Source organism: Prionailurus bengalensis, chromosome A3 (assembly GCF_016509475.1).
Source record: "Prionailurus bengalensis isolate Pbe53 chromosome A3, Fcat_Pben_1.1_paternal_pri, whole genome shotgun sequence".
NCBI classification, from domain to species: Eukaryota; Metazoa; Chordata; class Mammalia; order Carnivora; family Felidae; genus Prionailurus; species Prionailurus bengalensis.
The window spans coordinates 5,552,640-5,621,859 of NC_057354.1; the positions used below are offsets into that span (position 1 = coordinate 5,552,640).

At 57.1% G+C, this 69,220-nt stretch overlaps 2 protein-coding genes and 1 long non-coding RNA gene across 4 annotated transcripts; 2 read left to right on the forward strand and 1 right to left on the reverse strand.

Annotated features, from left to right (window-relative positions):
* The first annotated feature begins 541 nt into the window (after positions 1-541).
* Positions 542-10,714, forward strand: ZBP1 (Z-DNA binding protein 1). 2 transcript variants are annotated; one of them, XM_043553608.1, is made up of 6 exons: positions 542-1,132; positions 1,510-1,683; positions 2,904-3,068; positions 4,678-4,884; positions 5,871-6,104; positions 10,277-10,714. In XM_043553608.1, exons 1-6 carry the CDS (start codon positions 889-891, stop codon positions 10,516-10,518), a joined length of 1,266 nt encoding a protein of 421 aa, XP_043409543.1. In that variant the 5' UTR covers positions 542-888; the 3' UTR covers positions 10,519-10,714. The 2 variants fall into 2 exon arrangements, with proteins under 2 accessions (XP_043409543.1, XP_043409544.1); XM_043553609.1 differs by having other exon boundaries at positions 5,916-6,104.
* A 21,144-nt stretch (positions 10,715-31,858) lies between these two features.
* Positions 31,859-36,895, forward strand: LOC122467230. The gene is made up of 2 exons (XR_006292865.1): positions 31,859-31,978; positions 36,553-36,895. It is a non-coding gene; the product is annotated as an uncharacterized LOC122467230 (long non-coding RNA).
* Positions 36,896-43,756: 6,861 nt separating this feature from the next.
* PCK1 (phosphoenolpyruvate carboxykinase 1) lies at positions 43,757-48,706 on the reverse strand. The gene is made up of 10 exons (XM_043553610.1): positions 48,572-48,706; positions 48,136-48,394; positions 47,470-47,651; positions 47,123-47,326; positions 46,797-46,984; positions 46,293-46,455; positions 45,626-45,850; positions 45,400-45,531; positions 44,939-45,034; positions 43,757-44,794 (listed from the first exon to the last, which is right to left on the reverse strand). The coding sequence occupies exons 2-10, from the start codon at positions 48,357-48,359 to the stop codon at positions 44,340-44,342; spliced, it is 1,869 nt and encodes a 622-aa protein (XP_043409545.1). The 5' UTR covers positions 48,360-48,394; positions 48,572-48,706; the 3' UTR covers positions 43,757-44,339.
* Positions 48,707-69,220: the final 20,514 nt, after the last annotated feature.

Genomic DNA, 69,220 nt, shown 5'->3' on the forward strand with positions numbered 1-69,220 from the left:
CTCCAGGTCCTGGGCCATCAGCACAGAGCCCGACGCGGGGCTCGAACTCACAGACTGTGAGATCGTGACCTGAGCCGAAGTCGGACGCTTCCCTGACTGAGCCACTCAAGTGCCCCTGGCCAAGGTCATTTCTGAGCAGCCCATCTGCCTGTCACCGAACAGAGGCGTTGTTAGTGAATGTCTGCTCAGGTCTCCGCCCCTGCCTCTGCCCTGGACCCCTCGCACGGGGACCCCCCCCGCCCCGAGCTTCCGGCCCCGGCTTGATCCCAGGGAGGCTCTATTCCCTCTCTGCCCCCCTCTCCTTCTCCCAGACCTCGAGCAGAGGATCCTGCGGGTGCTGAGGGACGCTGGCTCCCCTGTGAAGTCCGTCCAGCTGGCAAAGGAATGCCAAGTGCCCAAGAAGAAGCTCAACCAAGTCCTCTACCGGATGGAGAAGGAGTCGAAAGTCTCCCTGGCGGGCCTGGCGATGTGGCGCCTGGGCGAGGGAGGGACCGGAGAAGTGGTCCCCACAGAGCCGGCCCAGCTCAGCCAGGGTAACCTGCCCCCCGGGGGTCGGGGTGGGCCCAGCGCGAGCAGTCCCGGCAGCGGACGAGCGAGGTCCGGGCCTGGGTTCAAATACGGGCCCTGCCCCTCGAAGGTGCGTGGCATCCCCTGGCCGTGCCTTGATTTCCTTTTCGGACCACCGGACGTGACAGCAGGTCTGGGGTTGCCAGGGGGCGAGGCGGAAAGGGCCCAGCCTCGTGACCGCGCGTGGCAGGCACTCAGCAGAGCCTGAATAGTGACAATATGGGCGCGACGACGATAAGAATAGAACAGACTTAGCTCCTCCGTCGTTCCGCAGGGCAGAGACCAACAGGGCCGGCTTTCGTCAGGCGCCCACAGCGGCTGATGGTGGAGGCGGGCGGAGGGCACGCCTGCTCTCCGCCCAGAGAGCTGGGTCGGCAGAGGAGAGGCAGGGCGGGTCTGGAGGCAGACTTGTTCGGCCCTGGACGCGGAGGCCGCCTTGGTCCCGTGGAGTCCCCGTCCCCTCTCCTGCCCCTCCACCCCCCACCCACCTTTCTTTCTCCAGCGGCGAGGCCCCAGCAGGACGCAGTGGTTCCAGAGGAACCTGACCCTCAGCTCAGCGAACAGCGTAAGCACCCCCGTTTCCTTTCAGCTGCCGGGCCCCGGGGCCCCCGACCCCAAACCCTCCTGGGCCCCTCGAGATGTTACTCGTGCCCCACCCACCGAGGGGTCCCCACACGGTATCCGGGGGGGAGGTTCAGCCCGCACAGCGGAGGACGCGCGTGGCCAAGGCGCCATCTCTCCGATCAGTGGCCGACATCCACTGCCCGTCGGCCCCCGAGCCACAGAACGACCTCCGTGCTGTGATATTACCACGTCCTGCAGACGGGGAAACTGGGCACAGGGGGTCCGGGGCTCCCCCACGTCTGCACAGCCAGCAGACAGTGGAGCAGACAGGTTCAAGCTCCGGGGTCCCCCTTAACCACCCACCGCCCTGCCTCGCAGAGAAAGCCATCTATAGGTTTCTGGAAGGCGCCGGGCCCTGTAAGGCCCTGATCATCGCCCGGGCCCTGGGAATGAAGACAGCAAAAGAAGTCAACCCACACTTGTATGATATGAGAAAGAGGCACATTCTGAGTCTTGATGAGAAATCAAGTCTATGGTCGATTTATCGACCAGGTAGGTCCTTACCTGCTGCCCCCAGGTAGGTGGGGCAGGGTGGTGGAGAGAGAGCGTAACATCCGACGCGTGGTCCTTGCCTGGGCGCCCTGCCAGCCCCACCTTCCTCGCCAGACCTTCACAGAGGCTTGCAGGGGTCTTGCGGATGGATCACTAGAAGGGGGCAGGTGTGCTGGTGGGAGTGACCAAGGAGGGCTTCCTGGAGGAGTGGCCTGAGGTTGCAGCTGCAGAAAGCAAGGGGCCAGGAAAGGAGGTGGCCCGCTCCTAACTGTCTCAGTCCTGGGATGTGGGGCTCACCCTGAGTTTGCTAACAGTTTCTCTCAACACTTTGCCCAACGTGCAGTTTCGAAGCTGCTGGAAGGGAAGGCTGGGCTCAGACACCCACAGGGTGGGGTCCCGGGTGACCCCTCCACCAGGTGCAGTGGGCGCAGAGCCCCGCGTTTGGGGTCCACGAGGATGTTCTAATTTCTCTTACCATCAGAAGAAAAGATGAATGTTGTAATAATAATAAATGGTTAATCACGACCCCGGCTTAGATTATATTTGTCTCTCATCCCAACACAGTCGTGAAATGTAATTTTGAATATTTTTTATGGAGAAAGGGACCCACAAAGACACAAGAGCTCAGGGGCCACAAAGGTGGGACGTGACCCTGTGTGCGGAGGCGGCAGAGGCCCCGGCAGGTGCCCACCTGGCCCCCATGGGACTGACACCCAGCTCACGGCCCCCAAAGGGGGTCTCAGCGTCCCTGGCACGGTCGCATGTGACAGGGCCAGATCTTAAACACTGGTGAAAACTCTGAATTCTTAAAAATGTCCGGTGAGCCAAACAAAGCTCATCCAGTGGCCAGAAATAGCCCGTGGATGGCCACCTCGCGGCCTTCTCTAAAGGGAGAGGGGTCCTGGGGCTCAGGGGATGCCCGCAGAGGAGGAGGTGAGCAGTGAGGCTCCCAGGAGCCTCCTGAGGTCAGCAGAAGATGCACAGATAGGGTGACCCACTGTGGTGATGTCCAAGCAAGGCTCATCTGAGACCCCTGCGGGGCTTGTTAAACACGACGGCTCCTGGGTCCCACCTTGGACCTACTGACTCGGGACCCCCGGGGAGGGGGGACGTGGGGGAACCTGTGTTTTAACAAGCTCCACAATGGATTTTGTCGCGGCCATCGGTATTTGGAACCTCCAGAGAGGTGCAGAGGGCTTGGGTGGAATATTATTTTGCAGATTGTGGAGGAAGAAGCGAGTCCCCCGCGATTATTTACCAGCAAAATCCAATCAACATGATCTGTCAGAATGGACCAAATAACTATATTTCCATTGAGAACTCGGAAGACATCCAGATTGGACATGGGAACGTCATAGTGAAGCCAACCGCCTCTGGGGAGAATGGTGAGTCCTCTCAGAGGCACCCTCAGAGGGACCCGTAGGGGCACCTGCTCCCTCTGGGTGGGGGCCGAGAGGGGGACATTCAGCCTTTTTTATTTTTTAATTTTTTTTAATGTTTATTTATTATTGAGAGACAGAGAGAGAGCATGAGCGGGGGAGGGGCAGAGAGAGAGGGAGACACAGAATCCGAAGCAGGCTCCAGGCTCCGAGCTGTCAGCACAGAGCCCGACGTGGGGCTCGAACCCCTAAACCACGAGATCATGACCTGAGCTGAAGTCGGACGCTTCACCGACTGAGCCACCCAGGCGTCCCAGGGGACATTCAACCTTTGAGGAGAAAGGGCAGCTTTCACATCTCCAAGGTCATCCCTTACGGCCTTCCTGAGCATGAGGAAGTCTTCCTGCACACCTGGATCAAACCTCTCCTGCTTTCCATTCATTCCGATAACCTTTGGCCTCCGTTTCAATGGGATCTGATATTTTTCCACGAGACATAGCTTGGTTCACTCTCCTTCAGTAGAATGTCACAAGGGGTCATTGTAGTATTTTGTTTGTTCTAAGACACACTTTCCCCCCACATTTTAACGACTTAGAAACTGGGATGCACCTGGCCAGTGGCGTCCTAGTTTTGATAAAATACAATCCCACAGAAGAGTGTTTATTCCATGCCAGGCCCTGGGGTGAGAGGGGACGGAGCCACCTCTCGGACCAGCCGTGGAACACGAGGGACAGCATCAGCCTGAAAGCTGGAATACTCCCTGTGACCTCAAGACAGCCCTTCCCCACTCTGGGCCTTGGCTTCCCCAACTGTGAAATGAGGAACTTTGTTTTAGAATCTGGATCAATGGTTCCCCAACCTTAGTCCTCCCAGTTTGGGTCATGCCCGTGTCGGATTATTTTCTTCATGTTGTTAAATGGTTTCCCTTTTTATCTACTCAAATTTATTTTATGATTTTATCTTAAATCTTTTTAAAAATGTTTAGTTTTGAGAGAGAGAGACAGACAGACAGACAGACAGACAAAGGATCCAAAGTGGGCTCTGTGCTGACAGCAGAGAGCCCGAAGCGGGGCTCGAACTCAAGAGCCGCGAGATCGGGACCTGAGCCGAAGTCGGATGCTCAACCGACTGAGCCACCCAGGCACCCCACTTGAATTTATTCTAAAGTGAACTTTTATAGCACTACCTGAAGTTAAAAACCAGGCGATTTACCATGAAAATAAATACTGAGAAAATAAAGTAATGTCAGGGCTCTAAATGCTCAGTGTTGAGGGGGCGTTAAAGATATGCCAGCACCTGAGGACACCTGCCCCGGTGGGGTCAGAGGGTGGAGGGCACTAGGGGGCAGAGGCTGTGCTCACTGACTGGGTTTTCGAGTGCCCGGGTGACGCGAGGCGCCAGTCGTAAAAAACCCGGGGACCCCCACACTGACTGTTCTGCTGGGCCCCCCTGCTCTCCATCAATCGCCTGAAATGCTCATTCTCAGTCTGGCAGCGGCCACAAAGAATTCAGAGGCCTGTCTTCTCCGTCCAGCCAGGACTTTGCATGTATGTGTGTTAGGGAGGTGTGGGCAGAGGGTGGGCATCAGAGGTCATGTTGCTGTGTCCCCTGCTAGGTTCCGTGGCTCCCCTCCACCTCCCTCCAATGGCACCAGCAGATCCCCCGACGCAGAGTTCCCCCGCTGCAGCCTGGGCGCCCCAGGACATCCGCTTGGAGAAGTCTGTGCTCAGACGGGTGCTGCTGGGACATGGCAACGAGATGAGCCTTACCAGTGCCCCGGCCGAAGGCCCGGCTGCCTGCAGCCCCTCTGGCAGCCCCCCAGGTAACCCATCCCGCCCCCGCCCCACCCCATTCAGCCCCTCGCTGCACGGAACATGAGCCAGTCTTTGCGGGGAGAGAGGCATGATGGGAAACTCCTTTCCTTCCACCAGGAGGCTGTCCCACAGAGTAGAGCAGGTGGGGTTTTTAGAGCTCGCACTCAGGATCCCATTCCCCACCACCACCCCCGCTCAGGAAACCTCAGTTTCTTCGTCTGTACAACAGACACGGGGCAGCAGAGGCCAGACCAGCTGAGGCAGAGTCAGAGGAGATGGCCAGACTGGAATGGCATCTAAGGAGGGTAGACAGGAGTCATCTGAGTACCAGATGCCCTACTAAGCACTGTCGATGGTGACCAGAGAGCCCAGGCTAAGTCGTCCCCAGCCCTGGTAGTCCAGAGACAGGCCAGGGATGAAAGACAGCAAAGAGGCCAGGGAACACCAGGAGGAGAGTTTCCAGAAGTGGGCAGGCCGATGAGGTCGGGGAGCTCCGTGGGGACCGGCAGCAGCGGTCGGTGGTGACCTGAGGACACAGAGGAGGTGGGAGTAGGAGGAGGGGAGACTGTGAGCAAGTCTTGTCCAAAGTTTGGATAGGAAAGGGGCCAGGTGGGGGCTGGGGGAGGCTGGGGACAGGCTATGGTTGCATGAAGGTTTTAACCAAAGGTGGAGGCGGCATTCCGGAGCTGTGGGGAAGCCAGCAGCAGAGATGGGAGCAGGCGGCAGGAGGGGGCGGTGGCCGAGTCCCAGGGGAAGGGTGCAGGTGGCACCTGGGGGGCAGTGACCGCCAGCAGTCCAGGCTGTGTGCAGAGGCACCGAGGGAGGCAGGGTCTCTGCTGTGGACCAAGCCTGGTCTGGCCCACCGGGGGGACCTTCAGGGAGGCGAGCGGGCCAGGGAGGACTTGAAAGCCAGGCTGGGGGGTCAGGGTTCGGGGGCCACCATCCAGCTGCTTGTGCAGCCCTCCTGACATCTCTGTCTCTGACTGACCCACAGTCTCTGCCACCACTGTTGGCTCAGGAGCTTCGTTCAAAATTCCAGGGTCCAAACCAGGACCTGACTGCAAGGCGGATGGGATCCAGAGAGTCCACATCAGTTCATGCTTCCTTGAGGACACTGCCATTGGCAACGGCAACAGAATGACTGTCATCTCAGGGACAGCTGATCCAGGAGGAGTTGCAGAGTCTGAGGACAGCAGAAGGGGCCCTGAGGAGCTGGACAAGGATGCAGGTGAGCCTGGGACAAGGTGGGCCCTGTGTTCTCTCTCTCTCTTTCTCTCATCCACCCATCCACCCATCCACCCACCCACCCACGTACCCTCCCATCCTCTACCCATCTCTCCATCCTCCCATCCACTCACCCATCCATTTACCCATCCATCCATGCATCCGTCCACCCACCCATCTGTCCATCCATCCATCCATCTTCCACCTATCCATCCATCCATCCACCCACCCACCTATCCATCCATCCATCCATCCATCCATCTATCTATCCACCCACACATCCACCCACCCATCCATCTACCCACCCACCCATCCACCCATCCATCATCCATCCACCCATCCACCCACCCACCCACGTACCCACCCATCCTCTACCCATCTCTCCATCCCCCTGACCACTCACCCATCCATTTACCCATCCATCCATCCATCCATCCACCCACCCATCTGTCCATCCATCCATCCATCATCCACCTATCCATCCATCCACCCACCCACCCACCCATCCACCCACCCACCTATCCATCCATCCATCCATCCACCACCCATCTATCCATCCACCCACATATCCACCCACCCATCCATTTACCCACCCACCCATCCATCCATCATCCATCCATCCATCCACCCACCCACCCACCCACCTATCCATCCACCCACCCACCCACCCACCCACCTATCCATCCACCCATCCACCCACCTATCCATCCATCCACCCACCCACCCACCCATCTGTCCATCCATCCACCTGTCCATCCACCCATCCACCCACCCACCTACCCATCCATCTATCCACCCACCCACCCACCCGCCTATCCATCCACCCACCCATCTGTCCAGCCAGCCAGCCAGCCAGCCACCCACCCACCCACCTATCCATCCATCCATCCATCCACCCATCCATCCATCCATCCATCTATCTATCCATCCACCCACACATCCACCCACCCATCCATCTACCCACCCACCCATCCACTCATCCACCCATCCACCATCCATCCATCTATCCATACATCCATCATCCATCCATCCACCCACTCATCTGTCCATCCATCCATCATCTACCTATCCATCCATCCATCCACCCACCCACCCACCTATCCACCCACCCATCCATCTGTCCATCCATCCATCCATCCAGCCAGCCATCTGTTCATCCATCCATCCATCATCCATCCATCCAGCCAGCCAGCCAGCCACCCACCCACCTGTCCATCATCCACCCATCTGTCCATCCATCCATCCATCCATCTATCCATCCATGCACCCATCCATCCATCCATCCAGTCACCCATGCATCCACCCATCATCCATCCATCCATCATCCATCCACCCACCCACCCACCCACCCACCTACCCATCCATCTATCCACCCACCCACCCACCTATCCATCCATCCACCCATCTGTCCATCCAGCCACCCACCCACCCACCCACCCACCTGTCCATCCATCCATCCATCCATCCACTCATCTGTCCATCCATCCATCCATCATCCGCCTATCTATCCATCCATCCATCCACCCACCCACCCATCCACCCACCCAACCATCCATCCATCCACCCATCCATCTACCCATCCATCCCTCATTCATCCACCCACACACCCATCCATCTCATGCATCCATCCATCCATCCATCCATCCACTCATCTGTCCATCCATCCATCTATCCATCCATCATCCACCTATCCACCCACACACCCATCCATCTCATCCGTCCATCCATCCACGGTCATTCTCAAGTCTCCCATTTCCTGATGTCTGGAAGGCAGTAGAGGTCATAGCAGAGAGCAGCTCTGGAATCAGTGTATGGAGTGAAATCTTTTTAGCCAAGCGGCCTAGCCCAGCACTTAGCTCTGAGCCTGTTTCCCATCTGTGACACGAGAATGGTAATTGCCTGTGGCTTCTGGTCATGGCGAGCACTGGGTGGGCTCTGTAGGCAAAGCCTCAGCCCTGTGCCTGGCCCTGCACGTGCCTTCAGGCAGCGTCCAATATCATTACCATTGGTGTTATTTTAGGCCTCATGGGAAGCACTGGGGCACCACAGTGAGTGAAATTCTGTCTCAGAGAGAGGTTAACCTCTCCCTGCAGGGTGGCGCCGCCACCTGCTGGAGGCTCAGCACGTGTGCAAGGTTGCGGGGGGGGGGGGGGGGGGCGTCCCGGCTGGCGGGAGGCACAGACAGACCCTGGTTTCTTCCACCTCGGTGCTGTCCTTGTCTGTGGGCAGAGGGGCTATAGAGGGCCAGCCATTCCCCTTCATCCAAGCACACCCACGCTCCTGGTCTCAGTCCGACGGCCTGCCCTTGGCCTCACGAGGGGCTGGGAGATGTCACCTGCACCCCGCTGAGACTCAGAGGAGGGGGCTCCACAGCCAACAGGACGACAGGGCTGCAGTTAGCCGCCTAGCCACAGCTCCGGCCCCGGTGTTGTGGGGCCAGGTGACTTCAACTCTGCTGCACAGGCAGGAGCAAGGTGGTGGCGGCAGGGGGAGGGTGTCCCGGTCTGGGGACAAGCGTGGGCAACAGGTGAGAACAGGATGGCGGGTGAACCGAAGCATCAGTGTGACCCGTGCACGCTTCGTGGGGGGCAGAGGCCAGAGCACAGCTCCAGGCCCCATGGAGACGTTGGCATTTCTTCAGGGCCACGGGGAGCCACGAAGGAGCTCTGAGCAGGAGAGGGTGTGGCAGGATTTCTGCCTTCAGTGTGAAGGAAGGATCGGGGGAGATTGCAGCTCCCGACTCTCTGGGATTGGGACGAAGGCGTCCTACTGTCCCTGTCGCGGTCGGAAACCCTAGACTGGCTGGCGACTGGTGCCCTAGCTGGCATCCACCTGCCCAGGGGCATCTGTGCTGGATGCGAGAGGGTCCTGCCATCCTGATGGCCGGGACCTTGAGCTCCCAACAGGGAGGGGAGTCAGTAGGGAGAGGGCACCCTCTTCCTCACTTCCCGGAAACCTCCACAGAGGCACACAGGAGCCCCAGGGGTCGTGGACCACCCCCACGTGGTCTTAGGACTGGCCAAGACTCTCTCGATGGAAGGAAATTCAGCCCTCCGTGTTTGAAAAATTTTGTCCCTCCCCAAGGGCTAAGCAGTGGCGCTGACGAGGCCTTATTCACTCTGCACCCCTACCCACCCTCCTCGCTGGCCTGAAGAAGGTCTAACTTGTCACTCAGGTGACGGGCAGGATCCTGTCCTGAGAAGTGTAATGTCTGGCAGGTTTTCCTTTTGGGGGGGACGGGGATGGTTAATCACAGACCGTCAGTGCGGTGGACTATGGCGCCCTCTTTGGGGTGTCTGAGCTGAGGCGCCTGCATGGGCCGTCAGCAGGGGCGTGGGGGGCTCTCGGCTGCCCGCCTGCCCGGCTCGTTGCTGTGACGCCTGGATGGGTGACATGATCTGGGGGTCCCGGTGCGACGTGGAAAAGTGGAGCTCCTTGTTCAACGTCCGAATCTCAAGACACAATGGAGCTTTTTAAGAATTTTTTTTTAATCTTTATTTATTTTGAGAGAGAGAGACAGAGCACGAACGGGGGAGGGGCAGAGAGAGAGGGAGACACAGAATCGGAAGCAGGCTCCAGGCTCCGAGGCATCAGCACAGAGCCCGACGCGGGGCTCGAACCCACGGACCGCGAGATCATGACCTGAGCCGAAGTCGGACGCTCCACCGACGGAGCCACCCGGGCGCCCCAAGACACAATGGAGCTTTAAACTGAGTGAGCACAGGGTCCCTCTGAACGCAGGCCCAGGCCACGTGGCTGTGAAGCTGGCCCTCCTCGGAGCCTTCTGGAAGACGACCCCTCCTCTGTGCGGTACTCCTCAGTCGCTCAGACCACTGGGTCTTTCCAAGAAATGATGCTGCAGCCGCCTGAAAGCTTCTTCCGTCTTTCCAGTGTTAGGAAGAAGCAACTCACTCCCTCATTCAGCAGTTCTTCCCCGTCCCCGCTCTGAAACGCTCGCTCACCTGGACTTCCAGCCATGAGCAAACCAGATAAATAGTCCAGGAAGGACCAGAGACAGCTCACAAAGCAAGAGAGACTGTGGCACTGTGAGCAAACCGACAGTGAAACCCGGGGAGGGGCGGGCAGTGCCCTGGTCCCCAGCGAGCCAGATCGCTCCGGTTATTTGAGGTGAGGGGGTCCGGGTGTCCCTTTGGCAACAGTTTCTGTCTTCCCCAGGACCCCTCTCCGAAGGTGCGGAGCCCAGAAGGGAGTTCCCTCCGGACCCGGCCTCCTCCCTCAACACCAACGTCTCGAAGCTCATCTCCCACCTAGAAGCCGTGACTCTTGAAAGCAGGGATCCCCACAACGCCGAAGACGGCGGCCGGGTGGACAGAACCCCAGACGTGGCGTCCCAGGGGGAGGTCGAGCCCAGAACAGACAGCCAGCCTCTCTCGGAAAGAGCAGGCGAACGCCAGTGAACCTCCGGTACTATGCTTTCTGGGCTCCGTAAGTGTCCTTTTCTGCCTTCTTGCCTCCTGACACGAGAGCGGCAAGGGTCAGCGTTTGGGCTGGGCCTGGCCCGGGGCTGGGTCACCTCTGTCCCTACCACCACCTTAGCCTGCCTTCCATCATGGCTACCCACTCTCCTGTCACTCAAGACCTGACTTCCTCAAGGCCTGTTATGGCTGCCTGACCTCTTTCCAACTCGACCTTTCTAGAACTTCCCTACCTTGACTTTGATCTCTCGGCCCTTCTTAGCTGAACTTCCAGAAAACAGATCCCTCCCGTCCGGGCCCCAGTGGGAGTCACTGGCCAGCCCACGGGCCAGGGGACCTCTGCTGGCCAATCATCAAGGAATGTTTGTCTTACGCCAGCATGGTGCTCGCGGGTGGATGGGGTTCCCTTGGAAGGGTTGTGGGCGCAGTGGCATTTCCAGAACAAAGGCACGGAGTGGGGTTGGTTCAGAGGACACTCGCGGAGGGATGATGGGAGGAAGACAGAGAAGGATAGAAGAAGGTGGTGGTCAGCCGGGCAGGGCCATTGTGGACTCGTGTGCCCCACTCGTTATGCCCACGACATACACAGCTACACGTGCACTGCCCCTCCCAATGCCACGCCCGTACGTCACTCTCTTTTGTGTTAACTCTACTGGACCATGACTGTCCAACGCCCGGGAGCCACGTCCCCTGGGGCTAGCATCCGCCTTCGTGGAGGAAGGGCTGGCTCATCACAGAGACTCAGTCAACGAGGTCACTGACCAGGGGTGCCTGGGTGGCTTGTCGGTTAAGCGTCCAACTCGATTTCGGCTCAGGGCATGATCTCAGGGTTTGTGGATTTGAGCCTTGCGTCGGGCTCTGCGCTGACGTCCTGGAGGCTGCTTCGGATTCTCTCTCTCCCTCTCTCTCTGCCCCTCCCCCACACGCTCTCTCTTCTCTGTCTCCTTCTCTCTCAAAATAAATATATATATATTTTTTTTTTAATGTCACGGAACAAACCTTTATGCCTTTTCAACTTGACTGGGAAGATCTTGAGTTCCTCGACACATTGATCAGTGCCCGGACCAATATATAGCACTTCTGGTATGTCCCCTAAAGGGGACCCGTCCTAAGGCATTGTTTGAGCCCCTGGATCCACCCATTCCTGAAGCAGGCTCTGTCTTTGCTCCTGTCCATTAGATGAGCCCATGTGTCCGTCTCCTTAGTGTGGAAGTCCGCGCCAGGCGGATTTCAGTTTCCCAGTGTGGTATGTCCCTCTCACCTCTGCCGCCGCCTTTCCTTAGCTCTACGCTACTCAGCCAGCAGGTCTCGGCTGAGACGCGACCTCGTCCAGGAAAGCTTCCCAAGCTCTCATTCCGGCCTGTGTCTCTTCGCTGCCCCTGAGGCCTCCTGTGCTTCCCTGTCAAACCCGTGCCATTGCCTTGTTACTCGTCTGTCTCTCAAAACTCACTTTGTTGTAGATGACAGAAAGCTGGGACCCACTTCCCACAAAAGGGGATGTGCTGACTCTTCTCATGCAGACAAGGCCAAGCACGAATCTTGCTTCAGGAACGTCTCCGTCCCGGAAGGCAGACAATGTCTCGCGACGCAGCCTTCCTCTTTCCGTCTCTCTGCTCTGCTCTCCTCTGGGTTGGCAAAGATGGCCCCTGGCAGCTCCTGGCCCCCACCCTGAGCACCGCTTTCCAATAGCCAAGGCCAAGGTGGATGGCTTTGGTCATGGGACCACCTCCCGGCTGAGGTCATTAGCCGGAGCAACGGGATACTGTGATTGGCCGACTGGTGTCCCATGATCTATCCCTGGCACCAGGACGGGGGTCAGTCAGCCACCCCCAAGTCACCTGGCTTGAGGGCGTGTCCAGTGCTCTAAAGTCACAGAAAAGGGACAGGCGCGGAGCTCAGAAGTCCACCGCATCTCCCCCGGCATCGGCCGGTGAATTCCCTGGGCGCGGGGCCCTGGTCTCTCCCCTCTGCACCCCCGGTGAATGCTGGACAGACCCCCTTCCCTGTGCGCCATGCGGCCCGGCCCTGGGGCTGCCGGCGGAGGGCGACCCAGCCCTGACCGCGGTGAGCACTTCGCAGTCGGCGGGAGAGGCGGGCATCGCCATGGGTCCCGAGCAGGACTAAGCACAGGGGGGCGGGGGAGGGCGGAACCCCCCAACACACTGTCTGGAAGGTCCCCGAGGCTCCTGGGGGAGGAGAAACCCGTGAGCCCATTCTCCCACCCCTGGTGGAGCGAGGTCGGGTGGGGTGGGAACGACGTTCTAGGCGGGACGGGACCGGAACAAGGGACCTCTTGCAGAGCTCCACCGTGGGTTGGGTGCTGGAAAGTACGATGCAAAGAAAACGTGCAGGAGGTTGGCTGGAGGGAACCGGGTGCCCGACCACGTGTGCCTGGGACTTTGGGCTCGAGCCTGAGCGCTGTACAAGCCCCGCCCTACCTGTCTCCCAGGGACGACCTGGCGCCCCAGGGGCTGGAATTGCCCGGCCTGCTGGGGGACAGTTCTCTCTGCCACCGTGTTGACCTGGGGCCCCCGGATCATTCCCCCCGCCCCCGGGATATCCGCTTGGCCCACGTGCCACCGGGTCTAAGGGGCTGGAGATTGGCTTTGGCTCGCTGCGTCTGGCATCGTCTTTCGTCTGTGGCGAGCTGAAAACGGCTCGCCTCCAAGTTTGCCCCAGGTCTGTGGTTAACCAGGCCCTGTCAGCGGAGGATCCAGGATCCTCAGTCGGCACCGCCAGCCCCCGGCCGGAGCGCTCCGGTTCCTGCGAGATCTCCCCTCTCTGTATAATTAATTCGCCGTAAACACGCTGACAAAGCACTGCCAGCGGTTAATGGGGGCTGGAGGTGAAGGTCAACGCTGGGCTCTTCAGGAGAGAAATTAACTAGCTACCATTAGCTAGCCGGGAATGATGAAGTCCGTGCAGCCCCCCGCCTTTTGTTCTCACCAGCCCTCCGCCCACGCAGCCTCCCTTCCTCCCTGAGCTGGGCAGACAAGAGTTTGCAGTCCCCGGACTTGAATGGGGGGCAGTCTGCTGCATGAGTCAGAGGTGGTCTTCTCGAACCACCGCAAACTGCTCACAAATGCAATTCTGTTTTCTCGCCCAGCTTCCCTACTTGTCTCGGGATGAGCCCAGGTGGGACCCCTCACCTGGGGGGCGTTAGCCGACAGCCAAGGTGGGGGACTCTGAGCAGCCAGCAGTCTAGGGAGTCGTTCGGGAGCATCTTGGCTGTGACAGAAACGTGGCTCACCTAGACTTACCGAAGAATCTGTTTGCTCGTGCCACTGGGAAATCAAGAGATAGCTAGCTTCAGGAATGGCTAGATCCAGGGACTCAAGCATTACACTCAGGCCTCTCTCTCTCTCCCCATCTCTCCGAGAGACTCTCTTCATGTGTCTGCCCGCTGCTCAAGGCTTAGGGCCTGGAGTTTGGCAACTCCAGCAGAAAAGGGATTCTTCAAGCCAGATACTGCGGGTAGGATGTCCCGGAGAGGGTTCGGATTGGTCAAGCACCGGTAACAGGCCTGGGGCGGCTTGTTAAGTGGAGCCCACGCCCCGGGGCGGAGCCTTCCAGATTCTGAGTCGGAAGGTTAGCCAATTGCCCAAGGTTAGGAAGGTTAGACAGTTGCCCAAGAGGTAGAGATGGGATTTGACCCCAGGCCCCTAGGCTCCTAAGCCAGTGCTCTGACACCTGCTCCTGGAGAAGCAGTTTGGGCCACAGCCACTGCCTGGCTCTCGCCGCCTGGCTTCACTTTTTGTGACATGGGATTCCCTCCCTCTCTTCCCCACCCCCACCTGGGACCCTATGGCTTTTGTTGCCCTCAGTGGGCTCTCCACGAGCTGCTGGAGGGGGGACGGAGGTCTGGCTGCTACCCATTTGGGCCTTGAAGCCCCCAGAAGGCCCGGCATCATCTGGGGGCAGTACAGCCAGGCCTGTCTCCCGGTGGGAGGTGCTGGGTGCACAGACACAATCTGGAACGGAGGCCCTCCCTATCTGTGCGACCTCGCCCTCAGGTGCCCCTGTAACGGCCCGGAGCCTCAGCCTTCTCCTCTGCAGAATGGGCCGGGGAGGCAATCGAGGCACGTTTGCTAGAGGGTCAGACGAGATGGTGCTGAGTCACAGCCAGCCGGGCCACACACGCACGAAACTCAGCACGGATGGTTCCCCCTCAGGGCCCGTGTCACCCACATCTCCCCTCTGCCAGGGACACATGGCAAAAGTCTGCAGACATGTTTGGTTGTCCCAGAGACAGAGGGTGGGGTGGTTTCCTGTTACTGCTGTAACAAATCACCATGAAGGGGTTCAAAAGAACCCAGGCTTCCTCTCCGACAGGGCGGAGGGCCAGAAGTCCCTCACGGGCCCCCGCTGACAGGTCAGGGTGTCGCAGGGCGGCTCCCTCTGGAGGCTCCAGGGAGAATCCGTCTCCCGGCCTTTCCGGCTTCCCGAGGCCACTTGCGTTCCCTGCTCCTGGCCCGTCCTCCACCCCGGACTCAAGCATCATCGCACCTTCCGCCCTCCCTCTCTTTCTCACCCTCCGTCCTCCTCTAAGGACCCTTGGGATGCCACGGGCCCCACCTGACAAGCCGGGACCATCCCCTCCCCCCATCTGCGCGAGGTCTGCTTCACGGGGCCGCAGCTTCTGGGGATTAGGGCAGGGACATCACTGGGGGGCATCATGCAGCCCCTCCCCCCACAACAAAGAGCCACCAAGCCCCAAATGCATGCGGAGCCACACCGAGAAAGCCCGCCATAGGTGACATTGTTGTTTCCATCATTAACGTCATGAAGACCGAACCATGAGTGGGGTGTGGCATTGCGGTGCTAGGAGTAACCTGAGTGTAACCTCAGGTAAACCCCGGCAGCTCTGGGCCTCGGTTTTCTCCTCTGTAGAATGGGCAGAAATAAGGACAGCACCTTATCCACAGAGTTTATGCCGAGGTCTTACACTGTGACTCAGCTCAGGGCGCATCTAACAAATGCTGGTGTCCGGGCTCACCCCAGACCGACCCAGTGTCTGGGGCAGGGGTGGGGGGTGGGCAGGCGTATTGTTACAAGCTTGTCCCGTGGTCCCACGGAGCCCTCCCCTCCCCCCGACGCTGAGCTGTCCAGGACTGACCCCAGGTGGGCACACCCAAGATACCAACGGGTCACGGCCGTAGTTGTGACCCCGGCAGCCCCCTCACCCAGCATCACGCTCTGTCCGGTCTCTGTGACAAGAGGGCATCTGGGAGGACAGGAGCCAGACCCCAGAGGGCCCAGCCGGCCTGCGCAGCAAAGCTGGGGCCCCGCTTTTCACAGCCTTGGGCCGAGCGCCCTCTGGTGGCCGCGAGCTGGCTGCAGCATGCGCTGGGCTCGGGAATTGCCAGGGTCCCAGCTGGGGACCAGGCCAGGGGTGGTTATGCGGCCCCATTCCCTCCCCCAAAAGTGGCCAGACACACAACGTTCTGCCTGCGACTCTGGGGGGGCTCACGGCGCCCTAAGCCCCTCTACAGGTCCCAGGTTAAATTCCTGCTCTGCCTTCTCATCAGGGTCTCCCTTCCCACTTAGGGCCCCAAAGTCAAAACCCCAGTGTCGGGCAAGGGCTGATGGTCTCTCGTGGGGAACGTTCCTGCAAGCTGGCACCCCTGGAAATCCCCAGCCCAGCTTCTGCAGGGGCCCCAGGGATCTCACCTGAGACCACGCCTGTGGCCTTGCAGCCCCGGGTCCCTACAACAGCTGCCTTTTCCAGATTCCCGCTCGTACGGACTCACTCAGGGGATTCTTACCCCTTTCACGTGGTAAAAACACTGAGGCACAGAGAGGTCAAGCTACTCTCCCCAGGTCACACAGCCCGGGAAGAGCCTGCTGGGATTTTAAACCTAGGAGGCAAAGTGAGTGAGGACAGCCCAGATGGGGGCGGAAGGAATCCTTCGTACATGGAGGGCCACATGGCGCTTGGGAGGTGGGGAGGTGGGGCTGGGGGTGACAACCTCTCGGAGCACACAGCCCACAGGTCCTCACGTTCGCCCACCACGCAGGTGGACACCCCCCCCCCCCCGCAACGCCACCTGGTCTATGTACAGGGCGGGGCTCAAGTGAACAAGCTCGGGGCCACCCTGGGGTCAAAGTTCAGCCCCACATGTCAGTGTGTGAAAGGGGATCGTCGTTCCTTTCAAATTCGTTTTCAGGATGACCTCAACATCTGGCTCACAGGAGACCCCGCGCCAGTGTTGCTCACTGCACATTTCTGAGCCACCCACAGCTCGGAGCTCCCTCCCCGCCTTGCCCTCCTAGACGGCTTCTTCCTTCTCTGACTCCTGGCATCGCCCCCAGTTTTGCCTGACAGTCGGCTGGGCCAGGTCGGAATCGGGATCTGCCTGCCCCTGGCGATGCCTGTCCAGGCCTGGAGGACAGCAAGCCTCCCGCTCTGGGCCTGTAAGGCAGTGCTTTAAGAGGTCACATGTTTAACCCTGACGATGACCCCATGAAGTGGACAAACTGGGATTTTGCCCATTTTACAGATGAGCAAAGTGAGGCTCAGAGGAGCAAGCGCACCGCCCAAGATTAAAGGCAGATCTGACTGGTCCCCTCTGTGCGTCCACTCCCTGAGTGTCCCTTACAGGCACTCAGGACCCTCTGACTCCAAAAGGATCCCCGGGGCAGGTCACGGAATGGCTATCGAGCAGACATTGGGAGGCCGGGGTGGGCCCGGTCCCCAGGGCCAGGATGTTTGGCCCCCAAGGTGGGTTCCTCAAGACCCCCCTTTGCGTCACGGCACCAAAGACTCTGCGGTTTCCATCTTCCTCAAGGGAAGCAAAAGCAAAACCAAGAAATTCTGGAAAACTCACTCCAACCGCCCAGCAGGCCCGAGTCAGCCCCGGACCACTTCCAAAAGTATGCGCTGCTGCTCCGATCACGTGGTTCGAGAATGTTCCCTGACGCAGAACGAGATCCACACCCAGCGGCGCATGGGGAACGAGCCCGGGGGGCCACAGAGCTCCCTGTGGGACGTGATTCACTTTTCCGATGAGAGAACGTGTCCCTGCAGGTGTGGGGCTGTGAGGTCCCAGGCGGTCGGTTTCTTTCGGCTTTTTCTGGATCTTCGACTTTATCTGCGGGCACGTGTGCTAACTGGGTAGCTACAAACACCTACAAGAATGGAGACGATCGGTGGGGACGGGCCCCCCTGTGGCCTGGACACTGTGGGCCGTGACCTGGGCCGTGGCCCTGCCCCTGGCCACCAGGTGGCGCTCCAGATCTACTTTTGCAAACGGAGCCCCAGCTGGGAACTAACGGGGCAGTGGGACAAGGGGTCACGGGGTTCCACTTCTCTGCCTCAGTTCAGCCCAGGACCCCTGGGGCGGGGGCTGGCGCTGGAGGTCCTTTCCAGGGCGGGAACTCTGCATTTTAAGACCCCCTGTCCCTACCCTGTCTCTGTGGACCGTGTGGCTGTTCCTCTGCCAAGCGGGGGTGACCACTCCGTTCATCTGTCGCCCCCTGCCCGGAAGCGTGTGTCCTTGGGTGCCTTTTTGTCCAGTCCCTGCGGGGGTCACTGGGGTCTATCTGTCCTGGCCCAGGACCTTTGCACATGCTCTCCCTGCGGCTTCCTTTCCCTGTCTTTTCTGGCTGGCTCGTTTCCAGGGTCTCATTTCACAGGAATGAATGAATGAATGAACAAACGACCTCCCACAGGGCACTGATGTCCAGTGGGGGCTGGAAACCTGGACGATTAGCCTGCCATTCAGACCCTTTCAAGATCTGGCTTCACCACTTGTCCTCACTGCCTTACACCTCGCCCCCCATTCGCTCCCCAGACCCGACCAGTCCCCAAACATCCCTTTCCAGCCTCTGGGCCCCAGCTTGGGCCGTGGCCTCCACGCAGATGCTCCCTCCTTTCAACTCTCACCGTTCAGGCCCCACCCAACCTCCACCTTCACCACGGAGGCTTCCTGGTCACGGCCCCTTCCCTGAGTCCACAGCGACTTCTCTGTCCTGTGAACTCCATGCCACAGTTTGTGGGGCCCTCCGCCTTCAGCCCAAGGCACTGGCTGTCTCCTCAAGTCGGGCCGTGCTGGGGCCCATCCCCCGATGCCAGAGTGGAGCGTTCTGAGACCCCTTCCCCGAGGGCTGATGCCCGCTATAGTTGGTGGACTCTGTGACTCGCGTCGCACGAAGCCCGGGGGCCCAGAAACGAGAAGGAGCAGCTCCTGGCCCAGTGCCGCAGGGTAAACCGAGGCCTCCTGGTCTACTTGTCCTCCAGGCAGAGGCTTTGCCCCAGAGGGGCCTCGGTGGTTCCGAGCCTCCCCCAGGCTGTGCGGCTGTGGGCGAGTGTGCACCTTCTCTGTGCCCGGTTTCCCACCTGCCCCAGCCTCGTGGGTTGCCGTGGGGGGTCGGGGCACCCTCAGCTGACGTTCTTGGACAGGCTGACGGGCGGGCGAGCGTTGTTTGTTTGGCAGAGAAGGCAAAGCAGAGAGCGAGCTCCCGAGAGACGCGTCGCTTCCCCAGCCCGGGTGCGGCGTCCGGAGAGCCGGCGGGTGGGCGAGGGACCCCCTGAGCCCGGGGTTCCTGGTCCGTAACGAGGGGGTCCTCGCCCACCTGGCCTCACGCCTGGGCAGAGGTGGGGCTTGGCTCACGGCTTGCTTGGCTCACGGCTTGCTTGGCTCACGGCTTGCTTGGCTCACGGCTTGCTTGGCTCACGGCTTGCCCCTTCCTCCGAACTGTGACAGCGGCTGTTCCCTCACCCTCCCTGCCCCCCCCAACCCCCAGTCCCTGTGCCCATCCCGATGGTCCTGTCCCCCCTTCCTCGTGTGAGAGGGGACTGTGATCCCCCTGGCGAGGCCCTCACAGCCAGGCTGCTTCTTCGACCCCCCCAAAGACTGCACTCGGGCCCCCAAAAGATGGGGGTGCGCTGTGAACGTCTCATGGTCTGTGACTACTTCCCTTGGCCTCACTGCCAAGCGCCCCTCGCGTGGAGACAAGCACATGAACTTGCGTGTGGACGGGCAGGCGGCTTTGGGCGGGGACTTCACTCTCTGCTGGGGTATTTACAAAGACCCGGGTCTCAGTCCACATGCTGACGTGGTGGCCAATGTCCCTGTGGGAGTCACCAGGTTAAGCATTGATTTTTCTGGCTGATTCCGGCTTCGGGCCAGGCCCGGAGATTTTCCTGGCTGAGCTGGGGGCTGGCCCCTGCCCCTGCCCCGCCCTCTCCCTTGCTGACACTCCAGGCCCAGCCCCAACGTCCTCTCTGCCCTTGGCCCCCAGGCCCCGATCCCAGCCCCGCCCGCCTGCACACCCCAAGCGTGCCCCCCACGCTGAGCCCGCCCGGCCCCCCTCCAGCTGGCCCTTCTGGCCGCCCTGAGGCGGACTCCCCCCTCCTGGGTGAGAGGGGTCCCTCAGAACCAGGTCTGGGGGCTCGGCCCCCTCCCGGTGCCCCGGGAGCAGGGCGGGCCTGGCCTGGTGGTTCTCCGTGTCCCCAACCCCTGCTCATCCCGCCCTCCCCAGGACCCACGTAGATCTCTCTAGAGAAGTCTCCTGGGGAAGGTCCTGGCAACATTGAAGCTGCCCGTTCCCTCACTTCCAAAGCCAGCCCTGGCCCGGCCATGCCCCTCCAGCAGCCTTCCCCCTGACTTTCTTGTTGCTCCTCGATCTGTTCTCCACCCAGCATCCAAGGGACTGGGGGAAATGCGGCTGCTGGCACTCCCTGCCACATCCCTCAGTGGCTCACCATGGACCCCGGGATCAGCCAGACGTGGGCCTCCACCCTTTCCCTCACCTCCCTGCTCCCTGCCCCCAGCTCTGCACGCCAGACCCCGCGGCTGCCTCCATGCGGGGCATGCTTTGGCCTTGCATTTGCCTCAGCAACTCTACATGACCTTCCGCCTCATGGGACGCCCTTCCTGCTTCTTCAGGTGGCGCCAGGACTCGACTCAGGTGTCCCTCCTCCAGGCGGGAGGCTCGTGTCTCTCACCCCCACGGAGGGACCATGTTGGTGTTGCCTGTGGCTTTGGAATTGGCATTCACCTGCTGGTCGGTCCCCAGTGGAGACAGCCTTGTTGGGCCGTCGTCGTCGTGGGTCTGGGGTGACAAGGCGGTGTGGTGGGCGGGTCCAGCTCCCCACCCGGGCCTCGTACCCCATCCTCTGCCCAGTCGCCTCCCAGGGAAGCCCCCTCGCCTCCCCCCCAGCTGCTATTAATGGGTCTGGGTCCTGGCCACCAGTGGTCTCCAGGACCTGCACGTCCCCAGGAGTCCCCAGCTGTCCCATGCACCACATCATGGGAAACTGGTCATCGGACTGGGGTCGTTCTCGATCTCCCTCCCAGGACTGTTCCCATGGTGGCTCGGAAGTGACTCAGGGGCTCAGGGTTCAGGCCCTGGAGCTGGACGCCCGGTTCAAACTTGTTAGTGTGGGAACCCTGGCCGCAGGGCCAACCTTGCTGAGCCACAGAGTGGAGGCAGGGACCACTCCGCCCACTTCTGGGCCACTCGGGCGGGTGGGGGGCACGTGGGACGGGGCCTGAGGGGTGGGAAGTGCTCCATGAACACAGCCTTTCTTTATCTTACCGGCCTTGACCATGGTTTTCTTTCTTCATCATGTCTGCAGCCAGCACATCCCTTCCCACCGGGCGCTCAGGGAGTGTTGGGTTAATAAACAGAGGCACCCCGGTCTCCGCGGGGACCCCTGCCCAGCTTGGATGCACCTGCCCATTTCTTGTCTGGTCTCAACCCACCCCATCGTGGCTCTCGGCCATGTGAGGCAGGGGGTGTGACCCCAGGCACGGGAGGGAGCTCACTCCTTCCCTACTGACCTCAAACCCCCTCCTCCCTTGGGGCCGTCACCAAAACGCCCCCACTGTAACGCTCACAGCTAGGGCCCGGGCTCTCCTGTGGCCTGGAGAATTCACCAGGTCAAGTCTACAGGGAATGATTAATGGAACCAGCTCAGGCTGGATCTCTTGCTAGAAACTTCCAAGCTGTCAGAGACACTGGCTTTGGGTTAGCTGGGGACAGCACCCGCACCCTGTCCAAGCTCTGCCCACACTGCTCGGGACTTGGGTGAAAAAAAAAAAAAAAAAAAAAAAAAAAGCAAGGCCGCACAAAGCCCTGTCTAAGCAGGGAGGGAGGCAGTGAGGGGGAAACTGGGTGGACCTCATCGCCACCTGCCAGGACAGCAGAACTCCCCAAAACTCCCCAAGGCCAAGGGTGGGGCAATGCTCTTCGGCTGCATCGGTGGCTTGGCTTTGCCCCTCGGCTAGTTTGAACCTGGAGGCTTTCCTGGGGGACAGAGCTACTCCCTCGAAGCCTGGGAGCCCAGTGGGCCAGAAACTCGCTTAGGGCAACGGCCCCAGCGTGGACCCCTGCCCTAGACAGGCCTCCTCTGCACGGAAGCTCTCACCCGGGTCCAGGCCCCGGTCGGAACACAGCTGGCGCATCTTCCGGCGGCCGTGGCGGCGGGGAGGAGCCACGACCGACCGGGAGCCTCACCGGCTGGGTTCATTCCCACCCGTGCCACGGTGTTCTCGGCGAAACAGGCACAATAATCCGATTCGGGGAGCTGAGCTCAGGGCAGGGAGGCAACTGGTCGCAGGTGCTCAGCGGAGGGCCTCACTGCAGGCTTTGAGCCCACGTATTTCCCCGTGACCCCCTTTGGCCACCAAAGGTAGCCCTGCCCTTCCTGGTGATGCCGCATGAGCTACAGCACCTCTGGGTATGCCATGGGGTGTCACCGCGAAGGTGCTGCCTTGGTGTAGAGCCTGCCTGTTCTGCCCACGAGGAAGTAGCAGTAAGGACAGTACCGTGTGGTTGTTTGAGAGCCCTGAGTTCAAGTCCTGCCTCCCCGTTTGGCCTCAGGCCAGGTCTAGTCTCCCCGGCCATAGTGTCCCCAGAGAGAACAATGATAGCCGCTCATTAATGGACGGTACTCAGAAAGCGTCTCTCCGGAACGGCCTCCAGAAGCATCTCATTTTTATCATCTGTATCATGCACCTGATTCCCCGAGGGGTCTGGGCTAGCGTCCAGGGTTTTAACATCCAGGATGCGGACCAGGGCTCAGGAGGCCCCATCGTATTCCTGGCTTGATTGCTTAGCCTCCCTGGCCTCGATTTCCCCATCTGTTAAACGGGACTGTTCACGGGCTGCATTTCTCAGGCGTTTGCCAGGCCTCGTTCCAAGCTCTTTGTGTGTGTTTTCTCATTCGGTCCTCCCCATATCCCCACGGGTCAGGTGCACGTGTGGGGCAGCCGGTCCACACCTCCCTGGGCAGCTTCTGAGAGGCTCAGACACACGTGGCCCACGACGAGTGCCATGTGCGGGCCGCTTTGTCACCACTCCCAAGCAGGCAGAACTCCCCCCCTGCCCCCCGCCGCCCCCCAGCCTCTTCGGGACACACTGGCATCCGCAGAGCCAGCTCAAGGGTCCGGGCCCGTTGGAGTGAGTGCCCTTCGAGAGAGGAATGCTTCTCCCTGCTTCTTTTTCGTCCTTGCTTAATATGGAACGAGGTCCGGAATTCTGTAAACCCCAGAGGATGCCTTCCTCCCCGAGGTCTGTTTCAGGCACTGGGTCCGGTGACCAAGAGTGGAGTCACCCACAGCAGGGCAGCGGGATCGAGGGAGGAGTGTCTGGACCCACGAAGGGCTGTCTTTATCACAGCGAGGGTGACTTCGAGTGTTTTCTGAGACAAACTTGGAGCCCTTGAGGACTCAGAGAGGGGCTCATCACTGTTGGCACTGTGGGGTACAGAGGTGTTCTGCTGCCGCGTGAGGAACGGGGAGTGAGCTCCCCATCCCTGGAAGAAATCAAGCAGGAAGGCGCGTCCCCTCCTCTGTGGGTCCTGCGGTGGCTTGCCCTGGGGGGGAGGGTGGACAGTTTGACAAGAGGGTGGGGAGTAAATGAGCACCGGTCAAACATTTAGAACAACGTCTGGCTCACAGAGCCCGACAGGGGCTGGTTATTCTTTAAAGGTCCCTTCCGGTCCCAAACTGTAGAAGTCCCTGGCTTTGTCTGTATGCCCATGTGCACAGCCTGAAGGAAAAACACCGGGCAAGAAATCGCTGAAGGGTTAAGAATTAAGTTAGGGACCAATTAAGGAGTGGGTCTCGCATCCCTGAGCCCCAGCTGCTCAAGTGCTAGAACATCCGTGGAAATGTGACAAATTAGAGAAATTCATATTTATTAGAGCTCCTCGCAGGTCCAGTGTGTCTGTAATCGTAAGAAATCTCAGGACAAACCACCTGCTGGGCGGGGAGGAGACGTCTTGCGCACAGATGTGCTTGCGTGATGGGGGCGCCCCCTTCGGGCCTTCCAAGGAGGTGCAGCCTTGCTCCAAAGGACTCGGGTTCAACTGAGCGTGCTCAGCTGGAGCCGAATTGCTCAGGACAAAGAAGTTAAATCCTGACGGCTGCCTTCTGCTCACGGGACACATGCAGAGGGACACCCAAGCTGCCCGGGGGCCCTCTGTCCTCGGTCTGAGTCAGTCCCAAACTGAGGAACCCCTTTCTGGATGGAGAAAAATGGTAGACGAGCAGGTTCCTCAAGGCAGCAAGAATGTGTCTGTCTTCCTTCCAGAACAACCCACGGGATTGAGGGCAGTTCTCTCCCCAGGTTTCAGCCTGCTCCCCAGAAGGGCCTGCCCAAGGGTGACCTCACACCATGGTCTCTTAGCTGCCCCACTAGAGCGGGTGCCCCTGGGCAGGGGCCACGTCTGTCTGGCTCCCCATCGTGTCTTCATGAAGGTTTTGTACATGGCGGGCCCTCAGTGACAATGTGTTGGATCAGATTAAATAAAACCAAAGCCCCTCTGAGAGAGAAGCATCCGTTTTCACGCCCCACCTGTCATTCCTGAGGGGTCACACTGCTACGTTCGGTGAACCCGTAACTCCTTTCCCAGCCTGATCAGCCTCCACCCTGGCCCACGCCCCGGCATCTTCTAGAAGGGCTCAGAGGGCCACCCTGCCGGCCAGGGCCAAACACGGCCAGTCGTTTTTCTGCCTCCTGTCCTTTGTCTCCGTCGGTCCCCTGCCTGGCGTGCTGTCTCTCCAAACTCTTTCCTTTCTCACAGCCCCCGCTTCGTTCCCAATTTCCGCAAGTCCTAAACATCCCCCTTTCTCCCCACCCCCCCCCCCACAAACACCCTTGAACCATGTTGAGGATTGTTTTCCTGGGCAGCCAAAAACTGCATGCACGCAATGGAATTACTTTAAAATGCTTTTAAAAAACGGTCACCCATTTTTTTTTTAACATTTATTTATTTTTGAGATAGAGACAGAGCGCGGGCAGGGAGGGGCAGAGAGAGAGGGAGACACGGAATCCGAAGCAGGCTCCGGGCTCCGAGCCGTCAGCACCGAGCCCGACGCGGGGCTTGAACCCACGAACCGCGAGATCGTGACCTGAGCCGAAGCCGGACGTTTAACCGACCGACTGAGCCCCCCAGGCGCCCCCACACGGGCATCCCTTTAAAAGTCAGCTTCCGATGTTAGGGTGGCTCTGTGCTCCCGCGTGGGCACCCGCGGTGAGCCGCCCATGTCACAGCCGAGCCCCCTTGGTGTTGCTAGGAGGTGGCCATCCTCAGAAAGCCCACTCCCGGGGGAGCAGCCATTCGTTAAAGCGTTGGGCGCGACTGTGGAACACGGCTCGTGATTTTCCTCCGTGAGCGGGATGTCGGAACCAAGAAGGGGCCGCGGGGTGGTCCAGCCCCACCTGGCCCTGCCTGCTGTTCGAAGCCAAGAATCTAGGGGCTGTCTTTGCTGCTTCTCCGCCTTGCTGACATTCTATCTGCGTTTCCAGGTCTGTCGGCTCAACCCCCAAACGTGGCCGGAATCTGACGCCTCCTCTCCTCTCTCTTACCCAAACCCAGCCCTCGTGACAAAGTCCCCAGGTGCTTGTCACAGCTGAAGGATGGGGTCTACCCTGAGCTTGGCGGGGCCTTCAAGTCAAAATCAGAACCAAGTAGGACCCATGCCACAGGGCGGGTGGTCAACACACAGCCTCTCCGGATCCAAGTCCTGGCTGCCACATCCTGTGTGTCGTTGATCAAATGACTTAGCTTCCCTGGGCTTCAGTTCGATTTTCCTCCTGGCAAAATGGGCCCAATAAAATGGGTTGAGAGCCGTGCCCGGTGGGGGCGTGGGGGGGTGTGGACAGCCTGCCCCACATGTGGGAGGAGCCGCTCGAGTGGTCTGAGAAAGGCCTCCAGCTCCCGGAGTCACGGGCAGGTGCCCAGGGCACCCAAGGGGCTGCGGAGAAAACCAGCCGCAGCATGCAAAGCCCCGGGCGGGAGCTTATGTGGTTCCAGCCCCCCTGGATAATTCCCTGACGGGGGTCCCCTTGACCTGAGCCCCTAACTGAATCGCCTTCAAGGCTGCCCCCCCCCCCAGTCCAGCCTTCTGGCTGCCTATCATCCCGCCCCTGCAACACTCCCCATTCACGAGCCTTTGCACAGGTTGGTCCCTCTGCCGACGCCATAGCGGCTCCCTGAGGCCCTCCTTCCGCACTTGTCACCTCCCACGGCGTGTTTCCTGTCTCTCCGACCCACAGCTGCCCCCGCTCAGACACCCTCAACTGCACCTCCCTTCATTCCCAGCCAAGCAGGCCACTCTAACCCCCGGTCCCCTTCCCCGTTCGCTGCTTCGTGTTCTGTCTCCCCCGACTAGCTGGCTTCGCCCCAGGATTCCAGAAGCTGTAATCCTTATCATCCAGGCTCCAGGCCCCGGCCTCCGGCAGGCTTAGCGTGGCATTCATTGCATGAATGCACGAGTGAATGAATGGAGTACTTGAGTGGAAGTCAGAGAAGCGGTAATGACAAGGAAGAAACATTGGCTCTTGAGTGGGCATCTCAAGGCTGGAAGCCCGGCCCATTTCTCACTCCTGTGTCCTGCCTCTGCTCCTCAGCCCTTTGCCTCTTTCCCGGGACCTCAGATTCGCCTCTGACCTTGGGAGCTCGGGGGGACCTGACTTGACAGTGTAGGTGGGAACTCTTTCTGACTGCCAGGCCCCATGCCACCCATTGATGTGGGAGCAGCCGGGACAGAAAGAAACAACATTTGCTCCCTCCTCCGTCCTGGCCACTCCCCGAAGCCTAGAACATCGGTTAGGATTCAGTGTGTTATGTGGAACGGAGAAATCAAACCAGAAGTCACCAGCGCCCACGTCCCTTCGACTTCGTTGCCCCTCCATCCTCAACACAGAGCTTCTACTTCACAGACCAAGGTGGCTGCTTGTGCTCCAGCCCTCACGTCCTCATTCCAGCCATCAAGAAAGAGAAAGGCGCGAGGAAGGACTTATTCCCTCTCTGTGAGGAAACTTCCTGGAAGGCCACACACAAGACTTCCACTTACATGTCATTGGCCAGCACTCAGTCATACATCCATGTGCCCAGGAGCTAAAAATCGGGGTCCTTGTTCCTGGAGAAGATGGGGAAAGTAGATGATGCGGGGCAGTCAGCGGCTCTGCCTCGGCAACCGTTCAGGGGAGCCATTCTATCATTCTTTGATTCATCGACACCGTGCCACGAGCTGGTAAAACAGAGGGGGCCAGGACGGCGGAAGCCAGGAGGGGCGACTCACAGGGTCCCCATCCCAGCAGGAGACAGTCGGTGAAGTCCCGGCAAGAGAGCAGCGGTGCTGAGAGAGAGCAGGGGAGACGGAGGGGCGGGAAGCTCCCCTGGCTGACGGAGGCAGAGCAGAAGCCCTTGAGCATTCCAAGAAGCAGGACACGGCTCGCACCCCCCAGCTCAGCCGGGCGCTGGCTGGATGCCCCTGGGCGAGTCCTTGCTGGTCCCTGAGCCCTCGTGGGCAGCAGCCACGCTCTCACTGCGCTGCAGAAGCGGGGCCTCTGGGAAGAAACTGAGGCTCAGAGGGTCTGAGAGCCTTGCTGTTTACCAGTAATTCCCAACGGGGGGAAATCGTGCCCCCGCCCCCAGGGAACACGGGCCCATTTCTGGAGACACCAGTGATCACCACAACTGGGGCTGCTGCTAATGGCATCTGGTGGGTGGGGGCGGCCAGGGATGTTGCCAGAAACATCCTCTGAGGCCCAGAACAGCCCCCTCCCCGTGACAGAGAACCACCCAGCCCCAAAGGGCGGCAGTGCCGAGAACCCCGTCCTCTGCGGTCACCCGGCGAGAAGGAGCACGGCCGGGGTCTACACGCAGGGTCCCTCCACCCAGAGCCCACTCTGGCTTCTCCAAGTGTGTTTCAGAGCCCCCACCCCAGACCCCCTTCCGCGTACCCCAGACGACGGGCTTGAGATGTCTGCTTTCTTAACAAACACCCACAATGACTCAGACATTTGCTGAAGTTTAAGGAGAACTAAACTCTGTGCTTATAAAGTACCAGGCACGTAGTCACCCCCCCACCCACACCAAAATCCATTACAAGTTTAAAGTACAGCTATTATTTTTACAGCATTGCTTAGAAATGGCTTGCAATCTCTAATTTGCTAAATTGATGTGTATATTGACTAAATAAATATTCGGCACGAAGCCCGAGTCCCCCTCCACACCTATTAATCCTCAGGAAATGGAAACACAAGACACGAAATGAGCTTTTGCTCAGAGCTGCAGACAGGAATACATTATGTTGTTTTTCAAGCGTTCGGGGGCCTGGCTCGCTGCAGCAGAGATGTCCCAATCACCAGCCTCCAAGTTTTCCATGACGCACATGTCTGCCCGTGGACGTGCCTGTGTTGCTAAGGTTCTTTCTCGGACTTTGAAAGTCTAGGACAAGAAACTTTTCCCTCGGTGGGGAGAAAGCTGGGGTGACTGCCTTTTGGGGAGCTGGTCCGAGGGCTTGGTGGGTGGCACCGGGGTTCATGCATAGAAATCGGGGCTGCTGGAAGGGCCGGGGAGGGATAACCCGGGACATTTCCCCTCCCCGGGCACTAGGGTGTTAGTGCCTGCAGCCCTGGGGAGAGATTGCAGGGGCGGGGGTGGTGGGGAGAGGGTCCTCTGTCAACACGCCCACCCCAGGACAGAACACCAGGGGGAGGGCATTGCTGCGGACAAAGTGAGTGTTGGCTTTCCCCGCCCTGGGGGGGGGGGGGGCGGGTCTGGCCTCTGGGATGCCGACGGGTCCTTCCAAAGTATGAACTTCATATCTGCCTATGGTGCCAGCTGATACCAATGAAATAATAGAGCCCAGAATTAGCAGAGAAGTTCATCTTGGCAGCCGGCGAGCGGGGAGATGTTCTCCAGAGGAGGAAATGGCAAGAGGCTTCCTTTTGCCTTACTGGGAGGGTGTGAACCCCCAGAGGGAGGCATTTCAAGGAGGCTGGCCTCTGCCCGAAGCCGGCCCAGGGCTCCCTTACCAGGCAAGATGCCAGACCACTCAGGGTTTCCAGTCCTCAGAGAGGCTGGAGACTGGGAAGGGCGGGGGGGGGGGGGGGGGTCTTTGGCATTACGGTGACCTCAGTTTCCAGGTGAGGATCACGGTGGGGGCAGCGACGGCACACGGCACCTAACCCACAGCCAGCAAGCTGACTGCTGCAGGAGGCGACGGTGACCCCTCCCAGGGTCCCCCCATCCACCCCCCCCCCCCCCCCCCCCCCCCCGTCTACAGACAGACGGGACCGGCAGATGGCAGGGCAGAAGAGCTCTCTGAAGCCTCTACACCCTCAGGGGTTCCCTGAGAACAAGGCTGTGGGACCCCAGAGTGGGGCAGGGGTGAAAACGCAGACCCCACCTCTACGACTCTCCAGGCAGAAGGCCGCAGCCAGCTTGGCAGGAGGGACTGTGGCCTGAGTTGAGGGCAGAGGGGTGGCCAGGGTGGGATGCCCCAGGGCCTTGCGGCCAAGCACAGGGAGAGTCGGGGTTGCATCCTGGGTGCAGTGGGCAGCCGGGGGACAGCTTTGTAAGGACCCGTCTGAGCTGGGCCTCAGCGGCCCCCGGGAAGAAGCTTCAGCCTCGCGTGGAAGGTGGAGCCTAGGCGTTGAGCCCCTGAACTCAGCCGGAGCCGAGCTGCGTCCCCATCGGCTGGTCAGGGGAGGGGAAATCCTGCCTCCGTGGGACCAGTGGAGACTCCGAATCACACAGAGGACGGTCCCGTGCCGATGCCCCCACACACCTGCCGGAGGGGGTCCAACAACAGACCGCCAAGCGCCCGTGAGATGCTGGTCTGGGCCGGCAGGCACCAACATCTCACGCACTTGGAAATCCGTGGGGCGCTTCCCTGCACAGGTCAGCAGACATGTGCCCCTGGGCCCAGCAGCGCCACCTCCAAGAGGAGGTCCCCAGAGAGCTGAGTACGGGCATCCAGTCGCCTTGCCCCACACGGGCAGAGCTGGGAACAGGCCAGGCGGCCACGCTGGGCGAACGGCTCAACCCGCCATGGCCAAGGCTTCCAGGGGGCCACGCAGCCATGCACGAGAGGGTCCCGATAATGCATGCCGCGCCCCCCCCCCCCAAGGCTGAGCAGAACACTAACCTGGACCCGGAGAAGGAACCCAGGTGGGCAATGAGCCCACCCCTGGGCAGGGACCCCAGAAGTCTGTCCGCCTTGGATAAGGCACAACCTTCCACCAGTGACAGAAAGAAGCTCAGTGGTTGCCTGGGGGCTCGGGGAGGTGGGATGCATAGCGTCGGGCCCAAGGGAACTTTCTGGGGGGTGATGATGGAATGTTCTAGATCTTGATCCGGGTGGTGGTCACACACAGGTGTCCAAACTCAGCCCACTTTCCCCTTAAGACCTGTGTATTTCACTGCATGTAAAGACCTTAGTGATTAAAGAAAAAACCAAAACCGTATCTGTTAAAAGGGGTCTGCTTTTTGGGGTTGGGGCCCACGATCTCCTCTCTGTCTCGAGCCGCCCAAGCTCCCCAGGCAAAGCAGAAGTTCTGTGCAAGTGGAAAGAGCCTCGCGCGGGGGCTCCTGAGGCCACCGCGCCCGCCTTCCTGCGGCATATCTGTCTTGTTATTGCCAGAGCTGGAGAATTGCTCCCGAGGCGGAATCTTGAATATTCATCTGATTTACGGCCCGCTGCAGACAGCTTTATGAATCCGCCCACCAATACCTGCAGCCAGTCATCAATCTTCCCCCGAGATTGTGCCTTTGCCAGTAACTCATGAATTAAAGAGGCCCCCGGCGGCCCCCACGCCTCCCTCCCCTCACGGCGCGGCGGGATGGAAGGAGGGCCTGACCCGAAGTCAAAACACTGTTGTCGTCTTGCGGTGGAGGCTCTGGGTGACCTTGGATGACTCACCCAGACTGTCTGCAGCGCGAGCAAGAGAAAACTTGGGAGCCTCAGGTCTGCCTCTTCCCAGCTCTGAGCCTCAGTTTCCCCGCCTGGAGAGACGGGGTACAGCGCCCCGTCTGCCTGCCTACCTGGGTGGGAGGCGGGGGGAGCGGAGGCAGGAGGGACGTGGCATCATCTGGGGATGGATGCAGGAAGGACGGAGAAGGGGGTCCCCCCGGCCAACTCCCCTCTGTCTCTCGTACACAACGTGAGAACGAAGGCACATTTGACTAGGGGGCAGGTGTTAGGCTTGCTTATCCAGGAAGGGACAAATGTTCCAGGCTTAGCTCTGGGCTCGGGAAGCAGTTCCAAGGCGTCCTCAGAGCCCACCCCTGGGCAGGGACCCCCGACGGAGACTGTTGCCCGAAGCCCAGGGCCGCATGGCGGGCTTGCCCAGGAGCCCCGGAGCCTGCCCTGGGGCTAACACTCAGCAAGCGGTGGCTGGGCGCTCAGACCGCCACCCAACCATTGGAAGCGTCTGCGAAGCGCTGGGGGGATCCAGGCCTGTCTCCCCGGGGTCCGCAGACGGCTGGAAGGCAGAGAGCCCCTCTGGGCTCAGACACACCGGGGTTCAAACGCGGCCCTGCCCTTGGCATCCGGGGACCTTGGCAAGTCCTCCACCCCCCGAGCCCCATAAGCTGGACACTGATGTCACGGCTGCGGCGGAGGGGACCCTGGGGGGCCCAGAGAGGCGGTCTGCTGTTCGGGATGTGACGACGGGTGGCACTGAATGTCTGCCCGACACGGGGCACCGCGCGGGTCACTGGTGGCGGGGAGCTGGTTCAGGTCAGCCCTCTTCTTCAGTGGCTCCCTCAACAAATGTTCATCAGTCCCTTCAGACCACGTAGAGCTCCTAACACCTGTTCCCAAAGACACGCCGAGGGGCGTCCCCTCCCTGGGTCTCGGCTCCCACCAGTGTCTGCAACCTGGCAGTGTCCCCCAGGACTGCGGCTTGCCACGTCGGCTCAGGGTGCCCTTCCCAGATCTACACGACCGCAGTCCGACCCTCTCCTCTGCAAGGTGCCGGTGCTCAGCGGGCCCCCGGGCCGCCTACGTGCACAGCAGCCCCGCAGCCGGACTCAACGGCTGGGCCCCTCTGTCCAACACGCTCTCCCCCACAGGCCTGCAGTGAACAGAGGAGGCCATCGCCGTAAAGAGCTGACATTTATTAGGCGCTTACTGTGTGCCAAGCTCATTCGGAACACCGGACGTGCGCCCCTTCTGTGAACTCCCACTAAGAGGTAGGTTTTGTCCCTCTTGTACAGAAGAGGGAGCCGAGGCACAGAGAAGTGAATGAGAATGAGAACGGTGAGCCCCCTCCCAGTGGAACGCTGGCTGGGCCGACCCTCCCCACTCTGGCGTGGCCCCGGGCCCCCTGGTACTTAGGAAGTCCTCCAACAAGCAGCCCCGCTCTGGGGGAAAGGTACCTTGCAAGGCGATGAAGCGGGAGGCAGAGGCCAAGGCTGGGGGCACCAGCTCGCCTACTTGGCATTCCCTGGGAAGGGGTGGAGGGACTAGCCGGAAGCTGACTGGGGAAAAGGTCTCAGCTTCTGAGAACAACATTTCCCGGGGGCTTGGCCTCCACCTCGAGGGTTTGTAATCTATGGACTTTTCACCTTGGCACCAGCTCCCTGACCACGTTGGCAGTATTTACCCTGAGGGAGGGGGAGGGGGCCGGGTGGGTGGTGTGCATATGTGTGCACGCGCACTGGAGGGGAGGGTCAGAGCCAGTCAGCTGGATCCGGGTCTTTGAGAGCCTCTGGCTCCTGGAACCTCAGACGGAGGTCTCCCTCCTGGTCTTCCATTCTTGCTCTCCGTCCCCGCCCTCCTTCACCTCTTGCTCTGAGGGTTGTAAAGCTGGTGGACGGATGATGCCAAACCCACGGCCCCCCCTCTAGGGATTTGCACCCGGGGTGGAGACAAGGGCTAAGATCCAAGCTCCCTCTCTTGCCAGCGCTAAGAACACCCTACTGCCTCATCTATAGAATGAGGATCATAATAACACCCAAGGCTGCTAACGTAGCATGCCTGGAAAGTGCCTGTCATGCTGTAAGCACTCAGTGAGTGGCAGCCGTTGTCACCAGCCATATGGGTGCTCAGTACATGTTTACTAACTAGAGGGAGGGAGGGAGGAAAGGGTAAATGGATGGATGGGTGGGGGACAGATGGATGAATGTATAAATGAACAGATACCTACACAAGTAAATAACGGTAGGTGGATAGATGGATAGTGGATGTTCAGTCATTCATTAATGAGTATCTATCCATCATCCATCCATCCAACCATCCAACCATCCATCCATCTATCCACCCATCCATCCATCTGTCCATCCATCCATCTGCCCATTGATCCATCCATCTGTCCATTGATCCATCCATCTAACCATCCATCAATCCATCCACCCATCAATCCATCCATCCACCCATCCATCCATCTGTCTGTCCATCCATCCATCCACTTATCCATCTATCCACCCACCCACCTGCCCACCCATCCACCCATCCACTTACCCATTCATCCACCCACCCACCCATGCACCCACCCATCTTTCTACCCATCTCTCCATCCCCCATCCACTCACCCATCCATTTACCCATCCATCCATCCATCCATCCACCCACCCATCTTTCTATCCATCCACCCATCTGTCCATCCATCCATCCATCCATCCATCCTTCCATCCGTTCATCCGTCCATCTGTCCATCCAACCATTTATCCATCCATCCATCCATCCATCCACCCACCCACCCATCTTTCTATCCATCCACCCATCTTTCTGTCCATCAATCCATCCATCCATCTATCCATCCTCTGTCCATCCATTATCCATCCATCCTTCCGTCCATCTGTCCATCTGTCCATCCATCCATCCATCCATCCATCCTTCCATCCATCCGTCCGTCCATCTGTCCATCTGTCCATCCAACCATTTATCCATCCATCCATCCATCCATCCATCCATCCTTCCTTCCTTCCATCCATCTGTCCGTCCATCTGTCCATCCATCCATCCAACCATCCATCCATCCATCCATCCTTCCATCCTTCCTTCCATCTATTCTTCCTTCCTACCATCTCTGTTGGATGTGTCCATGTGCACATGGCTGGGTGGATGGTGAGTGGGACAGACAGGAAGACAGATACACAGACGGATGGGTAGATGAATGAACAAATGGGTGGCTGGCGGGCCTGATGGGTGGATGGATGGTGGGTGGATGGACGTTCCGACGGACAACTGGATGAATGAACAGATGGAGAGTTAGATGAATGGACAGATGGATTGCTGGATGGCTGGGACCAAAAACTAAATGCTAAATTGCCTCCCTCCCGAAGGTGGCAGATAACAATTGCTTCAGCTCCTGCCTGGTACCACATACATTAACACGGCCACAGGGGGCCGGAACACTGCGGCCTTCACAATCTGCTCATTAGCTGACTCACGGAGCTTTTCACCTATTCGAAGCCAACGGGGTAGCAGCATGACATTTAAGATTTCCTTTCAGCAATCACTTGCTTGGCCTTTCACAGAACACAGCGTGCAGCTGTTCCCTGGCTTATATTCTCCTCCAAAGGTGCCATCAAGCCCCCTGTGTGCCGTAATGAGCCCAGCTTCCCCAGGGCTCAGGGGTGTGTGTGCCCTAAAAAGTTGGGGGCCCCTTTCCCCCCCAACTGCTGTGCCACATTCTCTCTCTGCAAGCAGTGTTACCAATTACCTTAATTACCCTTCAGTTAGGGGGTTTCATTTATAACATAGTGGCAAGGAAGTATTGGAGAAAGAGTTTCCCTGGCAACCAAGTTTTTAAACACAAGATTCTCTGAGTTTTAAAAGACACTTCTCCCCTAATTTCCCCCCTGAAAATTAGCTTGGAACTTTTCGGATGCTGAAATTTTTAGCACAGCAGCAGGCCAGCACTTATGTCTGAGACCATACAAGACCTAGATTTCTCCCCTGCCAGAGGCAAGACCCTGGGAAGCTGTTCAATTTCCTGTGCCATTTTGTTCTTGGTGGATGTAGGCAGGGACTGCAGTGACCATTATGGAATGACCACGGACAGCGGCATTTTGCGAGCCCACGGTCAGTCCCGCTCCCGACGCCAACCCGTGTTCTGGGCTCGGGTCGTTCAAGATCCCTGTTGGCCGAGTTCTGCCATGTGGGCTTGACGGGGAGAGCCCTGGGCCAGCAGATGGGTCTGCGCCCATCTCCCCAGGCCGAGGAGGATGGCACCAGCCAGCACCCCAAAGCAAATAAGTTCAAGGTCTGCTCTGCGTCGTGGCTTCTCCCACTGCAAACTTTCTATCATCAGCTTCCCGTCTCCCCCCTGCACTAACAAAATGAATCCCAGCTCAGGTGCACGACCTGGCTTTCCATAATCTGGTTCAGCCTGGGGGCGGCCCTCTTCCCACCGTCCACACCTTTTGCTCTGACCAAGCCACACTTCCATCCGCTCAGCCCCCGCCTGTCTAGACGGCACCTACTCCCTAGTCACAGTGCACCCGTCCCCCAACATTCCACCCTCCGCCCACCTTGATCCTTGTCCACATCCTCCCCCACCGAGTCCCCCTGGAACCCCTCTATTTTGCCCTTTAGATCCCGGCTTTCCAAATTTGACTTCATGTCGTGAGCACCGCTCAACCGCTGCTTCCTCTGAACCTTTGTGGCAATGTGTCTACACCTCTGGGAGCCATCCGGTGTTTCTGCTCTGTGAGGCTTAGCCATTACTTTGTCTTGGAGGTGCAGGGCAGAGTGGAAACACGAGGCAGAGCTCATTCAGATTCTGGCCCCCACAGCTTGGTGGCTGCGTTACCTTGAGAAGATGGAAGGATGGATCAGGGCGGCTGCAGAGTTTATGTCTAATGGACCCCACGGAGGCCAGATGAGCCCCTAAGTGGAGGGTGGGTGGTCCATTGGGTGGATGAGGACGTGTGGAGGCCTAGATGGTTGGAGGGTGTACGAACAGATAGTTAAGCAGAAGGATAAGCGGCTGGGTTGATGGATGGAAAAAAAGAGGGAGGAGGGAGGGAGGCAAATGCAAACTGCAAACGTGCCCGGCTGCCCAGGCAGAATTACACAGTCTGGGGGGTGGACCAGGAGGCTGGCCGTCCAGGAATTCTGGACGGGGCAAAAAACGTGCCTGTGGATTCTTGGTCGCAGGAAATAGCGCTCCTGATAACTGGAGGCTTGAAGTTTGTCAGTGACCCTGGGAAAAGGACAGAGGCTCCTGTGGGACCAATTCATTAGGAAGGACAGTCCTGATCAGCTCACCTAAGCACTTGGGCCGGCTCTAAATGTGAGGCAGTCAGAGGGCGTTCAATAACTATTCATTGGAAAGTGACGGATTGATTTTGGAGGCCTGCCATTCTAGGGAGGCCTGGCCAGCTGGGAGCTGCATAGGCATTTCGCTCATCAGGAGCACAGTCTCTCATATTCGACAGCGGGAAAAACCGACCCTCCGGTGAGCAGTGAGCAGCCCAGCCTCCGGCCTCCGGTCTCGCTCCCATGTTCGCGCCGTGACAGAACCCACACCACAGAGGGGCCCGGGGCACATGCCTCCCTACGAGAACCAGCACCCATGGCACAGGGGAGGCTGAACTTCCTCAACCATCTGGGTTCGGGATGTGAAGGACCTCAGATTGGAGCAAGTCAACCCAAGGCAACTTGAGCGATAAGCCTGTCCTGGGGATCAATCCGCCCCCGAATCCAGGAAGGCCCTATAGATCAGGGACCTACCCCAAGGAGCTGTTGGGGGGGGGGGGGAGGTGGCGGTGAGGGACAGCACGAAGCTAGAAGGACATGCGAATACCGTCTCTTTCCAGGAAGGACCAATCCTGCGAGATGCCCGTCACAGACACACCCAGAGGCCACGGGAAGGTGCCAACATCTCCAGCTTGCCGGCTGTCTTCACCCCAGCCTGCGAGGGCCATTCTGACTTGGACAGCCATGCAGACTCTCGAGGGCAGCTGGGAGAGAGGACGGTGCAAACCCCAGGGAGGGCCCTTCACACACACCGGGGGGAGGGCAGTGGGCTTCCGGCAGCTGGCAGCTTGGTTGCCAGACGGGACTTTGGGGCCTCTCATTCCTGAGCAGTGCGTCTGAAAAGCTCACAAATTTCCTAACATAACTCGGGGAGCCTTGATTGTTAATAAAACTGTCTCTTTACTTCTTCCCTCCAGCTGCCTCCCCACGAGGGATGCGGGCGGCGGGGGGTGGGGGGGCGGGAGGGAATCAGGAAGGGGGGGCAAGGGGAAGACAGATTCACTCTGCCTTATCTCCAAAGCGTTCAGCTAAGTGCCAGAACATAATAAGTGCTCAATAAATAACCACTATTAGAGGAGCAAGAGACGGAGGAAACCAGACAGGTCAGAATTTAATTCTGCCACGCAGGTCTGTTGTGCTTCTGTCCAGGGAAAAAAGAGCGAAAGAGTATCTCCACTTTCCATCTCCCTCTGCCTCCGAGGCTGACTTTGCGGTGGTGTCCTCCTGTCCCCTTTTGCCTGCAGCCTGTTGAAAAAAAAAAAAAGAAAGGAAAAGAAAAACCAAAAGCCAATCTAGCATGCTTGGCCGGGCCTCTACCTCCCCAGCCCACAGCCCCTCCGACTTGATGTTTAATTTCCCTGGGTCGAGAGGAAGCGTTCTGATGATCCAAGTTAATTCAAAATGTAAATTTCATCTCCTATCGGCTAATGGCTCTGAGCTCTGCTTTACGTAACGGGACAGCAGCTGCCTGATGAGTCACCGGGGCCTCTGGTGCCCCTGGTCTCTGCTCTTGGTGGTGACGCAGCCCTCGCTGAGGCCTGAGACCGCCGCAGCCTCTGTGCCCGCCGAGGCCAGACTGGAGTTCACCTGGGGCGGGGGGGGGGGGGGTGGGGAGGGCGCAGGGGGAGCGGCAGGGAGTTTTACTCACTGAGGGGAGGAAGGTTTATGTTAATCCCGGGGGCCGTGCTCAGCCTGGAGGCTCAAACCTGGAGAGACCCGTCCCCCGGGGCCATTTTGGGCGGCCGGGGGGTGCGTGGCCCTCAGCCCCTGGCAGAGAACTCCACCGTGAGCCAGGGGCTCCCACTGGGTAGGGCGAGCTGTGTTCACCCGGACCCAAAGAGCAGCCTTGAACCCTGCAGGGGTCAGTGCTTGGATGGCAGCCAAGGCTTCCAGCCGCTGGGTGGCCTGTAACTGCTGTGGTCCTGGAACTGCCCCTGGGCCCCTGAGTGGGTCCCCTTTGTCTTCCCGGGGGATGCTGAGGGCTTCTTTCAACTCCCCGCCTGGGCTTTTGCCCGTGTCCTTGAAGGCAAAACCAGCTACAGGCTGGGAGTTCCCACCCCCCTTCCGTGGCCCGCGGGGAGACGGAGGGGGGATGGGGGGCTGGGGGGCGCCGGTGAGTTTGGGTGTCTGGTGTCACTCCATCCTTCCTGGGGACTTGGCATCGGCCGCGTTGAGCAGCATGTGAGGGGCAGATGGTGCGATGGAGCATGAACAGGCAGCAGGGGGCGTTCCCGGGGTGGGACCGCAGGCCAGCTCAGGGGCTTCGGGTGAACTCTCTGTGGGCCGACCGTGTTCTTCATGCCCCCCAGGGCCTCTCGTCCTCTCCGCCTTGTCCTTCTCCCCACACCTGGACCTGGGCTCCCTAAACCCCAAGTTTAGGGTCCCTCCGAAGAGCCACCAGGCCCCAGCTCCATGACAGGTGGGAGGAAGAAAGACTTCCAGGGGGCAAGGCAGGGCCCTCCTGTGCGGGGGGGGGGGGAGCTCTCAGAGAGGAAGGGACCGTCCCAGGATTCTAGTGGCTGCGGCGGGTACTGGTTTCGTGACCCGGATCTCATTCCAAGCGCTTCTGCTACGGGGGGTGGCGGGGGGGAGGGGGGAGGAAAGTGGACCCTCCTGCATGGCTGGAGCCCTAGGTGTTCAGGGGAGCACCTGTGTCTAGACCTTCCCTGATGTGGTGACATGAGCCAAACCCTCCCTCCCATTGCCAAGTCAGTTTGGGTGAGTTTCCTGATCTGCTCTCAGAGCTGGGATGGTCTCGGGTCTCCTGACTCCGGGGTTCTTCTCTGTGCCGAAGTGTGTGGTTACGGCCTTGGACTCAATGCCAACGCAAGCCAGCCTGGGATCCGAGGCTCCTGGTGGTGCCAGCACTGCCACCTGCTGGCCTCATGGCTTTGCCAGGCTTCTGTCCTCTGGCCCGCGTCTCCTGGAAGTCAGTGAAAGAAATGATTCTTCTGGTGCTCCTGATAACTGGGAGAGGTTCACGGGCCTGGCATTAAATGACATTGAACCCCATAATAAAAACAGTCTGTCCTTTTTTTTCCAATTTCTCGGAATCTGCCCGGCTGCTCCTGCCACCCTGCCTCCCTCTTCCTCGTTCGTGTCCCCTTTTGACAAGGTGAGCGTGGGCCTCCGACTCAGGCCCTCTGGCAGACAACACGTTTCTAAGGTGAGTTAAGAGACACCTCTGTTTTCGTTGAGTGTATTCTTTTTAAAAAAAAAAAAACAAACCACCTTTTGAGCTGTAACTCACGTACCAGAAAATGCATCCACTTGAAACGCACAATTCCACGGTTTTTAATATAGTCACAGGGTCTGCAACCTTCGTGGAAATCTCATTTGAGAATCTTCGGCACCCCGAAAACAAAGCCCGTACCTGTTAGCAATCCCTCCTCGTTCCTCCATGCCTCCCCCTGCCTGGCCCCAGGCAAACACAAATCTAATTTCTATCCCTGTGGGTTCGCCTGTGCTGGACATTTACTATAAACGGAATCAATCAGTGGCCGTGTCTTTCGTGGCGGGCATCTTTCCCTTAGTGTTGAATTGATGTGGTTACTTTAGCAAAGAATGCTGGGTTTTAATCAGTGGTTGGGAGGCACTATTTTCTTCTAGAACAAACTTCTTTCAGTCTGTTTATTGTTTTTCCAATTAATTGATCATTTGCTCCAGTTACCAGCTTTCCGTGGGAGGTGGGATGCTCACTAGAACTTTTGGAAAACACAGTGCACTTCCTGTCCGGGGGGCCTCGGGGTACCTCTGCTGTTGGTTCTCTGATTTGGGGAACTTTTCGTCCCCTCCTCTCTCCAACAGCCTCCAAGCCCCTTCCTTCATCCACCCTGACTGTTCTCAAAACCCCCATCGCATGAAGGAGCGGGGTGGTGGGGGGGTGCACGCAGAGCCAAATCTTTGCAAACCGACGTTTAGTCCCTGTCTTCAACGCACTCAGAGGGACAGCTGTGGTCTCAGCTTCTCCCCAGTCGTTTTGTCCGGAAGAAGCACCTACCACGAGTTTAATTATGCAATTAAAGTCATTTTCCTGGGCTGAACAAATATTTACAGCACATTTTGCTGCAAATTGCTTTGCCTGGAGAAAGGTTCTGCCGAGCGGGCTGACGAGCCCGGCATGCATTCACACATTTACACGCCCCATTACCAGGGGGCCGCACGGCACCGAGCAGGTGTCAGACAAGCAAGCCCCCAGGAACGAACGTCCGTGCAGACACGGTGACAGGTGTCAGCAAAGCAAATGTGTTCTTGGCCCTGCCACGGTGCTACTGTGCGGACCGGTGACATCCGTTGGTGATCTGCGGCAGCCCCAAATCCCGGCTCTGTGGCATCAGAGAAACCTCGGGGCTCTGTCCCACTGCTGGGGGGGGGCACGGATGGCGGAGAGAACACTGTGCGGGGACCAGCCCTCTAAGAATCAGAGCCACGTCCATAGTGCACCCCTCACGTCCTGTCATCCGCAGAGCCGTCCTGGGAGGTGGTCCCTGAAAGAACCCGTGTGTGGCACCTCTCTCAAGGGGCCCCCTGTGCTCAGCTTGCTGTCCGAGTCCGGGTGGGAAAACACGAGGCGAAACTTGAGAAAAAGCAGGAAAAAGTCACGTTCTTTATTTCACTCCCTCTGGACTTCGTCTCCATCTCAAGTTCCCTTTTCACCCCGAGGAGGAAGCTTTCCGGTAGTTCACTGGGATGGGGTCAGCTGACTCAGGGTTTTCTCAGCTTGAGGGGATCCTCTGCCCCTGCCCAGCAGCAGAGCTCTGGGGGAGAGTTTGTGTAGCATTAGGGTGTCAGCACTGGCGGAGGACGGGTCCCACCGGCGGGGGCAATGACCAGAGAGAAATCCGGACCCAGGTCTGGGACCCCCTCGGCGGGGTGGGAAGGTCTGGGGGTCGCACCATCCCAGGATGGGTGAGCCGGAGGCAGTCAAGGGGCCGGGTGGGGTGATTTCAGCTTCTAGGCTCCAGCCCGGCTGTGTTGAAGGTCAGCCCTGAGGGCAGTGTAGGGCTAATCCTCTCTCCACCTTGGTCTGGGTGACTGCGTGTCCTTGACCTTGTGTGAGGGCTGCTTGGGTCACTGTGCGCTCCCCCATCCTGCCCCCCAGCTGCCCTGTGTAGCTCCCAGAGATAGCTCTCCCCGGAGCCAGCCCAGGGCTGGGCATCAGGGGCCAGCTGCCGTGGGGGGCAGTGAGCTCCCCGCCCACCTGTTGTGCCAACACAGCCTCACGGAAGGCCCGGGACAGAGCAAACGTGTCCCCGCTGGGTGCCAGATGCCTTGCTCACAGCATCCCGTCTGACCTTCCCAACCCCCTGAGAAGTTACGGTTATTATGCCCATTTAACAGCTGGGGAAACTGAGGCTCAGAGTTTCGTGCAATCACTTGAGAGTACGCTGCTAGGAAGGGGTGGAGTGGGGCCTCACATCCAGACTCTCTGGACCCCCGAGTCCAGAGCTGGGCTATTTTGTCTTATCCTCATCGGCCCCCAGAGGGGGTGTTATTGTCCCATGACACAGGTGAGGGTCACTTCGGGTGACACTGCTGGCCAGAGGCGGAGCTGGGACGGGTCCAAGGTCGTCAGTGTTTACTATCCCGGGGGGGAAGGCGGGAGGGTGGGGCGGCCGTGGCGGAGGCAGGCCCTTTCCCATGGATGAGGGAACCTGGTGCCCTATTTACTGCAACTGCTGACCGTGACGGCCAAGGTCGCTGATCCGGTGCCCTCTGCAGGGGAGCGGGTCAAGGGAGCCCTCCGGGGCCTGTGCCTGGTAGTCTTAAAGCTCTGGAAAGGACAGGCCGTGTGGCACCCCGGGGGCTCCGGGTTAGGGTGGGCCTGAGGAGAGAAAGCAAGAAGAATGAGACCTGTAACCACCGACCCCCAAATGTGCCCCTGCCCAGCACCCCAGCCCCCGCCCACCTGCCACGTGGTCCTCGGGTGCCTCCAGGGAGCTCAAAGGCAGGTCTGTTGTCCCACCTCAGTGTTTGCTGTGTGCCTACCGGGTTCTAGTCCTTAACCCAGACTCCAGCACAGCCCCCGAGACGCGTGCCAGTCGGGGGACAGCCCCTGTGGTAGATTCCGGTGGAAGACATCGGCCCCGGCGGTGGTCTGGGCTCCTGCGTGCCGGGGGGAGGGTGGGGGCTGAGCAGGAATCCGCACCTCGAAACCGACTTGGCCCGGTCTGCCCGTCTTTCCGCCCCGCAGGGACTGGGGCACCGCAAGGTGACATTGGCAAATAAGGTCACAGCATCCTGACCACGACAGCCAGAGCTCCCGGCATAGAAACCAGGACCTGGAGGTGGACGGAGCACTTGCTTGGCCGTTTGGGGAAAACAAGTCAAGGGCCAATGGCAACTGTTGAGTCCTTGTGGTCCCCTGAAAACCTCTATTCTCTTTAAGGCATTTCCTCTAGGCTGATCCCCAGGCTTCCAGGGCCTGGCGGGAACAGGTTCACATGCCAGTCCCCGGGGCACGTGGGTGATGCCGTGCAGGAGCGTAAAAACTTCCAGGAGGGCCAGCTTGGCCACAAAACCAGAGGCCTGCTGGGGGCCTAGGACAGGACCCTGGGCCCCAGGACACACATCTTCACAAAGACGCCCCCACTGTACCTGTCAGCCCCTCTCGGGGGTCCAGGGAACTGCCTCAGAGGCCACCAGGCGGGCAGGGAAACAGAAGCCGGGAACCTGGGTCCCAGCTTCCCCCCCCCACCCCCAACCCGGGGGTGGACGCTCCCTTGCTTTGTCTCCCTCCGGCGTTCGGTGTCTGAGTCAGAGCACGCGTCAAGCAAGGGTCTGTAGCGAAAAGAAAAAAACAAGTTTGAAAGCCACCGATTTAAATTAATACAGCAGATGACACTTAATTCCATGAAGTGGTTTTTTTTTTCCCCATCAGTGGCTTTGGTATTGGAACATGACACTTTGTCGGGAGGGCCGGGCCAGCTCTCAGCTCTTTAAAGGGGAAGACAACTCTGGTTGCGATCTCCCAGCTCTGACGGACGCTCAGAGGGGTGAAGTCACTCTAACCAGCTGCGCCCTGGGAGGGGGACGGCAGGTGCAGGGTGCTGTGTTTGCCTGCACAACGCATGTGTGCTGTGCAGGTGCAAATCCAGCTTCGGGTCTGCATTGTTCCTGACCCCCCAGTAAATGCCGCCAACCCCGAGTCTGGGGGGGAGGGGGGGCGGGGAGGGGCTTGAGGCCAAACCACACCACCCGCTCTCCTCAGGGTGGCCCGCTGTGGGCACGCTGCTCGGTATACAGAAGGTGCTCAATTAATGCTTGTGCCACAGAGCTCCCCTCGGCTTTCTCTCTACTCTCCTCCCTCGTGGATGACAGTTGAGAAAAGTGTTGGTCGACAAGAGTGTAGCGACAAAAGTGCGTGAAATTGGCCTCAATGTAACGGGGAAGGCTGAACCCCCAGACCCAAAGTTTTGCCAGGAAGCACGTTTTAAACTCTCCCACTCAGTTACACAAGGCCTACCATTCACTTCAAGGTTTGCAGTGTTAAAACCCACCGGTCAGTGGCTTCTAGATACTATCTGGGGTTAATTCAGAAAGCCCCAAGCGTGATACTATGCCACCTGTGGGTGACATCTTCTTTGCTCATCTCTCCTAACTGGTTCCTTTCTGTCCCCTCCCTCCCCCCGCCCCCAGCTCCCTCCCTCCCCAGGGATGACCCTGATGTCCCCACCTCCTTTGGAGGGGATTCGGACCCCAACGTGTTTCATCAGAGAGTCCTTGCTTCTTGCTCGTTCAGATCAGAAACACCAAGTGAACGAATCCATGTTTTCTATAAAAGTTTATTTTGTGATTTTTCCAAGAAGTGTTAGGGGCAAACATTGAAATCGCGTGAAGGTACGTAACCAGGGGTATATAAAAATAATTTAAACGTGCATATTAATAATAAAGCAGCGTTTCTTTCTAGCCACAACTAGTAGGTAATCTTGCCCGCGATTTTTCCAAAGGTATTATATACATCTCAGATAACAAGAAACACACACACACACACACACACACACACACACACACAGTTCAAGTAGTTTTCTCTGTGCATTCCAGCTAACTGACACAGCTAAAGAGATAAAAACAGGAAAGACTGAATGCCTGGTGTCCTTAGGGTTGAACCAACATGCACTGGATAGTGAATTTTGGAGACCTGCTGAGATTTCCCTTCCCAATCCCATAGTTACCAGTCCGTACTTTGTGGTCTTATCTGAAAAATTACAGTGTGTCTTTTGAATCGGCCCATGGGTGTGGTCATGGCAGTGGTATGGGTGGTGTCCATTGAGAAAATCCCACTCTCTCTTGCTCCCGGTTGCATTGGAAAGGGGGCTGATCTTAAAAGGAAAGCTCTCGGGTCTGATTACATCTGGCTGATCCTTTGCTTCAGGGCAAGGACCTCTCTCTCGATCTCGTAGGGCAGGTCGGTGTTAACTTGCTCCTCCAGGTACTTCTGGATGTCCTTCACCTCCTTCTCCCAGAACCCCTTGGGGATGTCGAAGAGCTCCTTCACGTTGACGTCCCCCAGGCCTTTCAGGTTCAGGGCACCCTCCTCAGGGATGTAGCCTATGGGTGTGAGCTTGGCACCCGCTTCCCCGTTGATCCGGTTGAACATCCATTCCAGCACCCTGGAGTTCTCCCCGAAGCCCGGCCAGAGAAATCTGCCTTCGTCGTCTTTCCGGAACCAGTTGACGTGGAAGATCTTGGGCAGCTTGGCTGCTGGGCGCTGGGCCATGCTGAGCCAGTGGGCCAGGTATTTGCCAAAGTTGTAGCCAAAGAAAGGCCGCATGGCAAAGGGGTCGTGCATGATGACCTTGCCTATGAACAGAGGGGGGGATCCCGCTGGTAAATCATGCTCTTATGGGACAATACTGGCGCCATTTATCGTTGGCACCAGCACGCGGAGACAGGGAGCACACCAGTCCCTCTGGTCTGCGGTTTGAGTCGTTCACTCAGATTTACCTTTGTGTTCCGCAGCTGCTGTGGCCTCTGATCGCATCGCCGCCCCCACAAACACTCCATGCTGCCAGGTGAGAGCTTCGTAGACCAGAGGGACCCCTGTAGCAGGAGAAAAGGAACACCCCGTAAAGGCTTTGACACAGACCCCTGGGCTGGCGATGGCATCTCCCGAAATGGAAAGACACAGAGGAACGGTATCTTTCTCCTTGAGCTGCTTTTGTCCTCCCAAAGCCAACGCGCACAAGACCGCTGTCAAAGTTACACCACCGAGGCCACGCAGCTGGAAGTTTAATTAGATAGAGCCACAGCCCGTCAAGGATCCAGCCTTGCCAATTATCCCGGATTTTTGGAAGCTGGGGATCTTTGGTGCCCTCTGGCGAGGTCACGAGAAAGGAGAGGTTCCATGGACGCTTTCTGGAAGCCAACACACCCATGCTCCCAGCCTGAACGAAGGAGAGACTCACCGGCAGGCCGGCGGCCTCCGAAGATGATGCCCTCGATGGGCACCCCCTCCGGAGACTCCCAGGCAGGGTCGATGATGGGACACTGGCTGGCAGGGGTGCAGAAGCGTGAGTTGGGATGGGCACAAGGTTCCCCTGCAACAGCAACAGAGGAGGCACCCCTTAGCATCTCGCCCAAACCAGTAGTGCTTAGAGGCTGGGGCCCTGGGGTCTCCAGGAGGGGGCTCACCGTCCTGGGGGGACCATTCGTTGTTCTTCCACGATGTGAGCCTGATGCCCGGGGCCAGCGGCTCGTCGATACCTTCCCAATAAAAGCCCCCATCGCTGGTCTCGCCCACGTTAGTGAAGATGGTGTTCCTCTGGATGGTCTTGATGGCGTTGGGGTTGGTCTTCACAGAGGTTCCAGGAGCCACCCCGAAAAAGCCATTTTCTGGGTTGATAGCCCTTAGGTTACCTGGAAAGTTGTCAACCAGAAAGGTAGACATGAATGCCAAACAAAACGTAACGGATATTCTTAGCTCTGACCAGGCTAATCTTTGCACTGAATTCTCAAATATTTTCTTTTCCTCTTCCTCCCTAGAAGAGATTCCTCTTTTCTCATCCGAGCATGATTTTCCACTTTGACACCTTTACAACCCTTCCTTCCTCGTCGGTTTTCCACCAAGAGTGTTTTAACACATTTATTGTATAAACAAGCAGCAGCATATGGGGCCCCATTTCAATCCAGATCCTATATTAAATTAAAGAATGCTCGCAGAAAACATATCCCTAGGGCTTTGCAAGATCCGAAAGAACAGACTCAAAAAGCCCAATACCGTGGAGACTCTGGCACGCTTTGAAAGCCAAAAGTTCACCTAGGTGCGATCATCGTCAACGGTTAGGTCTAAGAGAGTCACCTTCTTGGTCAAATTTCATCCAGGCAATGTCATCTCCCACACACTCTATCTTCCACCCTGGGAGGCTGGGGTTCATCATGGCCAGGTTGGTCTTCCCACAGGCACTGGGAAAGGCTGCTGCGAAATACTTCTTCTGGCCCTTGGGGTTGGTGATGCCCAGGATCTGTTGGGGACAAGATTCCTCCTTAGTCTGCTTCCTCCGGTCCCTCCCGGTGGCCAGTGGTTCAGTCTGGGAGAGTGCCCAGAAGCCCCAAAAGGGTAGGTTCCCAAGACCTATGTCTTCAGCTGTCAAAGCGAACGTTTTAAATAAGAAAGTCTAAGGGAGCTCCGGTTTGAAGTGATTCAAAAGAGGCATTAACAATCCTCGGTGGGGTTTCTAAACCTGTCCTCGGGGCACACTGGCCTTGCCTGATGGGAACTGCACACGCGTGGGCATTCGGACCTCCGCACGCGCCCCCGCCCCCAGGTCCCCGCCGTGCGGGTGCACGACTTCCTGCAACTTACCAACATGTGTTCTGCCAGCCACCCCTCTTCCTTAGCCAGCCGGCTGGCTATCCTGAGGGCGAAGCACTTCTTCCCGAGGAGCGAGTTCCCGCCGTACCCACTCCCGAAGGAGATGATTTCCCTGCGGTCGGGCAGGTGGGCGATGAGGGTCATCTCTGGGTTGCAAGGCCAGTTGTTCACCAGGGGCTCTGCGCAGGAGGACACAGCCCGGGTGAGCGTGCTGCCTCCCCACCCGGGGGGGGGGGGGGTCCCCGGGGCAAAGGCCCAAGGCTCGAGGCGAGGCTCATTTGCCGTCGCAACTTCGGACCCGGAAAGGGTACACTTACTTTTTAAAGGCAGAGGGCATCCCACGGAATGGAGGCACTTGACGAAGTCCCCGTCGCCCAGCGCTTCCAGGACCGGGGTGCCCATCCTCGTCATGATGCGCATGCTGGCCACCACGTAGGGGGAGTCTGTCAGCTCGATCCCGATCTTCGACAGAGGGGAGCCCAGCGGCCCCATGCTGAATGGGATGATGTACATGGTGCGACCTGGAGGGGCCGGTGGGGGGGGGGGTGGGGAGAAGGGGTGAGAAATGAGCCCAGCATCACAGACGACAACACGGCGACATCGCCCTTCCTACCGGCCTCTGCTTCTGTTTGATTTTTCCCAGTCAAGCAACTGTCTCCCTCACCTTTCATGCACCCTGGGAATCGGGCATTGAATGCTTTCTCGAAGTCCTCCTCGGACATCCAGCGACCTAGTTGGCTAGGGCCGGTTTTGGGGATGGGCACGGTATCTCTTTGCTCTTGGGTAATGATGACCGTCTTGCTTTCAATTCTGGCCACATCCCTGGGGTCAGTGAGAGCCAGCCAGCTGCAAAAAATTTTGAAAAAATTGGTTAGGAACAAAGGGGGCAGTGTCGCCCTCCCCCGCTGCCTCTGCGCACGGGATTCCCTTCCGCCAGGCGTCAGGGGGGAACGGACCAGTCCCGTGCAGCAGCGTGCCCTTCCCGCACCTCACAGGTGCCCAGCGCACGGACGGTGCCCCACCCGTGTGGACAACCGCACCAACCGGGGCGCAGCCGAGGAGATGTTACTAGACTGAGCTTGTCTCTCAGGAGAGGGCGGGTCTGGCTGTCGTCCTCGTCAGGGATGGAGTTCGCAGGGAGTGTCCCTATGATGCTATCTCACGGCCGACTTGAGCCGCTCTATGAATGTCATTAAACTGCAGTCTCTATGGTTCGGGCCATTTCACTAAGTTTTTCAAGAGTCGACGGCCCACCCCGGCCCCCGCTGGGTCTCGGGTCCGCCTCTGCTGGCGGGGACGGTGGGAACGGCGGGGCTGGGGGCCGGCTTACCAGTTGTGGTATTTCCGCAGCCTCTTGATCACCCCCTGGGCCTCCATCTGGTCCAGCAGCTTCCGGTTCTCGCCGTCGGAGCCGTCACAGATGTGGATATGGTCGGGCTGGCACAGCTTGGCGCTACTCTCCACGAATGCTCTCACCGCCTGGGGCAGGCTGTCTAGGGTGCCCTGGACGACCTTGGCCGAGAAATTGAGGCTGCTGGGGAGCTGAGGAGGCATTTCTGCAGGGCTGCGCTAAGGGCCACGACGCTTCCCTGAAATAGAAAACATAGGCCCCTTGAACAACTTAACAGAGGCCCCCAGGGAAACTCAGCCCGTCTCTTTGGTGGCACCTCACCAGAGAGTCGAAGCGCTGCGGGGAAAAAGGAAACGAGTTTGCGCTGCGTCGGCTCCGTAACCTTTAGACACGCAAATTAAAAAGCTCTACCTACCTTTCTCCTTCTCGGATGATCTCGATGAGAGATCCAAGGGTTTCCCACGAGGTGCTTCCGGCCGGTGGACAACCGTTCCCAATGGGAAGGCCGCGTTCGCTGTTTGGAGGCCGGACCTCCCGGCCTTAAATCCCATTGAGGAGGAGGGCCCCGCCCCTCGGCTACACCCGGGGAGGCTCGTCTCTGACGTCAGGGGCAGGACTTTGGATCGCGGCCCCAGTCCATTGTGCTTCTGGACGGGCTTACCACCACAACCCCCAAGGGAGATAATCATTGAACAGATAGCTGTTAATGAGTGCTGGGCGGCCTAGAGTCGCAGACCGGCCGCGACAAGTCCTTGCACAACTTGTGATTGACTAAACTTTGACCCAGTTCGCTCTGCTGATGTAAAACAGTCCGTCCTTCCACTGACGGGCAGGTGGGATCCTGCAGGCCTGGCGGGAACTCCTCCCGGACACCCAGGGCTCCGGGCAGCACATTCCGTGTACCGATGGCCTCTGGCTGGCAGAACACCACCACGGTGAGGTGTCACCCCACAGTCAAAACCTATGGAAAGAGAGCGCCCAAGTATAAGCGAACGCGTGGCTCATTGGGAAAAGTCAGACCTAACGGGGGGCAAATAACCTTCCAGAGAGTCCCCTGTAGGCCCCCCGCCCAAAATATAAACTTGTGAGGGCAGGGATTTCCGCCTCTTTTGTTAATTTTTGTAGGTACGAACTGACAAGGAGACCGAGGCCCAGAGAGGCCCAGCGGCTGTTCCCAGCTCCTGGCTGTAGGGCGAGAGAGGGCAGATTGGAGCCTAAGCATGCGGGGCTCTGGAGTACCACCCCGTACCGCCCCTTGTGAGGTGCCATTCCCTTTTCTGGAACTTTCCGCGTACTCTCCAAGCAGGTCCGGGCTGGGTGCAGTTCCTCGTGGAGATGACTACACGCTTCTCATTTTGCCCTTGCAATTCTGAGCGCCTGGGGAGTGAAGGGGGCTTGGTGGTTTCGCTAGATTACCCTTGAGCAATGAGACCTTTATAACAGCTGTAAAGAATGTGCTTTGCAAGCTGTAGGAGCTTCGGTCCAACTTAATGAACTCGGAAGCCGCTTGCTGGCATTTCGAGATCACCGGGTGAGAAGTCGGGAGCACGGAGCCAGGCCCCGACTCTCCACAGGGGACCCGCCGGCACGGTCAGGGGGTGCCCTGCCCCTCGGATGAGGGTGGGTAGGGATTTACCTGCCTCCACCATGGGGGGTACAGAGATAATTCCGTGACTGTGTCTGTAAGGAACTGTAGAAATACAAGACCCTGAGATGGGCCGCCGGGGTGGCTCAGTCAGTTGGGAGTCCGACTTCGGCTCAGGTCACGATCTCATGGTTCGTGGGTTCGAGCCCCGCGTCGGGCTCTGTGCTGACAGCTCAGAGCCTGGGTGGAGCCCGCTTCGGATTCTGTGTCTCCCCCTCCCTCTGCCCCTCCCCCGCTCGTGTTCTGTCTCCCCCTGTCTCTTAATAATAAATAAACGTTCAGGAAAAAAAGGTTTTCATTTATTTAAAATTACTTCCTGCTTAGGTCACTGGAATTCGTTCTTAGAGGTGCGGTCAGCCGTCTAAGTTTGTGTCATATCTGAATTCAAGCACAAGTAGTGCTCAGCGACCAAGGGACACTTTCTGAGCATGTGACACCGGTGAGATTAGCCATTCAAATGCACAACCATAAACACGCAACACGCACATTTATGCCAGTGCGGTTCCTCTCACCAAATGGGTAGAGATTCCCATTTTGCTGATAAAACCTTAACAGGTTTGATTCCCTCAAAGAGCACGTAGGTTGAACACAAACTTGAGAAACCAGAACTTACCCGCATTTCTAAATGCTCCCCGTAAATTCAAGGTGTTCATGCTCTGAGTCTTCCTGGAGAGAAGTAGCTAGCTCGATTAAAATGTAGGAGCATTGGGGCGCCTGGGTGGCCCAGTCGGTTAAGCGTCCGACTTCAGCTCAGGTCATGATCTCGCGGTCCGGGAGTTCGAGCCCCGTGTCGGGCTCTGTGCGGACAGCTCGGAGCCTGGAGCCTGCTTCGGATTCTGTGTCTCCCTCTCTCTCTGACCCTTCCTCGTTCATGCTCTGTCTCTCTCTGTCTCAAAAATAAATATTAAAAAAAAATGTAGGAGCAGCGGTCACTGCCGCCCTCCAGCCCGTTGTCGAATTACCCACATTTGCCTCAGGGAAGGCTGGCATTATCCTTTTGCAACCGTCCGTCATCAAGATGTGAAAAGGCAAACTGGGTTGCGGATTTACCTGAAAGCACTGAGTTTGTTAGCAGTGTTGCGGACAGAAGCTGAGGTGTTGAGGACACAGCAGAAGTAAGGACAAACTTCATTTACCCCTCTGTTGATGGGGCCCCGCCTTGTCTCTCTCCCTGGAGGATGCCTGCCCCGTAGGGGACTCATTAAGCAATAATCTCAAGGGGCTGGGCCGGAGACATCTGGATTTCCCCCCATTTCCCCCGTAGGCTAAATTGTAAGGAAGACCACCGGCTGGTCCACCCCCTGCAAGGAGTTTTCATGCTCCCGGTGTGGCTGGGGACGGTGGATGGCGCCCTCTGCTGGGCTCAAGATGTGAATTGCATCTGTCATCTCTGGAGTAAATGCCATAGGGATCCCTGACTTTTCGGGGGTGGCTTGGCCCCCTGTGTCCTGAGATATAAGACTGCTCTTTTTAACAACACACAAAACGTTGGTCCCAGACAGAACTGGTTTTTGTTGCAAGAAGGAGAAGGAACCAGGAGGCACTGGGGAAAACAAAGCTTCAGACCCCAAAGTGACTTCTCCACTTCTCCTCGTGGGGTTCCACACCCACTTGGCGGTGGCGGTTAAGCGGCAGGCTGGGTCTGAGGGTGTGAGGAGGGAGGGCGCAGGCCTCCGGAATGCCCGAGCAGAGCAGAGCGGTGACGACGGAACGGAGACAGGGGCAGGGCTTGCCAGAACTCAAAAGGTGTGGGCAGGTGAGCGTGGGAGTGGGGAACGGCCGACTTCGGGGTCAACAGTGGGAGAGGAAACCCTGAACTTGGGTAGGATCTCACAAAGGATGCTGGGAACAGTTTGAAGGAGACAGGCATGGGTGGTTTCTTGGTTACTTGAGGGCTGATAAAAAAAAAAAAAAAAAAAAAAAAACAACAACCCAGAGAGTCCGAAGACCATCCCCACCGGTGCTTGGATTTCCTGCGAGTCTAGATGGGTGGTGTCCACACTGTGCTCTGAGGGACGTGGAAGGATTCCACTGAGCCTCCTCACAGCTGAGCGGAGGAGGGCCCCGTGGGCCGCGCTCAGGCCCTCCTGACAGGCAGCCCTTCTGACTCCATCGGTGGCACCTACTGGGCGTCCAGATTGGATCTTTGTTTGAACCAGAAACTCAGCCAGAGCACATTCAAAATCCACCAATCACAAGCAACTCTTTTCTTGGCGACGTAAAACAGGGGAGGCTCCGAGGCTGCAAACAGGACATCCTCCCAAGCTGAGGCTCTTAACGGCACGATCGATCGTGGCCTCCCCTCACCACCCCGCCCCCTGCCCCACTGATCGGGGTGACCGCAAAAATGCCCCTCGGTTCAGGAATCTGAACTCGGAGGAAACCACGACCCTCCCTCGGTAAAGACGAAAAGGGACAACCGTTTGCCAGAAGGTGATGAGAAACTAGCGGTGTGAATCCCACGCCTCGCCCTGGATCCAAAGGTATGTGTGCAAGTCAACTCGGGCCTCTGTGGCCTCCAAGGGCGCTGACTGGCCCAGCCATGGAGGTTTCCAAACAGCAGGAAAACATGTTCAGCTGCGCAACGATTTGCCACGCAATCATCTGCCAAGGCAAGCCCAGCGGTCCACCCCGGTTGTGTTTGTTCGGGACAAATATTTACCTGTTTTGCATTTATGGAGTAATCCTAATGCCTTCGCAGTCTGGAGGGTATTTTTGCAGAGCTGAATGAGTTGAGTCTCTGTTCTGGAGCCATAGGATCACGTAGTGGAAAAAGCCCTGAAAATATTATGTTAATCCCGCTTAACGGGGAGAGGGGGTCTCCTTCGGGGAGGGGATTCAAGGTGTCGGAAACCAGACAGAGACTGCCTCCGAATTGTGCACTTGAAGATGGGTTGGGTTTTTTAGTTTTTAATGTTTATTCATTTTAGAGAGAGACAGACAGACAGACAGAGTGAGTGAACAGGGGAGGGACGGAGAGAGAGGGAGACACCGAATCCGAAGCAGGCTCCAGGCCCCGAGCTGTCAGCGCAGAGCCCGACGCGGGGCTCGAACTCACGAACCGCGAGATCGTGACCTGAGCCGAAGTCGGACGCTTAACCGACTGGGCCACCCAGGCGCCCCGTAAGACGGGTTGGTCTTATGTGTATTTTCCCTCAGTTAAGAAACCACGACGATTCTGAGGTCCAGTCTTCTATTCTGAAGGTGTGCCAACAATGGCTGGGTGTAGGGAGCGGATGTACAGCAGAGGCTTCTCAGAAGCCCTCCCTAGGATGTGGGCAGGTGTCCAATACCCTCCACCCACCCACCACCCTGTGACCTAACCCTTTTCGCTTCTCTCCACAGCCTGGCAACGTCCGAAGACCGTAATCTTGGACTGAATGTGCACTCACCCAGCAGAGACAGCAAATTATATCCTCAGGGAATCTTCCCTCAGGAGGGCCACGGTTTTGTGGGCATATTCTTTCCACGGTGAAGAAATAAAAGTGAATCTAGGGGTAAACCACTTTGCTCGGTGCACGTTCACAAAGCCTGATCTTTGCCGCGAAGATGGGCACGTAAGGCTTGTTAAGTGAATGTTAATAACCAGGTGCTCGGACCTTCTTAGAGGGCTGGTTATCTCCCGTTTCAGTCATTAGTGGCCCGTGGGAATAGTGGCTCCATAAAACCTTGTGTATTTTCTTTCGAGATTTCTCTGTCAGGCTTATGGCGAGGCATACAAGGGGCGCTCGCCACCCAGAATTGATGCACGTGGGGGACTTCGACATCACAGGCCACATCCGTCCCGGGAGTGGCCTCGCCCTTCAGAGGGCAGTGTCACCTCCGCAGGATGCCGGCTGCTTATGCGGAGGCTGTGGCACAAGGAGATGGCAGGAGACTCACCGTCAACGTCGGGACAAGCAGAGTCTAGAACCGCTCCCACTCCGTGCCCAGCGTTGCTCTATTCTGGGCAGCAGGAGACAGCGACACCACTTTGAGCCATTTGGATCGGGCGGCCTATGGCTTGCGGCCAAATACGTCCTCAGGGAGACAAGGCTCACGTGCCCAGGCGACCCAGAACCCAGACTCAGGAGACCTGAGTTGATTCTAGTCCCAGCTCCCCCGGAAATTTAACCCGATGTCACTCTCTTCGCCTGCACAGCGTGGAGGCGGGTAAGGTACGTACCAAGGCCATTTCCATCCATAAAGTCCCGCTGGGGTATCTCTGTCCACATTCACTGGCACGGAGCCTGAGGTCCGTGGTGGCTTTGGTTTTGCCTTCTCTCCCCCTCTCCTCCTTTGGAAAACTGGCCACACCGTGCCGGCTGAGCCTCTCTTCTTGTTGGAAGCCGGGGCAGTCTTTGTTTCCGTGAGGCATGGACGTCTCCACGCGGGAAGTCGAAGCCACAGGCCAGGTAGCATATGTGCACAACTACATTGGGTGGAAAGTGACAGCTCATCGGGATAAGACAAAACGAGGGTCTGCCCTGATCTTACAACCCCCGCCTTAGTTCTCTCCCTCAAGCTGCATGTTATAGACGGAGCAGACCCGGGTTGTGGCCCGAATCACTCGTGTCTCAACATTCCCTCGGTTCCAAAGTTTTGTTTGCGTGCGACTTTTAGTGTTGATGGGGGGCTGGGGGCTGGCGGTGCGCAGGGCCCCGTGTGTGTGTGTGTGTGTGTGTGTGTGTGTGGACTCTCGTACATCCCCCGGGATGTCCCACGTAGGAGCTCATTCTAGACGACCGGAGAAACAGATGTCCCCAGGGCTGGTGTGGAGTTTCCCTGGACGGGTCACTTATCCTCTCCGATCTCGGCTTCCTCATCTCTACACTGACTCACGGGGGCCCTTGAGTTCAGGTGCCACAGAGTCAGCCAGCATATCCTCTGACTCTGCAACAGAGTGAGAGCAGATTTGCCGTGAAATGCCGTTGCAAACGCACTCGCAGAGAAAAGACGGCAGCACCCGGCAAAGCGCGGGGCGAAAAGAACTAATTGCACGGTTACCGCAAAGACAATCCAACGCCCTTATTTTGCAGCGAGAAAACGGATCCACTTTGCGGCGCAGTTAACTCTATGGGAAACGACGATAATTGCTCTGGAACCGAACACCAGCCTCCCCTTGCGCTCACCGATAACGATGCAGATTCTCCCGCTTGCCTATAATGTGGCTCAGAACAAAAATGCCTTTTCTGGTCCGTGCTGGGAATAATTCCTGAAACTCAGTAAGTCTTAACACGCCCCCAGCTCCTCTCGCCAGGGGGGCAGAATTCATCCCACGGAGACTCAGTGACGACAGCCCCCCGGGGTGGGAATCCAGCCAGCAGGTCTCATCGGGGGCTGGGGCTTCTAACTTAGCTGTGGAACCCTGAAATGTTTCCAAGTTGAATTATATAGAAATCGAGGCCCCTCAGGCCTGTTGTTCTCCTAGTCTGGTACAGAAGCAAAGGCCGCTTCCTGGGTAGAGGGGTCTCCTTTGGGGGTGAATCAACGTCCTCAAAACACGCAGAAAACCCCGTTTGTCTGAACAAGGACCACAGAGTCTGGTGAAAAGAGATGCCTGCCCACAAGCCCCCCTCCCCAAACTGGCCTTCGTTGCCTTGAAGAGATAACCAAATAAGATAAGTGCTAAAGGGGGAGAGAAGTCTTGGTCTCGTGTTTCGGGTATTCAGAGATAAAGTGCAATTGTCAGAGGCATGAGAAACCGGCCGTGGGTGCGGGGAGTCACAAGCCAAACGGGGGTGGGGACAATTTATCTTGTCAGGAAGTCGGCATGTGAAGCAGGAGCAGGGCAAGGGGCGGACGGGGGTCCCTCTGGACCCTCATACGTAGCAGACCCCGGGATTCTTTCGTTTCCAACCAGGTTGACTTCGGTCCTGCCATTCTGCAGAAAGCCGGCCAGATCAGGTCAGTTTCTTTCCCTGGCTCGCACAAGGAAGCTGTGAGGTAAGAGTCCTCTCTCCGAGCCCTTCTCTGCCTCGTCCAGAGCTGGCACGGCCAGGACCGGCAAGGTCTAGGGCATGGGCACCTCTCCGGGGCTGGCCTCAGCTCCCGAGCCCCGTGGGCTCACTCTCCAGCTAGCAGGCCAACTGTTCGGGGCTGGGGAGCAGTGGGCAGGTCTGGGCTTCCAGAGACCGACTTCTCGAGAGGCGGGACAACCTCGCCGAGCGACTGATCCTATCTGGCTGTGAAGGTCATCAGAAACAGGGACTGGCTCCGCGCTTTGACCTGCAGGTTGGGCCCGTGGTGTCCTTTGGGGAGGCAGTAAGAACGTAGCCAACGGCACGCAGGAGGCAGAGACCTGCCTTCTCTCTTGACCATGTGGCCTTAGTCAACTTCTGATAGGGCAAAGATAGGGTAAATTTGGCAGAGAGGGAAAGGTTAGGACCTGAGGTCCCCGGGTGGGGAAAAACACACATTTTGGAACAATGCTGGGAGTGTCTGACCACAGCAAGCCCCCTTAGGCCTTGTGGTTCCTCTTGAGAATGTAACAGGCACTACCCACCCCCCTCGGGTTTCCCTCAGGAATCCGACCATCAAAATACCTGACTAAAATAGGTGAACCATAAAACTCACGTTATAGGAGGGACAGTATGACCACCGGCCGGTTTCTCACACAATGGAGCCGAGCCAATCAGGAGTGGATGACCCAGCACCGAGAGCGATCCAGCCAAGAAGGCTGGACCTGAGAAGGAACGAGGCCAAGGCAAGCGGGGGTGACCAGAACCCTAGAAAACAAAGACCCTTGCCTACAGTCGGGGGCGTTCACCTTTGAACGCCCCCTCTCTGCAAAGAGAGAGCTTTCCTGCTATTCTTACTTTCGTATATTCTGATTAACCTCTGCCTGCTGCTCATTTAATTCTGTCCTCTTCTTCACTCTTCGACGCGGAGACAACGAACCCAGGGTATCGAGGTAAAAAAAAAAAAAAAAATCCTTCGACACACTCCTACCCTCTCTTCGCTCCCTCAGTTTCCTCTTCTGTTCGTTGAGGATAACCCCAGTACTTGCTTCATGGGGTAGTTCCAAGGATCGGGTCTGGTAAGTCGACAGCAGGATCGGCGCGGTTGAGCAAAACGCTCCTAAGTAGCTGGAAAGGACAAAGCACCAATGCCACGGGCGGGCACGAATTCTTTTATTCGTGGAACAGGGGAACCCTCTGGGGTGCTGGGCGTGGCGGGGAGGGGACATAAAGGCCAAGGCCAAACCCCCAACTTCTGGGAGTCCGTGTTCTCCCTTCTTTCGACAACCTCCACACCGCAAACCCCGCCTGGCACATAGTAGGTGCACAGCAAACGCCCCCTCGGTAAGCCCAGCTGGGGAGCCCAGTTCGACACGCAGATGACCAAGCACCAAGTGCTCTGTGCAGGCGGTAAATACACCCAATAAATGTACCCACTCGCTAATAAATCCCTGCCCACAGAGTAATGGTGCTATCACCTCGGCTTTCTATTTAACTTCCTCCATCTGCTTTCCTGTCTCCCCTTCCTCTCGCTCATTTCCTTGAGTCAGATTTATGTTATTACACGTGCAGAATAACCTGCTCACTTCTCGCTGCTCACGCTGCCGTTCCCCTGCTCATCAGCTCCCCGGAGCACGTAGCGCTCGGACCGATTCGAAGCCGCCCCGAGCAGCCATTTTTCTGAGCTGTGTTGTTTACTTTTCTGGAAGTCCCACGGCGCGCTCTCATAATGGCAAGCATCAAGAGCCGCGAGACGGACGCGCGTTCAACGAAACAGGTGCACTAAACAGCCCGAGCCGTTTTCCAGGTCCTGAGTTACGGCCGAACTGGCTCTGATCAGCAGAACGTGGGAGCTCCTGGGGCATGGTGGCACAACTTCTGGTGAGGGACGGGTCTCGACAGCCTTGACGAATGGCTGGAATCATCTTCCACCTGCCCGACTTCATTCCAACCACAAGCTGCCGAAAATACCCCCTCTCCGCTTGCCCTTTGCTGAGTGCTGAGGCACGAACCAAAGTCCGTTCCCGAGCTGGGCACCTAATTTTTGTTAATAATATCTTCACTCTATCAATCACTGTTAACTAACGGGAACATTTGAAGAAATTAATTTGAGCCCAGCCAGAGGAACCATCGCAGCTCATTATAAGTCTCCTCCCCAATGAACTCAGCAACACTGACTGCATCACAAAGACGCACGGTGACTCAGGCTCGCCCGACTTGACTTCCTCCCACAGAGGACACTTTCTCCTTCAGAGAGCCGCTTCCTATCCCGGGGCTGTGCCAAAGGCTTCTTAATTCAGGTTTAATGAGGGTTTCTCGATCGTCCACCTCATTCTCCAGAAGCACGGAGGTGGCCACAGACCCCCGATGACGTGGGTGCCGGTGGGGGGGGGGGAGGGGCGTCTAAAATTCACCTGACACCGAGGTCGGCCTTTCGCAAGGTGGCCTCTACATTTCTGCCCAAGGGTAGGGAGCAAAGAAAGAGGCAGATGCTGTAGAAGGAAAGACCATGGAGCCCCTCGTGCCCCCGGTACCCTGCCCACAGGCCTGTTACCCCAAGCCAACCTGAACATTGCCAACTGAAAAGCCCGCCGTCAGTCTCCCCAGGCCTGCAGCATCTTGGGAACGAGATGGCTGGCCGTGGAGCAGCCCCTGCGGAAGATCACGTTAACTTCCGCTCAGCAAACCACAACCTCGGGATGCAAGTTCAAAGAGCTGTAGAAGCATTCTGAGCATTGAGCATTTTTCAACAAAAATCGTAAGGAGCCACGACCAAGCAAGATTGGGTTTGTAGTGAACTGTCCTGGGGCGGTCCGTGAGAGACTCGGGTGCTTTGGGTCAAAACCTGTTTTTAAAATACGTGCGTCTGATGATTTTTTTTTAAGTTTATTTTATTTATTTTGAGAGAGAGCATGCGCACGCGTGCGAGGGAGCACGGGAGGGGCAGAGAGAGATCGGAGAGAGAGCATCCCGAGCAGGGCTCCACACTGTCAGCGCAGAGCTCGACGCGGGGCTCGAACCCACGAACCGCGAGATCACGACCTGAGCCGAAATCAAGAGGCGGACGCTTAACCGACGGAGCCACCCAGGCGCCCCGTAAAATATGTGTTTGATGATTCATCTCAAATACGTCTCTGTTTAGACACGGCTGCGTACGTTTTGAATGTGTGAAGCCTGTTCCAGCAGCCTTAATGCTTTGTTTTTTCCTTTCAGGTGAAAATCCCAGGCGCCCTTTGTGTTAAAACGAGTTTTCGCAGCTTCCACTTGCAGAGAGAGCCAGATTACATAATTGCATTCAGGAGGCCACCACTAGAAAGTAGCGCATGTGCACGACCAACGCTAAATTCTTGGGGGAGGGGGGGAAAGAAACACACCTTCTCGGACTTTCTTTGTTGTACTCTTCGCAGTCGAGGGCAATGGCCATCAGGGGTCTTCTTCTGAGCTGTCACATTGCCTAAATGAGTGCATGTCGGACATTTCCAGAGGGGCGAGCTCGGTAGGCACCGAAAAGGGAAGGAAGGGTCTCCTCGAGGCTTTGACGGGCCCCGTCAGTTTGGGGTTTTCGGAACGAAGGCGTAGAGCACTTTAACTTCGGAGCAAGTTGTCCTTGTTCAACACGGAGTTCAAAGACTCTCAGACACTTGGAGGGAGAGGAGGGGAGAAGTTCTAGGCTTTGCTCCTCACAGGCGAACACCCCACGGTGACATTTGAAAGGCACTGTGGAGGTAATGACTGCTCCAAATATACTCAGAAACGCTTCGCTCTTCATTGTTCTTTATGTGTCTCATTATTGTCATGTCAAAAAAAAAGTTGCAAGTGACACATGTTGTTCCTCTGAAAAAGAAAGTCCAAGTCCGCAGGTGAAACCTAAGCGTATACGCGGGGAAGCGGAGGCCCGAACGTCACCTCCGTGAGCACAGAGACCGCGTCGCCTCTGGCCGCGGGCGTTGTAACAGAAAGGCATTTCAGTTACCGCGGGTTCGCCCATCACTGCTCCATTCCGCCTTCTGGGTGCCTGGGATGCTTATCGGTACAGATCTGAGCACAATCCCCAAGGAGCGAGCAGAAGAATCCTGAACATTCCAGTCCATTGTTTCAGTAACACGGCCCGGCCCGTCTGCTAACTCCACCGTCCGTATCAGATTGCGGTTCGGTCCTCGGGAGCTGCAAGGGCCATCGCCGCCAAGTCAGCTTCCCTTCTGGGGCTTCAACTTGAGCCACCTTTGTTCTGACCTCAGGACCTTTGCTCCTGCTCTGCCTTCTGCCCCGAGGAGCCCTGCCCCCTGGTGTGCGTGGCCGGGCCTTTTTGCCATTCAGGGGTCAGCACTTCGCGGCACCCACCAACACCCAGTCCCTTATTGTGTTTCCTTCCTGCCACTTATTACGTACGTGACATTTGTTGTCTTCATTTGTCTACCTGTTCCATTTCAGAATCCCTGACTCAAACATCAGGCACGCAAACTTGTTCTGAGCTCATCTCTCCGAAAACACGGTACCGGGCCATGAGTCACCTTAGACGTGAAACCAAAAGCTCACTTTATGTTAGTGATTCATTTGTGTTTTTGAAATTAAACAATTTCCTTTATGCTCTGTTCGCTTATATAACCGTGCCGGTAAAAACTCCTATGAGTCAGGAAGGAGAGAGGTGGGGGAGGGAGGGGGGGGGTCTTAAGTTCATCTTTTGTCATAAGACGATCAGTCACCGCTCGCCAGATGTCAGCTGAGCACCTCAAACACGCGCTGTTTTAATGGGACCTTCTTCTGGTCGTTATTAATTAATTTACTCATTTATTCACTAAAACTTTCAGAGTAATTTACCATCTGAAAAGAGAGATGACAGCAGAAATAGGGGTGTGTGGCAGAGAGTCCACAGTAAAAGGCCTGAATGAGCCACTTTAGAAAATACTTAAAATTTTTTCAACAGTGAAGGTATAAAAATTAAGGGGAGATGAAAAGCAAAGTTTTGGTGGTAAATTAGAATATGATAATACATATGAAATGCAGGGACTTTATCATTTGCAGTAAAATGGTTATTATAATAGCACGGTATTATAAAAACAAGAGGGCGAGGGGCGCCTGGGTGGCGCAGTCGGTTGAGCGTCCGACTTCAGCCAGGTCACGATCTCGCGGTCCGTGAGTTCGAGCCCCGCGTCAGGCTCTGGGCTGATGGCTCAGAGCCTGGAGCCTGTTTCCGATTCTGTGTCTCCCTCTCTCTCTGCCCCTCCCCCGTTCATGCTCTGTCTCTCTCTGTCCCAAAAATAAATAAACATTGAAAAAAAAAAAAAAACAAAACAAAAACAAGAGGGCGAGTACAAAATCAGAGGAAATCTATCTTACCTTGTTGGCATTAAGATAGAATAAAATTGCACTCAGAAAACAAATTACGCCTTCTATTATTCTCGTGAAACCTGCACTTGGCCTGGGCAGTCCGCTGGAAACTTCCTTCTTTCTGCTGTGTGTCTCCTTTAGTGAGGACCTGTCACCGACCTGCTCAGAGGTCTTGCCTCGGGGCAGAGAGAGACATGGGATGGCGTCTGAACTGGGTCCTGCCCCGGGAAGCTCACAGGCCCCCCCCTCTGAGTGTGCTGGCTTAGAAGTTGGCAATAATTTCGAAGTCGGTATTCCTCTGTTCGTTTGGTCATGACCTTTGAGAACTGCAGAGAACCTTCTAGAAGGAGTCTGAGTCTCTCCTCAACCTGCAGAGGTCACTGCGGCCGCGGATGGCGCATGACTCGGTGTGGGTTCGAGGGCACGCGGAGGAGCCCCCGTCTCTCCAGACCCTACTCTTGCCGGGACCCCATGACTGAACCACTCTGTGCACCTGAAACTCGCCTGAACCACAGGTCTTGGCCAGATCCCCTGGGGTTGGCTGGGCGCACTGGCGGCGTTGGAGGGCGGCGGGGTCCTTTGTGCAATTTGTCCCAAGAGTTGAGAGCGACCCACCCGTTTCTTTTCTGGTGGCGTGCCAAGCTACACGGATGCCGTCCAAGTCTAGGCGGTCCGTGAAAACCCCTCCCTGTGCCTGGAAACTCCGCTCCGGCCCTCGCGAGGAAAGGCACATGTAACCACGTGGGCGGTGGCTTCAGAAGGGGGCCCAGGGAGGTTGGAAGCACAGAGCCCTTGCTGTGTGGTCCAGCAAGCTGCCTCAGCGTCCTCATCTGAAATTCGGGGAGAGGGGCGGCAGGTACTGCGTGGGGCCGTGGTGAGAGATCACCCACGGGAGCCTAGTGCTGGATGTGCAATCATGGCCGACAATCATGGCCGCGGCCTTGATCTCTCTCGGCTATTCTCTCTCCCGGTGGAGAACCAAGGAGATCCAGCGCAACCTCAGACGTCACGCTGGCCCTGAGCTTCACTGACACCTGCGAGCTGTGACACTGTCCCCCGGCCGCGTCGGAGAGCCCAACCCACAGGACCCCCCCGCCCCCAGCACCACTTAGCCACCGCCGCCGCCCCCCCCCACCCCCGGGAGCGCCAAATCTCAGGCTCTCCGATCATGTTTCCAAAATGAAAGTACACTTATAATTTGTCTGGCTTCTTAATTTCTCCTAAGACAACGTGGCAGCCTCCTCTGCTCTCCCCCTCCGTGTCGGCTTTTATCACGTCTTGCTCTGGCTTTCCATCTTGCCTGCTCGTCTCTGTCGCTCAGCCCCCGCTGTATTCAATTGTCACTTCAGTATTAGCCCACTGTCTACCTGGCAACCCGCTATTATGCACTTAATTTATTACTTGGTTTCCTACCCCGATCTTGTGATTCATTTCTAACCTTCACTGGCTGTAACGTAACTCCTTCGCCGTTGTTCTTTCCTCCTCGCCAGCCCCCTCAACCTTCAACTTTCAGATGACAGCTTCAGTTAAGGCCTGGAAAACAGTCTGATCTGCAGCCCCCAGGTGACGGTCTTGTTTTTCACTGAGCAATCAGTTTAATCAAATGAAGTTCGGTACTTAATGCTTTCAAGTCCTTTCGAATAAGATCGGAAGAGATAAACAGGAACCAAGGAGGCAAAGAAGGGAATCGATGGGTCCCACAGGCAGGTATTAGACCCAAGACTCAAGTCAAGACACTGCTGTTTTCAGCCTGACCTTGCTGGACCGTGCAGCCTAGAAGGTTACGCAAGTACAGGTCAACGGTCACCATACCAACGGTCCCTCCGAGCGTGGGTTTCTATTTTTAGAATCGTGTGCGACAGTTTAAGAATGAGGAATCTTGTTGTTTTAAGGATGCCGCCCCCCGCCCCGCAAAGGAAACCCAAAATATAAAACATCACAGTTCCCTAACAAAGTGCGTTCTCTTTCTGTTGCTACAGCAACAAGGTGTTGGGGTGGGATTTTCTGGGGAGAGGGGCTGCTAGGGAAGGAAGAGTTTGGCAACAGAACCTTGGACGTCGATGGGTAGGAAGGGCTGGAAAGGAGCACAGGACTCGACTCCCCAATATTCAGATGAGGAAACTGAGGTCCAGGGAGGGTGAGAAGCTTGCATGAGGCGTGGAGCCTGCTGTCTTGGCTCTAAAACCCAAACTCTTTCAGCATCTCAGCACCTGGAGGCAGAACTTTTTTTTTTAATGTTTATTATTTATTTTTGAGACAGACAGACAGAGAGAGAGGGAGCATGCACACACATGCATGAGTGGGGAAGGGGCAGAGAGAGAGGGCGAGAGAATCCCAAGCAGGCTCCGCATGGTCAGGGCAGAACCCGACGCAGGGCTCGAACTCTTAGCCGTGAGATCACGACCTGAGCCGAAACCAAGAGTCAGATGTGGAAGAACGTCTATTGATTTTCTAAAATCCTGTCTCAAGTGTTTCTGGTCATAATGTCCTATGACGCTCGCTCCCTTTGCTTTCTCTCGTTTATTCGTCCCTGGGGTGTCTGTCCTCTCCTTCCCTCTCTCTCCGTAATGCCTTTGTTGAGATACAACCCACACACCCTAAAACACATTAAAACTATACATTTTGGGGCGGTACCTGCACGGCTCAGTCACTTAAGCGTCCGACTCTCGGTTTTGGCTCAGGTCATAACCTCATGGGTCGTGAGATCGAGCCCCGAGTCGGGCTCCACACTGACAGCACAGAGTCTGCTCGGGATTCTCTCTCCCCCTCTCTCTGCCCCTTCCCTACTCGCACGCTCTCTCTCAAAAACTAAATAAGTAAACATTTAAAAAGGTATACATACAATTCGGTGGTTTTTACTACATTCACAGAACTGCACAACCAGCACCCCGATCACTTTTAGGACATTTCGTCCCCCAAGAAGAAAGCGCCTCCCCCGTGAGTGGTCACCCTCCCTTCCTACTTCCCCCTACGTCCCTGGCAACCACCAATCCACTCTCCATTTCCATGGATTTGCCTGTTCCGGAGATTTCACGTAAATGGAATCATACGGTGTGTGGTCTTTTGTGATTGGCTTCTTTCCACTCAGCATAATATTTTCCAGGTTCATCCATGTTGTAACATTATTAGTCCCTCCCTCTTTTTTATGACTGGATGGTATTCCGCTGTATGGATGTGCCACATTTTGTTTATCCATTCCTCTGCAGAGGGGCCCTGGGGTGGCTTCGACGCGGGGGCTATACCGGTTCATGTTACAGACCGCTCTCTTTGTATCTTGTAACGATGCTCCATTAACTTAGCCAACTGCAGCTGGCCCAGCCTTCTCTTGCCTGTCTGGCCCTAAGTCCTGACCTGACCAGAGACTGGGTATCTCTGGGTCGACCACCCCCTCTCCAATCCTCTTTAGCAGGCACTGCTCTTCTGCCTTAAACTTGACATTATCTCTAAATGGCAGCATGTTTTGTGAAATGTCCTCCGTGACACTTCTGTTTTTCCTCTACAGCTCCCTTTCCGTACACCCGCTTAAAGATCTTTTTAAAATTCCGATATGCCAACCCATCCATTCTCATTTTGCAGATCCACGAGACTCTGTTGACAGGGTTTCGTACGGAACGTTTCTGCCTTCCGTCTTTGGACACCACCCCCCCGCCCGCTCGCTTCCCAAATTCAATCTTTGCCACTGGGAGAAGTAGGAAAATCAAAAGCTGTTCAAAAATAATGAAGCTGAATATCCAAGAAATTAATATGGCTTGTTAGAAACACAACCTGAATCTGGCCCGGGTCTGTTGATGTCCAGTCCTGCGAGCTTTCCGGGGGACCTCACAGCAATGATTCAACTCACTGGGGACAGATAGAGCGCTGGTGTGTGTGAACGGGAATTAAAATTTCCTTTTAAATCACTTATCTTCCAATGAAACATCAGTAGGTAACACGGGACCGAATTAACACTGGGTACAAAAATGGTGTCATGATACGAACATTGCACAGCTCAGAAATGTGGAACCACTGCCCTAGAGAATAGGACGAAACAGTGGTGAGCTGGCAAATCACATCAGCTCCATATCCACCGCTAGTAATTCTGACAGAGGCTGGGTTAAAGTTTACTTCTTAAGATCTTTTAAGAAAGGCTTTGCTGAGCAAATTAACAGGGTCAACAAAATTTCTGGTGACTGTTGAAACTACTTAGGAGCACAGGCTGTCTCCAAACACATTAGGCAGACCAGGGACGACGTATGCACTTCTCTCTCCGTGGGTATCGTAGACGGACATAGAATCAGCAATCAACACGGAGCTCACAAAATGAAGTTCTGAGTCACTCTTGTCTGTTTCCTTAATATCTCCCTAAAGGATTTATTTTATGAAGTCATAGTTTGCCAGGCCACTTCTTGCTTGGTTTGAAAGTAATAAAATATCTTTTTTTAATTGGCAAATAATTTAAAATCGTACCCACTGAGCCAGGCCTTCTCAGATGTTAATCCAAATTACAATGGGACAAACGATTCCAGTCGTGATAAAGAGATTTACAAACCACTGCGTTCCGCTGGTAAGGAACATTCTAAATTGGACAGTAATGCAGACAAATAAACGCGTTGGGATAATAGAGCAAAAACCCAGAGCTTAGACACATTAAGTTAAGGTCTGTCCTTAGAAGCCATTTTGCGGTAAATACCGAGAGGCCAGACAAGGTGCCTCTGCAATTTAGAATAAGATTATCACTGGCAAGGAGAGGGAAGAGGGGGGAAACTATGGAATCTCAGTTAATCCGCTTGCAAACGCCCAACTTGGGGGTAAATCAGGGCCCCCATTGTACACAGGAATCTGCGGTCTGGCGTGCTTCCTTCCCGTCCCCGAGGCTGTAATGCTACCGCCCATTGTGAGCATCCACACACGGAAAAGAATGCACCCTCTAAAGAAGTTACTCCAGGGGTGCCCGACTTCGGCTCGGGTCACGATCTCACGGTTCGTGGGTTCGAGCCCCGTGTCGGGCTCTGTGCTGACAGCTCGGAGCCTGGAGCCCGCCTCGGATTCTGTGTCTCCCTTTCTCTCTGCCCCTCCACTCACACTCTGTCTCTCTCTCTGTCTCTCTCTCAAAAATAAATAAACATTAAAAAAAAATTTTTTTAATGGACAAAGGAGAGCACAGGTTAAGTCTAGAGGAAAACACCGGGCAAGTAAGAGTGTATACAGGTGTGGGCAATGCAGTGGGACCACAGGCTTCTCCGGGGTTGGGGTGAAGTGGTCGCCTAGCCCAGTGCTTTGCAAGCGGGGCGACATCTGGCAGTGCCCAGAGACATCTCTGGGGGTCACAACTGGGTGCTGCCGCTGGCATCGCGTGGGCCGAGGCCAGGGACACTGCTAAACCGTCTGTTTTGCACAGGACGTCCCCCTCCCCCAAAGTCATCCAACCCAAACGTCAATGGTGCCAGCATCGGGAAGCTCTGTCCTAGACAGTCCACCTCTCTGCTCGATTCTGTTCTCACTGAGCGACCTTCGTCTCGAGGCTGTTTTGCTTTTGGTGCTGGTGGTGCCACGAAGCTGCTCCAATTTCTACCACCACAGCTGGAAGTATTATGATAACGATGGCGGCCTCCATTCAGCTGAGCCCTTCCTTACCGGGTCCGGCCGACACGGTCACTGTGCCACCTGCTTTCCGCACCGTATCGAGTTCAAGGCAGCAGCAAGTCTGTGAGGTAGACAACATCCCGACCCCCACGTTTATTTTATTTATTTTTTTTACATTTGTGTATTTTGAGAGCCAGCGTGAGGCAGAGCGTGAGTGGGGGAGGGGCAGAGAGAGAAGGACAGAATCCGAAGCAGGCTTCAGGCTCCGAGCTGTCAGCACAGAGCCCGACGCGGGGCTCGAACCCACGGACTGTGAGCTCGTGACCTGAGCTGAAGTTGGATGCTCGACCGACTGAGCCCCCTAGGCTCCCCTTGATCCCAACGTTTAGATGAGGAAACCGAATCTCAGAAATACGAAACAGCTTATTGCAGGGGACTGCGGCTGGGATAGGAATCCACACACGGGCTCCGAAGTCACCCCTGCGTCTGGCTGTCACATTAAAACCATCCAGTGCTTCTTCCTGGACCCAACAGTTGAACACATCTTCTTGTTTAATCTTCTCAGCTGCCCTGAGAGTAGGAAGCATGGTAGCCGTCGTGCAACTGAGGAAACAGGCTCGGAAAGGTTTTGGTGTCACCAGGGTCGTTACTAGAGCTGGGATTCTGTACCAGGTCTGTCCTTCCATCCCATCATGGCCGTCCCTACCCCCGGTAGCTGTGAGGAATGGGGCACCCGGATGGCAGAGAGGGGTCTGGCCCTCTAGGAAGGGAGCATTTATTGGAAATAAAGACATCGGCACCCTGGTCGATACACCAATATCTTCTGAGTCTGGGATGTTCCACCATGGGGTCCTGACCATCATATTTCTGGACATTCAAGGCTGGAAGTCAGACCCGGAGCCTGCACAACAGCTCCAGGGTGATCCCCAGCCCCACCACCCTGTGCCATCAGTCATCCCGCGACATCAACCCCTGACAAAACGCAGCAATTAACAAAGCAAAATGTCACACAAACAACGGCAAAAAAAAAAAAAAGAAAAAAATGCAAACCCACAAATGCCACCTTATAAATATTAGCGCGTGTAAGTTTGACATTTTTGCAGATAGTGACCGTACCGAAAAACTTCCACTCGCAGATTAGAGCCCCTGTGAAAAATGCCCCGTGGTATCTCCAGGCGTGATTACCTAGAATAGACGTCAATAGCCATTACAGCCTTAACGTCTGTACTGACAATGCAGACTCAGAAGCGTTCCATCACACGAGATGAACATCGCGATGCCGCTAAGAGCACAGATGTCCTTGAAGCCTGCCCCTTCCGTCGCTTCTGCTCAGCTTAACTTCCACGCCTGGCCCCGTTCGAACTCCACCCTCAAGCAGCCAGACCTTGCCCCGCACTCCCCCGTGTCAGCAAAAGCAGCAGGAAGCGAACCGGTTTCTAAGCCGCCGATTCCCAGCATTCGTCACTAAGACCCGGCACCCAGCTCCCACTGGCCCGAGGGCCCGTCGGTGCCCAGGCAAGGAGTCAGTAGTCTTCTGTCTCTGTTTATTTGACGGCTGCTGGTGCTTGGAAAATTGCCTCTAAATTCATCTTTCGAAAGCAACCCAAGTCCAGCCTAATTGCTGAAGGGCACTCGGTCCATAACTTCCTGACAGATTGCTGGAGACAGGCCAGAGACAACGCTCAGGAAGCAAGCACTCCTAAGGCTCTAAGTTAGGCCGTAGGACAAAAGGCGTACGGGTTCACTTGAACGCCGAGGCCTCCACTCCGGTTCTCCAGAAAGCTGCGTGTCCGGGACGGGGAGAGGGCGCGTTTGTTCGTTTGCACAGGGAGCACCAGAGGGAAGGGTGAGCTGGGTGAGGTCTACTGTCGTCAAGGCCAAGAGCATCAGCATCAGCTGTGCCTCACTCCGGTTCACGGCAGGAACTCAGGACTTAAACGCACATTGCTATTTGGATTCTTCCAGGTCATTCCGTGGAGGGAGGCCGGGCACTGTTCAAGGCTCTGTGCGATGGGGCTGGACAAGATTCCAGGTCATTCCGCAGATGGAGGCCGGGCACTGTTCAAGGCTCTGTGAGACGGGGCTGAACAAGACAGCCCTGGCCTCCTGGGGCTATGTCCCAAAGGTAGGCCAACAATAAACAGGATTCAGATAAAGGAGATTTTCAACTACGGGATGTGTTCAAAATCATACGTTGGGGAGGGAGCGTTCTAGTTCGCAGTCAGACAGGGGAGAGGGCAGTCGTGATAAGAAGGAGCCATCACGCTGACCTCTGAGGGAGGAGGCCTCCCACGTGGGCACGAGTTTGGCATTTCCGAGGAAGCACGGGGCTGGAGCGTGGCACCACTGGGGAGACAGCTGGTGTGAGGTCTGAGCTGAGGTGGGAGCTGGGTGGGGTAGACTCTGGGAGCCAGGGTGGAGCCTGCAGCCTGAAACGAAGGAGCCAGCACCTTGGCCTCCTTCTGGATCAAATGTTCAAGGTCAACAAACCAAAGACTGATTTCCTTACGCCTCAGCCTGGGCTGTTTAAAATAGTCAAGACTAGGGGCGCCTGGGTGGCTCAGTCGGTTAAGCGGCCGACTTCGGCTCA

Excerpts from the sequence above, each read along its gene's own strand:
- PCK1 (XM_043553610.1), bottom strand. The coding sequence starts at position 48,359 with ATGCCTCCTCAGCTCCCCAGCAGCCTCAATTTCTCGGCCAAGGTCGTC. Across the intron at positions 47,327-47,469 it reads ATTCCCAGGGTGCATGAAAG|GTCGCACCATGTACATCATC; the intron begins GTGAGGGAGACA and ends CGGCCCCTCCAG. Across the intron at positions 46,985-47,122 it reads ATGCCCTCTGCCTTTAAAAA|AGCCCCTGGTGAACAACTGG; the intron begins GTAAGTGTACCC and ends CCTCCTGCGCAG.
- ZBP1 (XM_043553608.1), top strand. The coding sequence starts at position 889 with ATGGTGGAGGCGGGCGGAGGGCACGCCTGCTCTCCGCCCAGAGAGCTG. Across the intron at positions 1,133-1,509 it reads CCCTCAGCTCAGCGAACAGC|AGAAAGCCATCTATAGGTTT; the intron begins GTAAGCACCCCC and ends CCTGCCTCGCAG. Across the intron at positions 4,885-5,870 it reads CCCCTCTGGCAGCCCCCCAG|TCTCTGCCACCACTGTTGGC; the intron begins GTAACCCATCCC and ends ACTGACCCACAG.